Source organism: Vigna umbellata, chromosome 8 (assembly GCF_029865625.1).
Source record: "Vigna umbellata cultivar VRB3 chromosome 8, Vumbellata_1.0, whole genome shotgun sequence".
In the NCBI taxonomy this organism is placed as follows: domain Eukaryota; kingdom Viridiplantae; phylum Streptophyta; class Magnoliopsida; order Fabales; family Fabaceae; genus Vigna; species Vigna umbellata.
The window spans coordinates 34,720,993-34,793,081 of record NC_142172.1 but is presented as its reverse complement, the minus strand read 5'-3'; the positions used below and the strand labels follow the sequence as shown (position 1 = coordinate 34,793,081).

The 72,089-nt window shown below is 34.1% G+C and overlaps 7 protein-coding genes across 10 annotated transcripts in view; 2 read left to right on the top strand and 5 right to left on the bottom strand.

Annotated features, from left to right (window-relative positions):
- Positions 1-5,185, top strand: part of LOC124846878 (serine/threonine-protein phosphatase PP1-like) — a 10,003-nt gene extending 4,818 nt beyond the window's left edge. The window contains exons 2-4 of the mRNA XM_047324250.2: positions 3,114-3,673; positions 4,012-4,227; positions 4,839-5,185. Coding sequence (XP_047180206.1) covers positions 3,114-3,673; positions 4,012-4,227; positions 4,839-4,862 — 800 coding nt within the window. The 3' untranslated portion in view covers positions 4,863-5,185. The remainder of the gene's footprint in view (positions 1-3,113; positions 3,674-4,011; positions 4,228-4,838) is intronic.
- A 22,474-nt stretch (positions 5,186-27,659) lies between these two features.
- Positions 27,660-29,088, bottom strand: LOC124847516 (phosphoenolpyruvate carboxylase kinase 1-like). The gene is made up of 2 exons (XM_047325020.2): positions 28,248-29,088; positions 27,660-28,152 (listed from the first exon to the last, which is right to left on the bottom strand). The coding sequence occupies exons 1-2, from the start codon at positions 29,023-29,025 to the stop codon at positions 28,106-28,108; spliced, it is 825 nt and encodes a 274-aa protein (XP_047180976.1). The 5' UTR covers positions 29,026-29,088; the 3' UTR covers positions 27,660-28,105.
- A 2,758-nt stretch (positions 29,089-31,846) lies between these two features.
- LOC124847514 (putative serine/threonine protein phosphatase 2A regulatory subunit B''delta) lies at positions 31,847-45,611 on the bottom strand. 3 transcript variants are annotated; one of them, XM_088096418.1, is made up of 13 exons: positions 45,095-45,611; positions 44,266-44,502; positions 43,522-43,627; positions 43,159-43,255; positions 41,837-41,942; positions 41,511-41,601; positions 34,610-34,751; positions 34,349-34,496; positions 34,060-34,169; positions 33,359-33,515; positions 32,988-33,113; positions 32,729-32,880; positions 31,847-32,533 (listed from the first exon to the last, which is right to left on the bottom strand). In XM_088096418.1, the coding sequence occupies exons 1-12, from the start codon at positions 45,245-45,247 to the stop codon at positions 32,740-32,742; spliced, it is 1,614 nt and encodes a 537-aa protein (XP_087952544.1). In that variant the 5' UTR covers positions 45,248-45,611; the 3' UTR covers positions 31,847-32,533; positions 32,729-32,739. The 3 variants fall into 3 exon arrangements, with proteins under 3 accessions (XP_087952544.1, XP_087952545.1, XP_087952547.1); XM_088096419.1 differs by lacking the exon at positions 45,095-45,611 and adding an exon at positions 44,664-45,080; XM_088096421.1 differs by lacking the exons at positions 43,159-43,255; positions 45,095-45,611 and having other exon boundaries at positions 44,266-44,290.
- Positions 45,612-46,288: 677 nt separating this feature from the next.
- LOC124834465 (uncharacterized) lies at positions 46,289-48,318 on the top strand. The gene has a single exon (XM_047309164.2). It carries the CDS (start codon positions 46,432-46,434, stop codon positions 48,142-48,144), a length of 1,713 nt encoding a protein of 570 aa, XP_047165120.1. The 5' UTR covers positions 46,289-46,431; the 3' UTR covers positions 48,145-48,318.
- A 588-nt stretch (positions 48,319-48,906) lies between these two features.
- Positions 48,907-52,945, bottom strand: LOC124834459 (Pentatricopeptide repeat (PPR) superfamily protein). 2 transcript variants are annotated; one of them, XM_047309155.2, is made up of 3 exons: positions 52,787-52,945; positions 50,339-52,278; positions 48,907-49,233 (listed from the first exon to the last, which is right to left on the bottom strand). In XM_047309155.2, the coding sequence occupies exon 2, from the start codon at positions 52,179-52,181 to the stop codon at positions 50,409-50,411; it is 1,773 nt and encodes a 590-aa protein (XP_047165111.2). In that variant the 5' UTR covers positions 52,182-52,278; positions 52,787-52,945; the 3' UTR covers positions 48,907-49,233; positions 50,339-50,408. The 2 variants fall into 2 exon arrangements, with proteins under 2 accessions (XP_047165111.2, XP_047165112.2); XM_047309156.2 differs by having other exon boundaries at positions 50,339-52,259; positions 52,787-52,941.
- Positions 52,946-55,820: 2,875 nt separating this feature from the next.
- Positions 55,821-59,209, bottom strand: LOC124834452 (RNA-binding (RRM/RBD/RNP motifs) family protein). The gene is made up of 6 exons (XM_047309145.2): positions 58,876-59,209; positions 58,598-58,775; positions 58,232-58,329; positions 56,674-56,770; positions 56,305-56,390; positions 55,821-56,214 (listed from the first exon to the last, which is right to left on the bottom strand). Exons 1-6 carry the CDS (start codon positions 59,095-59,097, stop codon positions 56,161-56,163), a joined length of 735 nt encoding a protein of 244 aa, XP_047165101.2. The 5' UTR covers positions 59,098-59,209; the 3' UTR covers positions 55,821-56,160.
- A 7,766-nt stretch (positions 59,210-66,975) lies between these two features.
- Positions 66,976-68,735, bottom strand: LOC124834472 (protein LIGHT-DEPENDENT SHORT HYPOCOTYLS 2-like). Its single transcript, XM_047309171.2, has 2 exons — positions 67,611-68,735; positions 66,976-67,479 (listed from the first exon to the last, which is right to left on the bottom strand). Exon 1 carries the CDS (start codon positions 68,215-68,217, stop codon positions 67,657-67,659), a length of 561 nt encoding a protein of 186 aa, XP_047165127.1. The 5' UTR covers positions 68,218-68,735; the 3' UTR covers positions 66,976-67,479; positions 67,611-67,656.
- Positions 68,736-72,089: the final 3,354 nt, after the last annotated feature.

Genomic DNA, 72,089 nt, shown 5'->3' with positions numbered 1-72,089 from the left:
AAACAAACATAAAATATATAATTTTTATGATTTATTCCATGAAACTATTTTCCGGCTTTGATATTTGAGTACTACATAATTAAAAAACAAAACACTGATAACAAATGTAGATAGAAACAATTCTCACTATTTATATATACATTTAGATAATATTGAATAATAATTTTCAATTTTAATATGTTTTTTTAAGAGTTATAATAATATTTATTTTATTTTGTGAGCTATATATATGCATAGAGTTTTAAACGTATTGTGTCCTATATTTAAGGATGAGACGAATCGCCGAATCAAATATGTGTCATGTTGTATCTGATACTTGTATTGTGTATTTGTACATCATAGATTCTTGTACATGAGTAGCTCTAACTATAACCCATTCCCTTATTACTCTAAGGAACCCTTTGACCGAAAAGTAATTTTCTCTCAAATTTGTTGTCCATATCCCTCATCTATTTGGGTAAATCCTTCGATGGATGCAACTTCAATTCAGCCCATATCAAATCATTTAGCCCATTCAAGTTAATCTCCATAAGATACTTGGGGTCTACTCCCTGGAATGGCCCATCATACAGTTCAAATGGCTCCCTTTAATGCTCCACTGAATTGGTTTTCTTGAGGCTTACCAAGAACTCATGCGTTTTGGGTCATGGATGGTTGAAATTGCTCAGTGAGTGTTGTATGAAAATCCTTCCACGTGGGTTCTAGAGTACAAAACTCATGCCATTGGTACTGTTCCAACACCTTATGATCCACTGTGACCATAGCGGCTTGAAGTTTTTCTGTATCAGATACCAATAAATCAAAATATTTCTCAATGTTGCTGTTCAATCATAAGTCTTTGCCTAAAAATATGAGAATCTCAAGCTTGCACTATTTATCCCTTCTGTGAATCAAACCCTCAAATTGACCTTCATTGCTGGTGTTAGTCGTATTAGTGCTGTGTGATGACCTCTTCTCTTCAATTTTTGCTTGAGGCTTTTTAGCATTTCCTCTAAATTGCATATAACTTGTTGCTCTTTTCTTCCTGAAGAACACACCTCATTTCTTGTTTGTTTTCCTCACGAGCCTTCACAAAATTCTCATATCTACACTCCAAAAAATCCAGTCTTGCCTCCATCCTTTGAGTATGAACCATGAAATGCTCCTGGGATTGATAGCTCAGATACCCATTGATAGAATTGATTATATCTATTCAAATATTGTTTTAAAGATAGCGAATTTATTGATGATTTACAGGGAAATGTTCCCAAACAGAGATGAAAGAACAAAGAGATAAAAACACAAGAAGAAAGAGTGAGATCACTTGGAGTTGAAGAGCCTAGCCTCTCCCAACCACTTACCCACTGATTAAATGTCCCTCCTTTCATTTTATTTTCCTAATCACTAGTTGCATGGAGTCTATCACCCACAATTAGATTTTTAAGTTATTTATCTGATGTCTAACACAGAATTAGTTATATCATATGGGAATGAAGCTTTTTAAGCCACGGCATAGATAGAAGATGTGTTTCTAATTAGAATAACATAATTGACCTCTGCTGCTATATAATTCTTTCTCAGATCCCGAAGGTCCTGATTCAGTCATATAGGTCTAGTCAAGTTTATTGTTGTATCTAAGTTGAATTGTTGAGCTAAATTGAATTTGTAAACTGAGTTTCCGAATCGGGTTGTTCAGATTTTGATATGTAAGGAAAATTTTTCTATGATTTGTAGTGTTGTTTGCCCCAACTTTTGTTTTATTTTTTTCATCTCCTTTAAAGAAACCGAGTCAAACAGAAATTTTAAGACAAGGAGCTCTTAAAAAGTAGCCTTTTTAAGAGTTAAATAAGTTTTTGGTGCTTCCAAAAGTTTCCCATATTAAACTTGGTACTATTTTAGGGTTTTTGGCATTCATCATTTAATAAATATGTTAATTTGGTCCTGAAATTAGCTAGTAATTTTTTAGGGTTAAACAAGTTTTAGGTGTTTCTAAAATTTGCCCGTATTGAAATTGATAGTTCCAAAAATTCTTCAGTGTTTTTGATATCCTACATTTAATAAATATGCTAATTTGATTCTAACAGTTACTCTAGTACTTTTGAATTAATAGTGTTGCATGTAATCATCTTAGTAAGATATTTTATTCGCATGTGGCAGTGTCAAATTAGCATGTCAACATTATTAATTAAAAAATTTACATAGTTATTGAATGTTGGATGTTTTTTCTTTGTTAGTACCAATTTTACTGAGTCAATTTGGAGTCACCAAAAAACTCGTTTAACCCTTTTTTCAAATAGAACTTTGAAAAAATAAGCTTTTAAAGTAGTTAAAAAACTTTTACATCTCCATTAGTCGATCATTTTTTCACACATAATTTATTTCTCTTGTACAAGAGATATTAATTTGTTACATCAGAACATCTGTATGTATCATTTATGCTTAGCCAGTTAAGCCAGGGCCGTTAAATTCTAAGTATAAAACAATATTAGATATCCGATCTCAAATAGAGCTTCAGCAAAAGTTCTGTATGGTTGTACTTTGTAAAGGACCACATGAATCAAGAACATCTGTTCGATGAATACCATTCACTAACATATTCCTAGACATGAATAATAGGGTAAAATCAAACAGAAAAAGCTATTTTGTTTGCAGTCGTGAAACTCCCCTTCAAAGTGGTATAGATATCCAGTATCCATGTATAACCAATTAATGTGGCATTAGTGATTGAGGACTTTGTATTCAATTATTTGTGGACTCTAATAATAGTTCTGCTTGAAGCAGTTATTTGAAACAAAAGAACTTTGACAAAGATATCCAGTATTCATGTAAAATAAGTTACTTAGCATTGGTGAAAGAAGAATTGATATCTCTGAGTTCAAATAATAATTCTGCTTGAAGCAATTATTTGAAAAGACGAAATTTAACCAGTGTCAAATAGGGCTTGGCAATATCAATTGTTCCCTTTTTGGCTTGACATTGTCTGGTATACAAATCTGCAAAGATCTTGGTTTCGGTATACATGATCTATTTATAACTTTCCTTTAGTATTGTAATTGCCACATAGTACTTTATTATGGTTTACATAAAAAAAAAAGGTGTGATGATTTCTTATTACCCTTTTTTTGATCTCTCAGGTGATGTACACGGTCAATATTCTGATCTTTTAAGGCTTTTTGAGTATGGTGGATTACCTCCTGAGGCTAACTACTTATTTTTGGGGGATTATGTGGATCGAGGGAAGCAGAGTTTGGAAACAATATGCCTTCTCCTAGCTTATAAAATAAAATATCCTGAGAACTTTTTTCTTTTGAGGGGTAACCATGAATGTGCATCTATTAACCGTATATATGGATTTTATGACGAGTGTAAAAGAAGGTTCAATGTAAGGTTATGGAAGACATTTACCGAATGCTTCAATTGCCTGCCTGTGGCAGCACTCATTGATGAAAAGATATTGTGCATGCATGGGGGCCTTTCTCCTGATTTACATAATTTGGATCAAATTAGAAATCTACTACGGCCCACTGATGTGCCTGATACAGGTTTGCTTTGTGATCTCCTCTGGTCAGATCCAAGCAAAGAGGTTCAAGGTTGGGGAATGAATGATAGGGGAGTTTCATATACATTTGGTGCTGATAAGGTCTCGGAGTTTCTTCAGAAACATGATTTGGATCTTATTTGTCGTGCTCATCAGGTTAAACTTCTGCCTTAAGTGTTCAATGTATTATCGCAAGTCTTCAAAGGGTTGAGTTTGTATCTCCATTTTTGACTAAAAGTATTGTGAGACTTTTCCAGCAATGTTTATCTATCTATCAGAATTATTACACTTGCTTTACTTCATACAATCTTGGAACTACTATTTTCCATATAATTTCTTACACAGGTTATTCATTGAGGCTAAACTTCTTCTCCCTTTCACATGCCATTCATTAGCTTCATTTTTACATTTCTGCATTTAGATTGAAGGATAGTATCCATCAAGAAGACGTGCTACTAAATTTAAATTGGATTGATGTCTTGAGTTTTGACCAGGTGGTGGAGGATGGGTATGAGTTCTTTGCTAACCGACAGCTTGTAACAATATTTTCGGCACCTAATTATTGTGGGGAGTTTGACAATGCTGGTGCTATGATGAGTGTTGATGAGACACTGATGTGCTCTTTCCAAATATTGAAGCCAGCTGATAAAAAAGCAAAGCTCAACAGTACTACCACTACTAAGCCAGGAAACTCCCCAGCAGGTGTAAAGGTACGATGATATTTTAATATCTACTGATGCAATACGTACACGAAATCCAGTGGTATATATTTTATGGCATGTGTAGGGAATATATGTGGATATTTGTTATTTTTAACTTTTACAGTGAATTAGCAATTTCGTGTAAGCAGATTTTTTTTATTTGTCTCAGACTTGGTTTGTGAATCTTTTGCAGAGATTCACAAATAAGATCCTCGTATTAATTGCTAAAATCTGCTTTGCTTCTTGTTTTGTCTTCTATTCTTGAAATAGCTGTTTGTCATGATTACAAAGAGTTAGAGGGAATGTGTATTTTTTGTTGGAGCAGAACTTCGCTGTGTTCTTTTTTCTAATAAATGTTTGTCCTAGTGTACACTTTTGGTAGTGTGGGATTACATAGTTTTAAACCATTCAAGTGAAATTTAAGATTGTTGAACTTGGAATGTTCTGATTATGTGATAATCATCCTAGGAAATATTTGGGAGATTGAATTTACTTTAACAATGGACATAGAATGCAGCTTTTCAATTGAAACATCAGTAGTGTCAATTTTTGCACCGTGTTGTTCACGATCGATGCATGCTACCAATATTTTCTAAATTGCTCTTGTTGTTGCCTTTCAGTCTTTCATGGGTACAAGAGTATGAAGTTAATTTTGGTGAAATTGCTGCCGCAACTGGTCAGCTTGAACTTGAAGACGTATTAGTTGCAAGGAAAGAAAATAGTTCCATTTGGTATCATATGATATTTTGGAAATGTAAAAACAAAAGGAAACACATTATGAAACTATGTAAACCGTTGTTTTTCTCTGGTACAAATTTGCATTTTGAGGTGGACAGCCATAATTTCCCCCTTGTTTCTTTTGTACACTAATAGCCTCTATATGTCGTGGAGTTGTAAGGTTCTCAAGAATTGATGATACATCTAAATGTGTTCTGGAAACTAATTAAAAATGTTTACAGTTGGTGTATGAATGACGTTGAACCGCTAAAAATGGTCTCGTTAATTTTTGGGTGCCATTTTCACATTGGTGGAAATCCTGTTAATGCTGAATCTCTCGAGTTTTTTCTTGATGAATACATCTCTGAAACAGTGAAACCATGTTGAATTACTATACGCGACCCATTGGTTTGTTATAGTGTATTGCTATAGCAACTCTATTTCATAGGAAAATCAAGTAAATTTTAACGTAGTTTGTTTAGCCTGTGCAGGTATTTTATGATAATCCTGGCTAAAAGATTGCATGTTAAGTGAATAATCCCATGATAATGGCATCTAGTGTAATGGATAAGACTTTTTTTTAACGTTTTCTACGTGGTAAAAAGTAAAAAAATATTAATCCATCTTTATTTTCTTAACAATATATAAATGAGAAAAAACATGAAAGAAAACGTGACCAAGGAATCAGTCCTGACTATAAATTGAACTATTAACGATATATGTTTAACGAAGTAGGGGGGATTTTTTCTGCTTCCATATTCTGAACCTTGATTAGATAATGATAAGATCTTTAAGGAATACGAACCACTTTTAATTATCGATATAGAGAAATTCTGAAGCATTTAAAGGTCGTACAATCGAACATTTGAAAATAAAAAAAGGAATTTTCAGATGTATTAATTTTTAAAATTTTAAATTCAGCTTCAAAAAATAGTTTCTGAAAAAAAAATGCAAAGAAACTATATATCAATAAACGGGCCATTTCTTCCTGGATTGTCCCATCAAAAATGGACTCCGAGATCCGGTAATTTATACCGAACTGAACAATCCGGACGTGTGTTGCTTCCTCCACCACCACTCTATACTTTCTCCACCTCCCCACATTATTTTAAATATAATTATATCCTTTAAGTTAAAAAGATTTTTATTTTTACCCTATTTTAAATAATTTGAAACCCTAATTTTACTTTCCCAGTACCCACCAACGGAACTCTCTTCCCCTTCCCCATTTTCGTTTCACCTCCCTACCTCCCGCACTCCATTCCTTTTTCTTCCCAGTTTCTTTTTTTGGTTTGAAAGCTTCCATGGCCGCCGTGGTGTGAAGGAGCGTCGCCGCCGTGGTGTGGAGGAACATCGAGGAGCGTCCAAAGCATAAACCAGCGTGAGGAAGTATACATCAACGGAGGTGACATCCTTCAACAAATGTCCTCTAATAAAACAAACTCTAAAATAAAAAACGTAACCTCGGAGGTGACATCTTCAACGGATGTTGACATCCGTTTTTCCTTAAACGAATGTCGACATCCGTTTTTCCTTAAACGGATGTTGACATCCGATTTTCCTTAAACGGATGTTGACATCCTTAAACGGATGTCACCTCCGTTGAAGGATGTCACCCCTGTTGAAGGATGTCTGTTAACTTTTTGGCAAGTATACCAAATCGTTACAAGTAATACAGTGATAAGTAAAGTATCGTTCTTCTCAGGGAATTTGTGTTACGTTATTCAATTAAAATTTATTTATCAAAATCAATTTGAACAACAAAATATAAGTGAATTAATAGTCTCAAACTAGATGACAATTTAAAATTGAAATTAAAATTTAAAGAAAGCTTCATTGGAATTGACTTCATGACCACATTACAGTAACTATTCTGAGCAATATAACTTGCGTTCAAACATCAACATCACAGTATCTTGGTTTAATTCCTTAAAACAAGTTATAAAGAATTATGTTCAATTATTAATTCCTTAAGTAATTAAACATAAACTTTGCATTAAGAACGATGTTATTGATGACCAGGAGAATTGAAACTATTCCTAGCCTCTTTCCTTCTGGTTGCTTTTCTTGCGTTAATACTCAAATTTACTTCCCAGTACAATTTAAATATAAAAACAAGTTTATTTTACTTCCGTAAAATAAAATAAAAAGTAAAGAAAAGCATATGAACACAACTTATATTGAACAAGAAAGATTACATCAAATGTCAGCCATTACAGTCAATTCCAACGAATAAAAGTTTAGCCTATCCTAGACATCACAAACATACTCATTTCTGCAATTCCTTGCATGATGTGCAGTCTTGATGTCTTCAAAGAGGTCTCTTGATGGTCTCCTTCTCCAGAGCAGTTCTCCAAAAATTATTCTTTTTAGTCTGATCTCCCCCTCCCTCTTTCAAAGCACGTCTTTTAAGAGACAGTTTATTTCTCAAAACTGCTCCATTCGCTCAGCGCACAGAAGCAGATTCGCTGTGCGAATTAAAATTAATTCAGCACTCAACTGCACACATTCGCTAAGCGCACAGCCTCTGGTGCGCTGTGCGAATTTTGCAATTTTCATTCTTCTCTGATGTCATTCGCTCAGCGAACCAATGGTGGTGCGCTGTGCGAATGTATTCTCCTGGCTCTGCGAATTTTGCTTCTGCTATGCGAGAATTGGCTGACAGATTCACTTTTGTACAACTTTTCCTGAACAATAATTTACAACACAATCTACTTCCTCTTACGACTTTTCGCTGAGTAATAACATGAATAATTACAAAATTTAGATCATTTATAAGTGTCAAAACATCTGTTTTTCACACTTATCAACTCCCCCAAACTTGAACTATTTCATGCCCTCAGGAAATAACAGAAACATATGAACAACACATAACACACCTTTGACGTTTTGATAGAATGACTTTACACATCAGACAAATCACATGCATTCCTAAAGATTTAAACAGGTATGGCACAGTACAATACTCAAAAATTCACCTGTGTATAGAATATGTAAACCAGATCAGCATTTATCATTCTCACCACTCACAGTGTTTGTCCTCACAGCAGAATTGTCATAGAACTTCATCAGCTTTTGCATTTCATTTGATTCACACACTTCACACACTATTGGTTAAGTCAAAAGGTCTTTTCAGGTTAAGATTTGACTTGGCTAGAAAAAGAATCATGGTTTTTCTTGGATTCAAAGACACCTATTAAGAAGAGAACAACTTCAATTCCCAATCCAGTACTCAAATCCCAAAATATATCATTCATCACATACCATTGTCTTTCACGACTCAACCTTTTCTTTCATTTTGAGCTTCTTTTTCTTTTTTTTTATCATTTTTTTTATTGATCTTTTCTTCCCACATACTTGAATTCAACCTTAACCTCTTTTAAAGCATAATACATGTTCTCTTCTAGGGTGTAAGGTAAGATATCATTTAATAGGCTCAAGGTGGAAGGAAAAAATTTTCAAGGCTCAAAAAGGTTCACAAATGTATCACAGTGTCTAAAGGTTGGCTATCTGGCCAAGTAGCTATATAATCAATAATAAACAGGGCCTTTTTCATCCTTAACCAAAAAGTGTGTATCTACGTAGAATCAAAATCATGCAAAAACCAATTTCATATCTAGACAACTCAATATCTCTCAATCAATATATACTCTCAACACTCACAGATCTGGTCATATTCATACACACAGATAAAAATTTTGAAGCAATGTATCACATACATACAAGTCATCATCCCCAAAAATCACATAATATCATCAGAACATGCATAGTCATTAAATCAAAACCTCAAAGTCTTTACAACCACAACAAACATCAATAAATAACTGAGTTCCACAATAACATCTACTGAAACATCTAAAAACAACATAACAAAAACATAAATAACACATCAATAACATCTGTCCATCAGCACTCTACCAAGATGCATCTGTCCTGGATCTCCACTGGCTCTCCTGCGAATGATAACTCTGTTGTACCCATCTGGGATCTGGCTCCTCTTCCTCCTCGTCACCATCACCTGCCATCATGTCCTCCTGCTCATCTAACTCTGGCTCTGGTGCTCCTGGAAAGGCACTCCCCCACCTAGACTCTGGCCTGCCCTCAGGCCATGGAATCTGCGCTGCAAACTGGTCTCCAGTCATCAGTGAATCTGGAGGAAAATCAGGGATGCCCAAGGACAAATGATACATGCTCTCCTGTAAGGACACCTGCCCCTGCCGCATAGTAGTGCACCATTCGTGGATGTCGTCCTGTCTAGCCAGACTCTGCTGCATGTAGCGAGTGAAAAGATCAGGTGAAGGAACAGACGGTGCTACAGGTGGTCTAGCCGCTCTAATATTCCGGCGTGGAGGGGGAACTGGAGGAGGAGCATTCATAGCAGAGAACTCGTCCCTGTTGCTGCAATTCCTATCAAAGAATTTCTTGTTGAGAGGGGGTTGAAGTTTCAAAGTGATATCAGAAACTCCATGTACTCCACTGGCCTTGCACAATGCTGTCACCAGGGCAGGAAATCCAAGCTTACATGTATCATTATCAGCAATCAGTGCCATTTCTTGAGAGATATAAGCTCCCACATCCATGTCAATCCCTGTCATAATTCCATATACCATATAAGATCTTTCCAGATTGATGTCGGAAGTATGAGAATTGGGACAGATGTTGGTGAATGTGAAGAGACTCCATATAGTGGCCAGTGAATTCAAATGTTTCCTTAATATTCTCACTGGTGTCCCACTAGTGCCAAGCTGATAGCCATATCCGGGAAGGCATAAAGTGGAGGCAATAAGGTCATGATCAAGATAGCTAGACATAAAAGCACCTAGAGGGCACGGCTGAAACATCAGTGTATTCAGAATCCTGTTCATTGATCTGCGATCATAGCGTACTAGCTTGCCTCTCACTTTTGAAACTCTAGAGTGAGGCTGAGAGTGGTCAGGTTCCCAAGCATTTGCATAAAATTCTTTAACCAAGACTTCATCAATCTCATCTGGAAGGTTGGCTAAAACAAAATTCCATCTTCTCTTCTCCAATTCTTCCTGGATATGGTCATACTCTGCAGGTTTCAATTCAACCCTCCTCTCAGGTAATAGTGCCCTGCCCATGATGACCTGATGAAACCTATCAGAATGTGCCTCTGAAATGAATCGGTCCTGATCATAGTTCAGGACAAGGTTCTCCTCTTGGGTTTCTGAAGGTTGGGATCTAGAAGAAGACCCTCGGGTGGTCTTCCTCTTCTTTTCTTGTGTGCTCTTGGGAGGTGCCATCTGCAAGAAATATGCATAGTGCAAACAATTGTGGAAAATGGGTCAGAGCAAGTGAATACTCAGAACACAGTTGCTGGCAGATGAATTCGCTATGCGCCAGCGTGCGCTATGCGAATTTATATTGTCAGTGTCTGCTATCAAGACGAATTCGCTATGCGAATGTGTCGCTATGCGAAAAAGGCGAAATAGGTGTCTACTCTCAGGGAATATTCGCTATGCGACCAGAGTCGCTGTGCGAATTTCATATCAGAGATAAAGACCTATAATTCGCTGTGCGACTTTCTCGCCAGGCGAATTTTAGGTTCAGAAACCAGACCTCTAATTCTCTATGCGAGTGTGTTGCCTTGCGAGAGACAGTGCAGAGGATCCCATTAACAGATCAAATGGATGTTCATCCTATCAGCAAAATCAGAGTTTGATGAAAAACTATATGCACAATTTGCTTGAGATGAACAAAGCAGTAAACTAGAACCCTTTCATATTCCTATGAACACTAAGAACAAAGAAGTAAATGGAGTAGGAGTGAAACTTGTGGAAAGTAACCAATATCCGAGAATGAAGAGATACTTGAAGAAGCAAAACACAGCCAAGAATGGAAAATGGTGGCAATGGAGATATGGGCACAAGTGCGTTCGCTGTGCGGAGAGGAAAAGAATGGTGGCTAGGGTAAAATGAAGAGTGGTAAAATGAAATGAGGAAGAAGTAGGTTTTAAAAATTAACTGAACGAGTCAATTCGCATAGCGCACCACAGCTGTGCGCTGTGCGAATTTCTCTCGTTTTCTGCACCTTGGAATATTTTATTATTATTTTTTTTTGAATTTTTATGTTAAGTCGCATAGCGCACCTCAACTGTGCGCTGTGCGACTAAATTTTAAATTTTTTTTTTATAACAAAATTCGCAGAGCGCATTTCAGCTATGCGCTATGCGAATTAAAACACAACTCATCCCACTCTCATTTAATTCGCTCTGCGCAACATTTCGCTGTGCGAATTTTGACAGAGCTCACCCCCAACTATAAGTAGCATAGCGGAAAGTGTGCGCTATGCGAATTAAATGCTCAAATTGCTCTAGTGATTTTATTCGTCTTGCTTATCAAATGCGCTATGCGAATACTTCCGCAAAGAGAAAAATTAAACCTTTAAATCGCAAAGCGAATGTAATCGCTATGTGAAATTCAATCTCAAAACAATTTCTTTTTCTCTCTCGCAGAGCGCGTAAAATTCGCTGTGCGAATAAATCCCTGCATTATAAAATCATCTAGTCGCATAGCGCACCTCAGCTGTGCGCTGTGCGAATAGAGCGTCAGAACTCATTCAACAAGCATCGCAGCACTTTCTCTCCACACTCAAACTTAACCATTACAGAAACACAATCAACAAACACACATATATACAAACATGTGCTAGGGTGCCTCCTAGCAAGCGCTTCTTTAACGTCACTAGCTTGACCCAGAATCTCATGGTTAATTTGGATTGCTGATGTTGGTGTGCTTCTTCCTCTCATGACACCAACATTTTCTGAGTAACTTTCTTGTCACCAACTTAATTCTTCTTGAATATGGAGCCTCAATTTCGAGTACTCCATTTTCCTTTATGTCCTTGATGACCCATAACCTGTTCTTAAGATTCACAGGTATTCCAGGTTTGAGTTCATCACTTTTCACTTCAATTTGTTGGTGAACTCTTTGCTTCTCCTTATCCTCATCTCTTTCCTTCACTTTTGGATTGAAACAAGTAAAATTCTGCTTGGCCAACTTGACAACTTGCCTTGGAAGACTAGTAATTGCTAAAACTTCATCTTTTACTTTGGAACTAGTCTTTTCCTCTTGATTTTGCTTCACACCTTCAAAGACATTCAATATCACCTCTTCATCTCGGTCTTTTAATTTCACAGTTCCATCATCAACATGAATGACAACCTTAGCTGTCTTCATGAAAGGTCTTCCAAGAATGAGAGGTATATCTACACCTTCCTCCATTTCCATTACTACAAAATCAACAGGGAATTTTAATTTATCAACTTTAATCACCACATCTTCCACTACACCGTAAGGATGCTTAATGGACCTATCTGCCATTTGCAAGATCATTCTGGTTGACTTGACTTCAAGGTCACCAATCTTTTTGAGCATAGATAGGGGCATCAAATTGATGCTAGCCCCTAAGTCAACAAGAGCCTTCCCTATATCATGATTTCCAATGGTGCAGGGGATAGTGAAACTCCCTGGATCTTTGACTTTTGGAGGTAGAGATTTCTGCATTATTGCACTGCAATTTCCATGCACTTCAATTGTTTCCTCATTTAAATACTTCTTCTTTTTACTGAGGAATTGTTTCACATATTTTGCATAAGCAGGAATTTGTTGTAGTGCTTCAGTCAATGGCAAGGTAATCTCAAGTTGATTAAATATCTTCTTGAACCGATCCATTTGTCTTTCCTTATCCTTCTGTGAAGTATTTTTAGGATAAGGAAGTTGCTCCACCAACACTTGCTCTTTTTGTCTTCCATCTTCATTCCTGTTTCTACTTTCTTCTTCTTCAATCACCTCCTTTTGATAATCCTCTATGTGTGCTTCAACCTCTTTATTTGTCGGCTTCTCCTTAGAATCAAACCCCACTTCTTTTCCACTTCTGGTTATTATGACATTACATTCCTCCCTGGAGTGAACTTCATTCTTAGCCACAAATTTCTTTTCAGATGTCTCATCCAGCTTCTTTGCAAGTTGACTCACTTGTGTCTCCAAGTTTCTAATAGAAGCTTCAGTGCTTTTATGGTTGGAGATGGATACTTGCATGAATTGATGGAGTGTTTCTTCCAGTTTGGATGTCCTATCAGAAAGAGTAGGTTGTTGTTGAAACTGTTGTTGTGGTGGTCTACTAGAACTAGCTTGTCCCATGCTAGGATGAGGTTTCCAGCCTTGATTATAATTTCCATAATTTCCTGAACGGCCTTGATTTCCCATGTAATTGACCTCTTCCTTTGCATTAGACTGAATAGCACACTGTCCATTTTGGTGCTCTCCACCACACAGTTCACACCCTTGCACAGTATGTTGTGCCTGTGATACATTTTGAATTTGTAGTTGTGATACCTTTTTCATCAGAGACTCAAGCTGTTGAGTCATAATTTTATTTTGGGCTAATAAGGCATCTTGGGATTGCAACTCAAACATTCCCTTCTTTTGATTTTGTCCTCTCTCACATTGAACATCATTGTCACTAGATGCCATATTTTCAATAATTTCATGAGCTTCATCAGGTGTCTTCCACCTAATGTTACCTCCTGTTGAGGCATCTAGCATTAATTTTGTGTGAGATTTTAAACCTCCTAAAAACAGGTTCAATTGAGTGGGGACATCAAATCCATGTATGGGAGTCTTTCTTAACAATCCCTTAAACCTATCCCATGTCTGACTCAAAGTCTCTTCAGGTTCTTGTTGAAAAGAGGATATCTCTTGCTTGCCTTTGTTTATTTTTGATTGAGGGAAATACTTCTACAAAAACTTTGACACAACGTCATCCCAACCTGTCAGACTTCTCTCAGGAAAAAAATTTAACCATTTCTTGGCATTGCCTGCCAAGGAAAATGGAAAAAGACTAAGTCTGATTGCCTCCTCTGACACATTCAACATTTTCACAGTGTTGCAATATTCATTAAAAGTTGCCAGATGATCATAGGGATTTTCGTGTGACAATCCTGAAAACTGATTACTTTGAACAAGGTGTATCAATGCTGGCTTCATTTCCATGTTAGCCGCAATTATCACAGGTTTGGCTATACTGTTGAAAGATGTAGGTACAGTCACTGAAGCATAATCTTCCAACGTACGCCTTCTTTGTTCATTATCCTCGTTTTCCTCCATCTTTTTACCCTCTCGGTCAGATGAAGAATAAGCGTTTGAAGATAAGCTGGATTCTCTCGCTTCTTTTTTTCTATTTTCTTTTCTACGCCTACTATTATTTCTACGGGCTGTCCTTTCAATCTCAGAATCAAACAATAAATCCTCAGATTTTGTTCTGCGTGGCATGCAGAACAAAAATCTCCAATGACCAACCCAAGAAATAACAACAGGAACAAAACACAATATATACAGATACACAGAAAACTAAAACAATGAATTTACAGAGATAGGAACAAAATTGAAATTGATAAACAACTAATTGAAATAACAAAACAATCAAATTCCCCGGCAACGGCGCCAAAAACTTGTTAACTTTTTGGCAAGTATACCAAATCGTTACAAGTAATACAGTGATAAGTAAAGTATCGTTCTCCTCAGGGAATTTGTGTTACGTTATTCAATTAAAATTTATTTATCAAAATCAATTTGAACAACAAAATATAAGTGAATTAATAGTCTCAAACTAGATGACAATTTAAAATTGAAATTAAAATTTAAAGAAAGCTTCATTGGAATTGACTTCATGACCACATTACAGTAACTATTCTGAGCAATATAACTTGCGTTCAAACATCAACATCACAGTATCTTGGTTTAATTCCTTAAAACAAGTTCTAAAGAATTATGTTCAATTATTAATTCCTTAAGTAATTAAACATAAACTTTGCATTAAGAACGATGTTATTGATGACCAGGAGAATTGAAACTATTCCTAGCCTCTTTCCTTCTGGTTGCTTTTCTTGCGTTAATACTCAAATTTACTTCCCAGTACAATTTAAATATAAAAACAAGTTTATTTTACTTCCGTAAAATAAAATAAAAAGTAAACAAGAAAAGCATATGAACACAACTTATATTGAACAGGAAAGATTACATCAAATGTCAGCCATTACAGTCAATTCCAACGAATAAAAGTTTAGCCTATCCTAGACATCACAAACATACTCATTTCTGCAATTCCTTGCATGATGTGCAGTCTTGATGTCTTCAAAGAGGTCTCTTGATGGTCTCCTTCTCCAGAGCAGTTCTCCAAAAATTATTCTTTTTAGTCTGATCTGCCCCTCCCTCTTTCAAAGCACGTCTTTTAAGAGACAGTTTATTTCTCATAAAACTGCTCCATTCGCTCAGCGCACAGAAGCAGATTCGCTGTGCGAATTAAAATTAATTCAGCACTCAACTGCACACATTCGCTAAGCGCACAGCCTCGGGTGCGCTGTGCGAATTTTGCAATTTTCATTCTTCTCTGATGTCATTCGCTCAGCGAACCAATGGTGGTGCGCTGTGCGAATGTATTCTCCTGGCTCTGCGAATTTTGCTTCTGCTATGCGAGAATTGGCTGACATATTCACTTTTGTACAACTTTTCCTGAACAATAATTTACAACACAATCTACTTCCTCTTACGACTTTTCACTGAGTAATAACATGAATAATTACAAAATTTAGATCATTTATAAGTGTCAAAACATCTGTTTTTCACACTTATCAATGTCACCCCGTTGAAGGATGTCACCCCCGTTGAAGGATGTCACCCCCGTTGAAGGATGTCACCCCGTTGAAGGATGTCACCCCCGTTGAAGGATGTCACCCCCGTTGAAGGATGTCACCCCCGTTGAAGGATGTCACCCCCGTTGAAGGATGTCACCCCCGTTGAAGGATGTCACCCCCGTTGAAGGATGTCACCCCCGTTGAAGGATGTCACCCCCGTTGAAGGATGTCACCCCCGTTGAAGGATGTCACCCCGTTGAAGGATGTCACCCGTTTACGTTTTTTATTTTAGGGTTTTATTTCAAGATTTATTTGAATACGATGAAGCACTCCACGCACTGCACCACTCCACCACTCCACGCACTGCACCACTACACCACTACACCACTACACCACTACACCACTACACCACTACACCACTACACCACTACACCACTACACCACTACACCACTACACCACTACACCACTACACCACTACACCACTACACCACTACACCACTACACCACGAGAGCGACACTGCACCACGAGAGCGACACTGCACCACGAGAGCGACACTGCTTGATAATTCTTTGCACCACCATCAACCTTTGCAACTTGTAGTATCTCACAACGACGAAAGAAAGAGAGGAAGAAATATAATGTTAAAATGAATGAAAAATATTTTACTCATGTACGGGACTAAAATAGATTATTAGTGAAATAGGTTATGAATGGATAAAATTAAAAAATAATAACCCTAAAAATAAAGGAAAGGTGGAAGGAGAAAGGTGCAGTGATGGAGGGAGCAACACCCTCCGGACGTTCATGCGATTTTGTTTTTTGGCGTTTGTTATGCATGGTTTTGTTATTGACCAGCTTATCTCTATCACTTCTCATGCGTGCAATTTTACAATAAGCAGCTCCAACTTCTCCACTTTCTTCATGTTTTCCTTCTTCACTCCCATTTTTGTATCTACTTCAAAGTACTAGGGGCTTTTTCCCCATCCATATCGCCCTTCGTTGCAGGTAATGTCGCGCCTCTCTCAGAGTCGAGCCCCACTTGCTGTCATCATTCGTCGTGGTTGGAGACAACACCAACGTCACTAACGGAGGCATTTTTTTTTCCGGAGTATTGCAGATTTGGTTTGCTTAGTCGCTGCTGCTGCGTTGTGTTGCAGTGACACGCATGGTGGCTAGAAGCTGCGGGTGGATCACGATGCAGATCTGCATTTTTTTGGAGATGGAGTAGAAGATAACACCGATCTTTTGGCGCGATACTCCTGGAAGCGACGCCGGTGAAAAACGACGCCAACCAACCTAGGCTGCTGCCGCCGTCCCCGACCGGAGTTGTCCCCGGCGCCTCGTACATGGGAGAGATGAAGAAGCTGAAGAACACACACCCTTTTGTTCCGAATTGAGCCATCCGAAGTGTAATTCCCAGATCCTGTAAACATCACTACGTTGCGTGTTATTTACTAGAGGAAAACTGTGAATATGGTGCAGTGGTGCTTAGGGAAAATAATGGGGTTGGGTAGAATAAGTAATTAGGGTTTTTTTATTTGAGTGAGGGTAAAAGGGAAATTGTAGAAGTTACGGGGCAGGAAGAAAACAAGAGGTGCAGGAAGAAATTATCCAATAAAAAACGGTAACAAATGTTTTTGAGAGTTACTCTCTCCACCACCATTCCTGCACCTATTCTTTTTTTTCCTTCAATAATATTTAAAGGAAGGTAAATATGTTTTAGATTTTTAAAAAGATGTCAACCTCTATACATGGATATATCCGTTGAAAAGGGATATTCTTAAAATAAGATATAAGTTGTGTAATATCTTATTTTCTTAATCATTCTCTTTTTCTTCCATTTTCACCTATTTTTTTCTTTTTATTTTACAAACTTTGTGTAATATCTTATTTTCTAAGCACATATGAGATCAATACAAACTATTACTAAATATGTATACTTTTATTTATATTAAATATATTACACAATATGAGGACATTAAAAGAATGCTTATAACACATATAAAAGAGTAAGCAATAATCTAATTTTTATCGTTTTAAAAGTTAAAAATATTAGTTATAATATTTATAAGTATCTTTTTGCCAGTATATAAGTTTTAACCCTTCACAAACGTGAACTTAGGTTTGCATCTTATATAAAAACTCTGACATTCATACTTAATGTAAAATAAATTCCTATAAAAAGCATAAGACTTAATAAATGTCAGAAATAATAATAAAGAACGTGTTAAGGAACTGAAATCAGTTTAACACGAACATAAAATATAAATAAGATACATATTTGTTATTTTGACAGGTGAAGCAGAATAAAGAAAAGAGAAAGCAACCGAAAGCATTGCGAATGCGACAGTGGAGAGAACTCAATTTAAAAGTATAAAAAAAAGTGCATGGTTTTGTGAAGCCCATGGTTTCGGTGACATTATTTATATTCTTATGATGAATAATGAGTATTTGTTTAATATTCTGAGTGTTGTCGATGATGCCATATGCCTCGTACTGAAATTGAAATTGAAATTGACGACAATGAGCAATGTGTCTTGTTTCTGAAGACTAAAGGTGACTACACGTATACATGCAACAACTTGGGTAATGAGTGGAAAAGGATTGCTGCTTCTGTCGTTTGGACAATGTTAAAAGTTGAATCATCAATGCATGAATGTCACTCACGCGAAACGTGGAGACATCATAGCATTGTCATGAAAATAGTCATCAGCCAAAGCATACGAGAAAATGAGGTTTTCACAGTCTTACTTGTTCGTCACGGGAAGACAATTAGATACTGTCAGTAACCTTAGCAACACTCTCGAATTATTTGTTGGATTTATTTATTAATGTTCAATTTAATATATAAAATATATATATTTGGACAAAACAAAATGCATTAAAAATCCAGTTCTTAATTATAGCAGCCAAACCTAAGATGTTGAATGTGTGGTTGTTTGGTATGATTGAAATTTGGGGACCCATGAAGAACTGTGCCTAACTGTTGTATTGTTCTTGGTATTAATCCTATCCATTTTGGTTGGACTCAGATACTGCTTTCATTACGACCACATGGGTAGGACCGTGTTTGGTGGTTGGGACATGTGGTGGGTTTAACACCTCTGCTTTGCTGCAATTATTGCTACTTAATCTAATATTACTTTAAGCATTCTTTAACTAATACCAGTAACTGCAAGATGGAATCTTGCTCGGCAACCCAAACAGAGAGATATAAAAATTGGTGGAATCACTTTCTGTTTGGGTTTCCTAGATTCACATATTTTTGTCTTCTTATAACTGAATTTTATTCTGTTGAAAAACTGAAGCGAAAATAAGATAAAAGTAAAACAGAGTTGAATTGGTGAGTAAATTGTAGGGAGTGGGGAAACAGTGTGCAGTGTAGGGTTGTGGGTCCCATATCGGAGAGTGGTACTATATAATAGTATATTCTGGTGTTGGAACGAGGAATCACGTTAGGCGAAGCAAAGATAAGTTATCGAATGCAACAATAACTCTGTGGTGGGGTCCACTCGGTGGCTGCCTACAACAATACATTCAAACAACCCAACTGATTCTGTCCCTCTTCCTCAATAAATGCACTCTCCACTCAATTTTATCTTTTTATCATAAATTTCTGTACTTTCATTTTTATTTTAATAATATTCAATTTTATTTTATATGTTATCAAGCAAGCCAATAGACAAAAGTACTTAACTCGTATTTTTTTTAGGAGTTTTAATGCGAATTAACTCACATAAACCCCTCATGTTCATTATGATTTTTCATTGTAAACTATAATAAAATAAAAAAGTTCGCACTTGTAAACTATATAATATTACTTGACATTTAATTTTATGTTGAACATATTTATATTTTATATTGTTAGAAAAATAAAAAGAGTGAAAATGTGGTCAAAGGTAAAAAAGAGGAGAGACAAGAGATTAATGGACGCAGACAGAATCACGTGGTGTGGGGACAGATACCCATTCAACAGTTACTTACTTTAAATTTGAAAACCAAACACCACACACATGTCGATGCATTCCAATATCACCTTACCAAACCAATTCATATTTCATAACTCATGCTCTTCCACACCTTATCACATTAATTTCCTTCACTCCTTATAATCAGACAAGATAACATCAGTACAAAAAGGAGACAACAAAAGATCCCCTAAATGCTCTTAACTTTTTATTTTATTTTATTTTTTTTTGTTAAAAGAAAGTCACTCTCTCTGTACCGTCTCTGCAGTTTCCTTTGTGGAAATTTTGTTAACGTAGTTAGCGTGAGATTTGCGAACTCTGTTGCGACTGCGTGAATGATGGGATTACGTGTGGAAATAAGAGAAAGAGCACGGTCCTGTTGTACGGACGTTTGGAATTAGAACAACCTAGAAAACAGACACGTCACACATGCCACACGTGCCACGTGCTTCCATCAACACCGTACGTGGTCGGCAATGTTAATTAGATTCCTTCAATTTTTATTTTTAGGTAAAAAGATTCCTACTCGTATTTTTGGAGCCATATCAACTTATCATCGCTCGTTTACTTTATGCCCTTTTGGTGATTTACTTTATGCCCTTTATTGGTGATAAAGGGAATATTAGACTATCTTCATGCATTTTCCAATAGTGATTAAAAATGAAAACCTCACAATTTGGCAAATAGGCAAAAGAGCATATCCACATGCATGTTCCTATGTGCCTATATGCCATGCGTACCCATCCATCCCTTCTCTTCTAGAACCTCCGTTTCAACTTACAATATAACGTCGTTACGTACGCTACGCCCTTTTTCCTTTTCTTTTTTTCTTTTTTCATTTCACATCTAACATGGTCCCGCCCTTTATTTCGTAAATTCGCTTTTTTTTTCTAAATGAAAGGTTAGTTTTTATTTTAGCTTTTGTACACACTTCCTACAGAATATAATCCAATCGGTCCACTGATACCGACACCCCTTATCTATCAAGCATAACTAAAGTAGAATTAAGAAATATTTCGAAGGTTATTATGTTAAATAAGATTACAAGATTATTGAACTGTTATTTAAACACAATCCTATAAATATGATATGTAATGAAACATTTAATATTTTTTCATCTCTCACATATTTATTATACTTAACTAAAATCGAACGTTTATTTTAATGTCGAAAGATCTTTTACATAAAATTCATAAAATAGTTATAGATACAATAAGAATGGGTGAATTGGTTTTAGAAGAACGACCAGTGTAGAGCAAGTAATTATAATGACTTTAAGAATAAGTATAATTTCTATCTCAGCAAAACCAACTTTCTTTTGTAATCGTTTCTCTAATTTCTATTTTTATATTTGGATTGTCTTTTTGATTTGTCATATGTTTACCGTCAAGTTAACCTCATAGAATGGGATATTTTATTGGAATCTTATACGATCTCCATACCAATTTGATATTTCATGTAAAAGTCATAAATGATAGAGAAATAGCAATATTTTTAGATCAATGTCTTGCATTAATGGCTCAAAGGATGTTTGATCAGTTATTGCTGTCAAAATTTCTTATTTTAACTAAAGTAAAGGAAAATAAATAAATAAATAAAATCCCATTTGAATTCTTAATTTAACAAGTGAAATCACATACAAAATATAAAATGGTGGTCGCAATCTAATATATGGAGAAATATAACTTATTTGTATAACGAAATGAATTAATATCTATGACTTTTATCTTTTGTCCGACTTGTCAACCATTTGTCAATTTGATCGTTAAAATGGATTTTTGTGATATATAGATTTGACATTTCATGCCTTTCCCACATCATTCATTGTTAATATCTTAAAAAGTTGAAGCTTTTTAATTTGTTATTACTTTTATTTCCAAGAAACTTATCATTTGTATGTTTTTCTTTTGTTCAAAACTTATTAATCACCAAACAAACATTGACTTTTATTAACTATATTATTTTTCTTGTTCATTATTTTACTTTTTTTTTTCTTTAGTATTAATTGTTAAGTTAAAGACACATTAATTACTTTCTTATAGTTTGTACTCTTACCTAATTTTTAATTAGTTCACGCATGTGTTTATTGAGATCGTGAAGTTATTGTATTAATCAATTGTGGAAGGAGTGCACTGATGCATGGAATAAAAGAAAATGTTGCTTGTCTAGATTAGAGTTTTAAAAGCTACTGCCATGCGAGGGAAACTCGATGAACCTTGGAGAAATTTTTGCAATGTGAGTTACCTAAACCAAGAGAGTTTACTAAATAAGTTCGTTTATTTATTCGATTTTTTAATTGTATATGTGTCAAAAATTACTTTTGTATAAATGTTATTGTTTAAGTATCATCATAATCATTCAAGTGATAATGATTTTATTTAAATTATGACGTCAGTTTAATAAAAAGAATATAGTAAGTTTTTTTTTCTGAAATTCTTACCGCTAAGTAATCAATTAAGTAACAATATCATGCAGAGATTAAAATTAATATAGTTAATAAAATAAACTTAAATTAGAATATTTGTTTATCAGATATTCAATTAAAATATTTAAAATAGAGTTGGAATGTACTGAACCCTGATACATAACCTCAAATCCTACCTAATATTAAACCCTAAATCCTAAAATAGGGTTAGTGTTTAGTGTTAGGATTTGTGATTATAAGTTGATGTTATGGTTTGGGGTTAAGGTTTGGGGTTAGGGTTAATGGGTAGGGTTATGGGTTAGGGTTAATGGGTAGGGTTATGGGTTAGGGTTTGAGGTTGGGTTTTTGGTTTAGGGTTTAAAGATTATGATTAGGGTTAGATTTAGTGTTAGGGTTAAGTGTTATGGTTGAGGTTAGGGGTAGGGTTTATGATTTATGGTTAGGGTTTACACTTAGAATTTAGGGTTAGAGTTATAGTTTATTTTTAGGATTTAATGTTTGGGGTTTGGGGTTTAGAGTTATAGTTTAGGATTATGGTTTAGAGTATGGGGTTTAGGGTTTATTGTTTAAGGTTGATGATTAGGGTTTAGGGTTTATGGTTTAGGGTTATTGTTAGGGTTATGGTTAGGATATAAGGTATAAGGTATAGGGTTTAGGTTTAAGGATAGGGTTTAGGGTTATGGTTTAGGATTTTAGGGTTAAGGTTTAGGTTTATGGTTTGGGTTTATGGTTTTGGGGTTAGGGATATGGTTAAGGTTAGGGTTAAGATTAAGGTTTAATTTTAGGGTTAGGGTTTTGTAAGGGTTTAGGATTATGATTATGGTTTTAGGGTTATAAAATATGGATAATACAAATACCTAAATTTTGTTAGGTCTGACTGATATAAAATATACTATATCTAACTAAAAATTGCTATGAAGTTAAGTAAGTGGTAGATTTATTATTGATCGACTAGTATAAAACTTCATCTGAACAAATTTATCGCATATACTGAAGATAAATACAAACGTTATCGATGGTGGAAATTTGGTCCAACTTTAATGATGGATAAAGTTTTTACAATTTCTTTCAAATCTTTCATTTAGAATATATTATTGTTATCATCGTTTAATAAAATTTTAAAATTATCTTCTTTATCATTTAGTTTTCTTTTCAAATAAAATATTAACGTAGTATATCAATAGTTTTCATTCAATATTTTTGAAAATAAAAATATAAACAATGTTTCATAAAGTATTTTTTAAACAAATAAAAAATATTATTGATAAATAATAATATTTTTAAATAATTAAATAAATAACGGGTTCATAAATTTTGATGAATATTTTTTTATTCTAACAAAAAAATTATAATGTTAGTTTCATTATTTTGTTTAATTCTACGTATAAATAATAGAATTTAAAATTAATTTAATATTTAACAAATGTCACATGTATTTATTAAAATAAAATTAACTTCAACATATAATTAATCTTTTACAATTTTTTAAAATATATTTACGATAAAAAAATATGTTTATGAAGTCTTTATTATACACCGATATTTATTTTAGCAATTATTTACTGTAAATAATTTATGAAGTCTTTATAGAGTAGGAAGGAACGAAAGTTAGTAATTTATGGGTAAAACGTGTTTTGAAGTAAATTGAAAAGAAGAGAATGAAAATGAGGGATGACACGTGGGAGGCATGGTCCCAACCTAAAAAGTGGTCATACTCTATACTGACAGTGGGCCCCACTATGATAAGGGCATGCCTATATATACACACAATTGCTTATCTTCAAATTCATTTTCCATTTTCAACTGCTTATGACGTCATTGCTTACGCTTTTCAATTCATACGCATCAACTCTTATAAGCAAAAACGCTTTCACCTTTCAACACTTTTCGTTAAATCATCTCGTCACATAATACTTATAAAATTATTATATTAAATTTTCACAAAATTATATTATACAAAAAAAAATTCTCAATTTCTTTTACAGTTGTAATAATCGCATATTGATTAAAAGTTGAGATTGGTGAAGTTTAAATATTTTTTTATTAATATATTTTTTTATTTTAAATTTGATGTAATTAAGATTAATCACTATATTATTATTTATTTTAGAATTTTTATTTCAAAAATAAATAATTTAGATTTCATCTCAAATTTTAAATAATATAAAACTATTAGGTCTGATAAGAAGAACATCATACTACAAAATATTAGTTCGTGCTATTTTTATAAAATATCTAACTAATTATCTTTGATCGATTTCTCCTCCCATTAAATATGATTAAATAATTATTTGTTTTAAAGACTTGAACAGTAATGCGTCATGAGGTATGAAACACGACCAATTTCGTGCCTTCCAAATTCAAAAAATTTAACCTATTTTCGGTTTTCAACGTCAAATAGAAGGGATCTTGCCTCCACTTAAATTAAATATGTTAATAGAATAAAATAATAAATACTATAATATAAAAACAATCGAATGTTTCCAATTGGATCTTGTTCCCCAACTTTACCACACAAACTGTGTGATACAGACCTCGTTAAAATAAAATTACTATATGGTACCAGGTTTCTATTAACACTTCATATTTATTTAATTACCACAATATTTTCACAATTAAATAAAACATTATGAAGATAAAAAATAAAAAAAATCTTCACTTTAGTGAAACGGAATCCAACTAATATACCAATAGAATTAATTTATTTTTCCGTTTAAATAAAATAGTTTTCAGATATTAACTATTCTAGAATACACATATATATTTTCTTTAAAATCTCGCTATTACATAATTACATATTATTATATAAAGAAAAATTAAGACCGGAGCGATGATGGTATAAGAAGGTTAAGGAAGAAATTAAATAAAAGAAAGTTTAAGTCTGGTTTGTTGAATATTATTTTATTTTTTTGGAAAAAGTAAAATATTCACTCCACAATTTATTCAATGTATATATAATATAATACAGTATGAAAATAAAAGAATAAAACTGCATGCATCCTGAGATTTAAAACATTATAAAATTATTAATAACGAGACACCATGTTGAAAAAGCAGTGGGTTTAATTTAAAAGTGAAGAGTCAAATCACGTTCACACCTTAATTAATTATATTCACTAAATATAAAAGTAATGTTCATAAGCAGGACTCCTTTTCTATCAACTTATATTCCTTTTTTTAATCACCTGCATCTCTCTACCGTTACAACTGTAATGTTTTATGTTAACAATGTCATTTAAAAATAATTGTTTTTCTTACTACCACACTCTATAATTATACATTATTCAATTAAAATACTTGTTTTCTGCTTTGGAACTTTAATAGTTAAATCGGAAATCACATGCAATGTTTGATTGATAATATTTATTATAATATATTTTTAGACTTCTTCCATCGTGTTAAAATAAAGGAGTCCCACGCAAGTTTTAGAGAAAAGAAGAAAAAGATGAAGAGAATTAGAATTGTAGCTGATAGTCAAACCTAACATACATTACATAACACTTGGTTTATTAAATAGAGTTTATTAAAAACAGAGCACTGTATGTAGTCCACATGGTCATTGTTTCTGGTTATATGTCACACCAATTCTCTATAAAAAGGAAAAAGACAAAAAAATAAAATAAATAAACAGACTTATTTTCTTCATAATTCTTTTTCCTCCTAAGCCAAAAAATATAAATCTTTATATTTATTGTAAGACCTACTATACTATGTATAGTTAATATACCTCGTTTAGAAGTTGTGAAATGATTGGTTTATTATCTGAGTGTCTTAATTATAATTTGAAGTTGGAGAAATACATCATTCAAAAAGATTATATTTTCAAATAATTAATTGCATGCGAAATAAAATATTAAATCCTTGTTAAAAAAAGTTCTTCTTATACATGATCGTATTAAAATTATTATTAAACACTAGTAAAATAAAGTTGTAATTATAATATCGTTTAAATAAAAGTCTTTAAAATTAATTTATATATTATATACATAAAAACATGTCATGCATCTTAATGTTAATTACATTATAGAGTATGTATAATTAAATTTCGAGTGACATCCATTTATTAGAAAAATTCAAATGAGTTCAAAAATATTCTCTATACTTATACATTAAAACCGATTAACACACTTAATGTACATCATTTAAACCTTGAAAAATGACAAGATATCGCTTAAACAATACTTAATGTAAGAACAATGTAAATAACAACTTAAACATAGCAATTTTCTTGGTTTCCTAACACCACCAAGAAGTAATCTTGTGTTTATCATAACACATACAACAATAGAACCAACAATCATACATACAAAATCACATGATTCACTTATATACACTTGCATATATTTTATTTAACCAAACAACTATCACACTTGCAAAGAGATATTATTTAGTTCCTTTTCTTAGCCAAATTAATGCCTATTCAATTTAACAAATCTTTGAGAATCAATCAAGAAATCCGTATTAGGTTTTAAAATTTAATTATATACTAACAATATCCCTTCTTAACCAATCCATCCAAATTTATTCCAATCGAAACTGAATACACTTCACTAGTTTCTTATGTTAAAATATATCACAATAAAAAAAAACAATACAACATGTATTTTTTTTTATGAAAATTAGAAATTTTTAAATAAACTAAATATCTAACTTTTATTTATAAAGATTATAACTAATTTATTTATAAATTTATTATCAGTTGTGTTATTATAATAAAGAGTTATAAGAAGTTAAATGTGATTGTATAAATATATATCAGCATAATATTCTTAAAAGTAAGGTAATAGAAAATGTGTATAAAAAATATCACTAAAGTAGTTGAAATACTAATACAATAAAGTAAATTATATTATTAAACTTTTATAAATGTATCCGTCAGAAAACTATTTTGTAAAGGTCTCAAAGATAAATCCAAGGGTCATTGTAGACACTAATTTTAATGTAAGTTCTTACTCAATTGACATGGAGGTAAGGACAGAGGCTTGAGATTAAATGGAGTTTAATTTAATATATAATCGAATTTAATAAGTTGGATTTATATATTTTATATTTAACAACTTAATTTGATTGTAACTGGGTTCAGTTGAATTAAACATTTTGTATTTTTAAAAGATTCATTTTGCAAAAATTAAAGTATATCAAAATAAATATTTAAACATTTTTTAATAATTATAAGACGAGGAGGACGACATATAAATACTAATGCTATGATAATATGCATAGGTTGAAATTGGAAATTGAAATTTTAAAATTTATGAAAATGGGTTGAATTAATTCTAATTAAGGATATTTTATTCCAAAGAAAAGAAGTCTTTAGTCGTGCTGAAGACTCTGTAAACCTTGATGACAGGTTGGTTCCTTTTGTGGCTTGAAATTTCAGCAAGACTAAATTGTTGCTGAAAGTACACACAAAATTTGACATGTGAGTATCTGAAACACACATCATAGATCTTCTTGGTGTGTCAAATTTAATGTTCGAACTATATAAAATTTAAAATTATCAATAAAATAACAACTAAAATGTTCGTTTGAAGGTTCATCTTCTTCCTCTGTCTTTCCTTCCTCTCTGAATTGATTCTTTTATAGCAGAATCTGTATTTAATTTGATAATGAGGCCAAAAGAAAAGAGAAATGAATACGTTGAGATGAAAAGAGATGGAGAAGCCAGTAACATGTTCACTCAAAATTATCATTATTATTATGGTTATTGCATTTACAAGAACAACAGAGGCAGTTTGAAAATCCACTGTGTAGTGGGGGAGTCAGGGAGATAACCCACTTTCTCACTTTCTATACAGAGAAAATCATCGAGAGTGGAAGAAAACAAGATTCTCTGGACTCACATACATACATACATAGAGAGTCTCTCTCAGATTCCATGATAAAAAAACAAAAAGGGAAAAAATCTACTTGCAACCACCAGAATTTACAGAAGCTTCCTCTGCTCCGTTCCTTCCTCTGCCACCACGAGTAGACCAACTTATTGTAATAGTAGAAGAGAACAAAGACAAGGGGCAAAATCAGCTACTCCAACCAAGTAAAGATAGCTTAGGTCGTGTCTCTCTTTCTCTTTCTCTCTCTCTATATATGTATATCTACCTCCATTGCATTCATCTCACGTTCAAGTCAACTGAGCTGTGTCACCAGCACTCAAGATCCAAGGATGTCCTACAAACAAGAAAACAACCCATCAGCACAAAATCCCCAAAATTAACGAGAAACACGAACACGAAGACTCGTTCCCCAGAAAGTGATGAACTTACTCAAGGCTTGTTCTGCTGAGAACCTTCTAGAAGGGTCTCGACAGATCATTTTTCTGAGGAGATCCTTGGCGGCGGGGGAGACATTCCGGAAGATTCTAGAAGGGAAGCGAAGGTTAGCCCTAACCACAGCCTCAAAGATCTCGGCAGCAGAGTCTCCATAGAAAGGGGGAATCCCTGCCAACATTATATACAAAATAACACCACAGCTCCACACATCAACTTTCTCATCATACTCCCTTCCCATCACAACCTCCGGTGCCACGTAGTACGGCGTCCCCACCACGCCACTCATGGTGCTCCCGTCGCCGAACCACTCCGCCGACCCGAAGTCCGCGAGCTTGAGATTATCCGCGGAGTCGAAGAGAACATTGTCGGGCTTGATGTCGCGGTGGGCCACGCCCATGCGATGGCAGTGGGCCAGGCCTTCGAGAAGGCTCTTGATGAGGACGGCCGCCTGGGTCTCGGAGATTGGGCCGTTAACGATGCGGTCGAAGAGCGTGTGGGGCTGACAGAGGTCCATGACGATGGAGAGATAATCGTCGTCCTCGAAGACATCGAAGATTTGAAGGATGTTAGGGTGAGGAGAGAGAAGGGTCATGAATTTTGGTTCGTTCTGGAGACACTCGCGGTCGGTGGAATCGGCGAGGAGAGACTTGTCGATGACCTTGCAGGCGTAGGGATCGTTGGAGAGAGGGTGGAAGCAGCGGAAGATGGTTCCGAACCGTCCACGACCGATCTCCTCGTTTACCTGGTACTGCGTCTTCAGCGCTTCGCACATTCTTCTTTCTTCCGTTTTTTCTTTTTCTCTTTTGTGTTGTGTTGTGGGGTTTGTTTGGTTACTCTGTTTTTATAGAAAAAAGGGGAAGCGCGAAAGATGGGGAAAGAAAGGGACCCAATATGTGGCGGAGTATTGAAATGGAATATTCGTTTTTGGATACCACTTCTTCACTCTCTCAACTTAACTCTCTCTTTCTTTCTCTCACATTACGTTTCTTTCACGCTCTGCCTACACCTCTTATCACCCTTCCCTTTAACCAATACTATAACTATTAGGCCTGAATTAGAGAAACGAATTTGGTTTCTTGTTATACAAGTTGAATCTTGTTGTTGTTTTGCAAGTGCTTATTTTAATGGTTTTATAAAGGAGGATTCTCTTTGATGCCTTTTTCTTTTTTCTTTGCATATGAACACGGGGAGTAAACGAATTGGCATAAGGAAAGGCTATCCTTAGAATATACCTCCTGGAAACCGAAAGTCTTAATTACTTTAATAGTCAGAATTTCGCATGACATTTGTATTGAGCCTCAAGTTTGGTAAAGTAGCTGACTTCACCTCTATGGGCTGCTCACACCTAGACTTTGATTTCAAGCTCACAACCTAACTTATACTGTCACACCACCTTTTCTTTTCCCATTCCTTGTATGACACCAACTCATTCAGACTCTTTTTTTTATCATACTTTATGTTATCAAGTATTTTTTCCTAATTAGATTTGACACGAAACTGTCCAATTATTATTATTATTATTATTCCATTTCCTATATTTCTTCCTTTTTTTTCTTTTAATTTCATATGCGATAAGCTCTATATTATTTTTAATATGTGTTCTAGATTGGATTTAAATTATTAAAAAAAATAAAATAAAAATATAATTTTCGTAAATTCTTCAAAAGAAGGTTATTGTAATATATTCTTTACAATCAAATCTAACAGTGTGTTTATTTCAGGGTGTCACGTTATTCATGCGTTAATGTGAGGATGGGTTACTGTTTGTTTCGGTGATTTTGAAGAAATTTGTAAGTGAGGAAATACTACTCAAGTTATACACAAAGTCAAAATTAGTCTCACTTGAGTGCTGGATTCCGAGATAGAGAATGAATTCACGGTGTAAGGAAAATAATACGTCCACAGTCATTTTATTACCTATTTTAAAATAGTACAGTAAAATAAAATAAATATAATTAAAATATTATTATTTAAGTTATTAAATGATTTTTAATTTGGTAGATAATTTAAGTTGTCAATTATAAGTGTTTAAATGGGTATATTTTGTCTGGTGGATGTCAAACATAGCGCCACCATAGTATTTAAAAAATGAAATTAATTTTTTTCTCTACAGTTCTCTTTTAATTTTATCTTCCTAATTTAATTTTTTATAATTATAAATACCAATTTTAATATCATTTCCATTTAAAATTAAAATTATCACATTTATTTTCAAAGGTAAAATAATAATTATATAATTTTATCTATTAAAATATTTTTTAAACCTATCATATTCATCACATTATATACAAAATTTCACAAATATTCGTCTCAAATCTATTCAAATCACACCTATTTCTTAATCCAAATAACACAATCTTTTTTCCATCCCATCAAACTCATCTACTCACTCTTCTTCAAATTTATTCTAAACCAAACAGATCCAAACACATGAGGACATCCTATATACAACCTATACAATACAAAAGTATATCATTCTAAAAATAAAAGTATACCAAAAGGAATATATTAATAACAAAATATCTCCAGAATATACTCGTGAAACTAATTTTTCTAACTAAAGGGGGTGGGATTTAGCATTCTATCTAATCTATAAACTGGAACGATCTAACGGCCACAAAAATTAAATTCCAATTTAAAAAAAGCGAAAGATATTTTGATCGAATTAAACAAGTGGAAGATTTGTGGGGTACCAAGTGAGTGTTCCCTCCACCATGGCAATATTTTTTTTGCCTAAATCGAAGAACGGATGGCTTGGTTTGGGGTCAATTTTCTCTTTTGTTAATAGTGAAATGTATTTTGTATTAGAAAGGTAAAGAAAAGTTATTGGGCTGGGGTCCATTGAAAATGATGATAAGCATATGGACCACAGCTTTTCCGGATATGTAGCCATTAAGAAAAGAGCACCTTAAAAAAGGTTAAGATTATTTTTTTTTTGTTAAATCGCTGACTCCGTATGACTTACCGGACAGTGCAACGTACAAGACAGGACAATCGATCCAGATATTGGAGAGAAGAGTACTATCAGCGACCACGTTGCATAGCTTTATGCCACTCCAATTTCCTCTTTCTACCCACTGGTCTTCACTCTTCACCCAAAAAACACCACTCTGGATTAGAGAGAAGGGATGCACTACAATTTTATGTTAACTCTCATTTATTTAACAAATTAATACTTCGATAATTTTCAATTTATAAGTATAGCCAGATGCACTTATACAAGTTCAAATATGATTAAAAAATGAGTCAATAAAGCCTGCACCTCTCCAGTCAAACAATTGATTAGTAATTAAGACTTAGCCCAAAAATACTGACTCTATACTGTGTCAATAAATTACCAGTAGAATTGATCAATCCCAAACCCATCACTAGTTGACCTTTAAATAGTCTCGGTAACATTTTCCAGATACTGATTTCTTACTTAGGCTCCATTTTTTCATAAGTCAATCTCAAATCCTAAAGCAACTTTTCTTTTCGCTCCTAAACCTAATACAAATGGGCTCTTGGTCACCTTCAAACTTCAACTGGATTTAGCAATAACGGTGTAGATCACTATATCTGCGTCTTTCTTCAAGAAAAATACCAGACAAAAGTAGGATGGTTCAAAAGAAATATATGCAATGTACAAAGCGATTGGATGAAACGTACACCGTCTTCAGCCCACCGTCCTCCCAATAGAAAAAAATAGTCAACTATTATGTATACGGAAGAATCACTATAATCCTTGCATACATCTTGAAAGATAAATCTCATCATCCAGAAAAAAAAATGTGACATTTTTATTTGTCTAGCATTACTCGTTAAATTCTACGATGCCTAACAAAAATATTCAGTGAAAGACGGCAACCAGAGATGATGAAACAAATGCACTCTTCAACAGATCTGGGGCAAAAGGGGGTCGATCACTGAAGCAAACAACTAAAAGTTCCAAAGGTGAGAAAATATTGCTACTTATGTTCCTTAACAACTTGGGTCTCCCGAATAACATACTCACTGTTGTTAATAATATTCAATCTTCTCAGAAAACGTCCTCATTTTGCATGGATAGCCACAGAAGGCAACAAAACTTCCATGATAATGACCCAAAGTTTTATCACTACCAGCATATCAGAATATTTTTGGAACTTGCCCACCAAAATCACATTTTCTTAGCTTCGGAATTTCCCACTAGTTGAAGCAAAATTGGCACAGTCCCCACTTAAAGCTGATCCTGAGCCCAGTGTCTCTGAATAATGGCCAGTCTATCAGTTATTGGGCATTAATTTCTTTTCATCCCTGTGCTAATACACACACACACATACAACGCCCAAAGTAAGAGAAATTCAGAATGTTAAAAAAAGAGAGGAGGGAATAGATATTGCACTGAACGAAGACCTCAAGTTCCTGATTTCACCTTTCAAGTAACAGAAATCAAACTTCTAAGCACGTAGCATGGTCAGAAGTCAAAAGAAAAGTCTTATTTCAAAAACACTTACCTAAGATATGTTTAGAAAGGAGCCTCCAGTGATTCATCCCAGACTTCTGCACTTCCGTTGGAGACATCTTCTACGTCTTCTTCCATTGAAAGCCTGATGTATTCTCTATGAGCAAATCGATCCCACTCTGTCAATGTTGGATTCTCACGTTCCTAATCACACAAAAACATGCATACCAATTACTAACGATGTCACTAACAGTAGCCAAGCCCACACACAACTCAACAATGCAACAAAATTTATCAAATATTTCATGCACCTGACGGATCAAAAATGGGTCACGAGTTTCGAAGGCCATGAACTTGTTGAGATTGAACAGGATGTTGAAAACACTTCCTGAAAGTTTACCACCTTTCAGATCACGCAGAGTTATAAAGCTCTCATCCTGCAGAGCGAAAATTTTCAACAGATTAAAAAAACATCAAAATAATAAATCAACACTGACATGACACCAACCAAAGATATAGAGGAAAAGAGAAGGGGGGACAAAATGTTTGGGATAAGCTTTATTCCAGGAAAAAAATATTAAACTTCTCACTAGATCTGCACTCACTTTTCCAGGTAATGAAATGTTACCTAACAATGTTACAATAACAGATCAAACAATCAGCAAAAGACGGAAAGGCAAACCTTAGGTTTAATCATGTCAATTATCTGACATAATATGTCCTCAAAAAGCACAGGCTCTTGGGCCATGCACTCCATCCGATGCAATTGCTCTTCATAAAAAAATTGCAGTTCATTTCTTGTCAGAACTCCATTTCCATCCAAATCTATGCACTTGAACCTAACAGTAATATTTTCAAGTCAGCCCATACGATTATGGTTAAAAAGTTGGAAAACATGTTAACCACAAAGTAAAATATCCACTGTCTACCAATTTGCATGCTTTCTGGTGAAGATATAAAAGAGCTGTTACAATGTAAAGTATATCATTTTGCTCCGACACTTTGCAAAGGATGAAAAGTATACTGATAAGTACCAAGACAGTTGGGGAACCGACCTTTAAAAGCTAGATATTAAATGGGGAGAAAAAGAACACTTAAATACTCCACCAAGCATTCCACACAACTCAATGTGGAGCTTGGGCACCCCATGGTACCTATGTTCCTAGCACCAACCTAAAGTTCTAGACGTCCAGCTACAGATAAAGCTTCATAAAGAATGGATCCCAGCACAGGGATGTGCACCATTCAAAATCCAATCAAATAAAGCACATTTTATCCATATGCCTAATCTAGCAAAGCACCATCATGAGAAACTAATCTGAAAACTCCTTTAAAAAAAAGAACCAACAAATGAAATATAGATAATGAATGAGAAGCAAATACCAATACTCAAGACTTGGTTCAGACGGTTTATCCTCCTCTGCCAGTATGAAATAAACAAAATCTTCATATCCCATCTTTCCCCCAGCCTTACTGGTAAACTTTCTTGGGATCTGAAAGATAATATTGAAGCAAGTCAAAATCTGCATCTTCAATAAATGATTTGAAAAATAAAAGTGGATGGACACTGAACTAAATATATGCATTCAAAAGAGAATGGGTGTTGGGTTTGTTACTGAAGTTAGAAACAATTAAATCTCAAAGACAGAGGAAACATGTAATTTACACAAACCTGACAAAATATTCTATCAACAATTCGGTAGGTAAGCGCATGGTTACCATATCTGATAAGATTCTCTTTGTCTATCAGGAAATCATGATCTGTATCCAGCTCCCAAAACTTGCAGTATATAACATAAAAATGCTCATAAGAGAAGTACCTACAATCAATTATCAGGTAAAGTAAAAACAATCAGTATATTTTGGTATGACAATGTTTTGGCACCTAAACAGAGACATTGTGTAAGGTTAAAGATAATCATAGCTTATCTACCTCAAAACCTTGTTGATATCTTCTTCTTCATCAGCATGCATCATTGCATCAATTATGTTTCCACGCTTCAGTTCCCTCAAAGTGAGACAACCATTTCCAGATCTATTAATGTAATAATAGATTCTGTATACTACAGTTTCAGCTGGGACATTGAAAAAATAAATTAAGATTAGCGTACTCAATACTAAATAATATTGCACCAGAAATCAAGACCAGTTAAAACCAAACTGGCATAGATTTCAAGTTTCAACAATCACCTTTAGGTGGCCACTGGAAAAGCTTCTGCTTAATTTATTTGGAGTATCGAAAATGGCTTATAATTCTCATAAGCTTCTTTTAGCACATTCCAATAAGTTCGTAGCTAAATTTACGATATAAGCTATCATGTGATAAGAACACGATTTAATTAAATAACTGCTTAACTGACCTATTTACCCAGTTGGATTTAAGGGGGAGAATTTAAAGACGAACATAGAGAGGGAGTCTATTAATTTCCGATCACTGGAAGGAGGACTTGGCAGCAGGAACTAAAAATTAGGGTTGAAATAGAAGTTACCAGAAAGTTTGTTAAAGATTTAACCTGGAAATTATGGAAAAATGTTTAAAAACATATTGGTTCCATACTTAAATAAGGAGTCTGGCAGTGGAACTGTGCCAGGACAGTTCCCACTGAATGGCAATGCTCTAAATTCTAATACCATATTAAAATGGACTGAGCTTGTTCACCCTCAAAATAAAAAGTAGGCTCAAGGGAGGAAGATTCCTAAAGTTACAGGGCGACTACATTCTAACCATATTTTTCACTTTAAGCAAAGTCGGACACCTTTGCACACCATTAATGCTAGACATTTGATATCTAGAGCAGGAAGTGTGTTGAGATATTTGTAGGTAACCCAACATGAATATTAGACAGACTCTAACACAACGTGAATTCAAAGACAAACAAGATCCAACTTATTTGGTAAAATTTGTATCACATAGGTTAGACACATCACCCATATATATAGTAATAGACTTAGTGATGACTAACACCTAGGCCATTACTTTCTATGTTCCTTTACGTGTCAGGTTTTTTGAAATTTTTTGTTGCTGTTTGTCTATTCTATTCAAATAGATAACATTAATATTTTTTTTAATTATACAGTTAATTCTCTAATAATTTTTAATTTATTTATTTGCACATGCAATGAAAGTGAAAAAGGAAAAACTAATACAATTTTATTATGAACTAGAAATGAAAAAGGGTAAATAAAATAGGAAACTTCTTAACTATTTTATTACGATCAACAAAATTTATTGCATTTATTCATGTCTAAATAAAAACCTTGCAAGATAGTTAAAAGGGAACAGGGTAGTATTTGTTGAAAATCAGAGTAATATATTTTGTACTTGTTGTAATAATAGTGGCCTATAAGAATGGAATATTTTATTTATAGGAAACAGAATATACACCATGAATGTATAATTAATGCACCAATAACACTATAAACTTGCATCCGTTATTTATTCAGACACCCTTTCAGTCAAATGTCAATGTCTGCTCTTTCTTAACAGTGTTAATTAAGTGGAACTACCTAACCAATAATTTACCAATGAAACGGTAAATGCATATAAACATGAGATACATGAATGGAGTCTAAACTATAGGAATACTCTGCCCACTAGAAAATCAGAAACATTGAAATTTACAAAGTAAACAGTAAATGCATATAAACATGAGATACATGAATGGAGTCTGAAACATAAGAATGCTCTTCCTACTAGAAAATCAGAAACAGTGAAACACATGCAGGAAAATCCCTGATTAATCTCACAACTGAAGTTCAAAAGTCTATTTATACAAAATTACACATTGCTTTCAGCCTTGCCCCTCCCCCTCACCTTATGAAGCTCACTTTTGTCTTGTCCAATCATCTGTATAAGTATAACAAAGAGCTGCACTCCAACCAAATATTATGGTCGTATTTATTTTGGATAACTGATACAGAATGGCAAAAAAAAAAAGAATATGCCCATTTTTAGTACCATTTATATGCCTTCATCTTAAAAATTGTTAGTTTCTATACAGTGCCTGCAATTATCCTTGTTTCTAATCATATAATTAAATTTGTTTTATTATCAGGAACTAGGAACGTATCACAAAGATACGGATAGGAACCAGAAAATTATGATAGAACAACCAATTCCAGTTGTATTAATAACAGAGGTTCCAGCCAGAATCAATGAGATTCAGAGCATAGAAATAGCAGATGAAAAAAATCATAACAGGGAAAAATTCAACATAGCCCAATTCTATCCCAAGTTTCAGACAATTCCAGTCAACTTTCCCTACAACCACCTATTTATACTTTCTCTCTCTCTAACAACTTATGCGCAACCCAGGCCACTAATGCCAAGTTAGCAGTTAGTTAAGCACCCAATTCTATCCTTATTCTGATCAAGTGCAGTACCCCACTTCTGTATCCTAATGTACACTGTTGAAATGTATTAAGTTTATGTTGTTTTGTGAGTGTGTACCCAACTTAAGAGGTGGGTTGTATTCTGGTATTTTATATATATAGAATACCATAACCTTGTTAGGAATATATGAATGAATAAAATGTCTCAGTTAGTTCTCTAACATGGTATCAAGAGCCAGACCCAGTGTGCCACTGTTGTTGCCGCCACTTTTCGCCGCCGTCGCCGTTTGTCAGGCAAAGTTAAGGGTTAGGTTCGCCCCGAGAAGCGCGACCCAACCCTGGTGGTCGCTTCCTCAGAAACCTCCGCACGCTCCTCACGCGCCGCCTTCTCGTTGTCAGATCGACACCGCACCACTGCAGACAGTTTCGCCGTAGCTTCCTGAGCGTGTTTTGGCCCTTGCTTTGCTGTTTTGGTGGCTGTTGTTTGCACCTAGGGTTTTCTCCCTCAAGCTGAGTTTCTCCCTCAGCGTTGCTACGCTTCATTACTCGTGGAACCAGATTCAGTTTTCCATATTGAGCCTTCTTCCTCATTAATACCAGATTTCACAGTCTACTGTTGATGAGCTTCATTTCTTAGTATGGTTGGACAGGGATTCTAATTTCCCATAGTCATAAGACCTTGTCTCTGTTTTGGATCCTACTCACAGATTTAGAATGGCATCCTTCACTAAAATTAATTTCTCCTTATCTGCCACTTCAAGGAGAGGAGCTAATCGAGGAGGCCATGGTAGTCGAAGTGGGTATGTGCAATGCTCATACGAAGCAAGAATCTCAAATGAAGAGTATCAAGAATCTCAAATGAAGAGTATCAAGAATTTTTGAGATACAAGTCTGACAAATCCACTGGCCTTTGTCAGTTTCCTTCAGTGCCAAGTGTGTCAACTGCATGTATCTCACAATCTGTGGAATGTCAAGGTTCATGGGTTCTTGATTCAGGTGCCTCAAACCATTTGTCTGGTAACACTTGTTTATTTTCCTCCATTACCTCTCAAAAAGTTCCTCAGTTAGTTACTGTTGCCAATGGATCCAAATTGACATCTCAAGGAATTGGCAAAGTGTCCTTATCTCCTTCACTAAACTTAAATTTTGTTTTGTATATTCCTCATTGTCCTTATAATTTAATCTCCTTGAGTCAATTGACACGTTCATTAAATTGTTCTATAACCTTTACTGCTACTTCCTTTGTCATACAGGAACATGGTACGGGTCGTCGAATTGGAGAAGGATATGAGTCAGGACGACTGTATTTCCTAAAACCTACCTCTTTTGTTTCTTGCATTTCAACTTCATCTCCTAAAATTTTACATGATCGTTTGGGTCACCCAAATTTGTCTAAGCTGAAGTTGATGGTTCCAAGTCTTATACACATTCCTGTCTTAGATTGTGAGTCTTGTTAGTTAGGAAAACATGTTAGATCTTCTTATCCAAAGAAATCTAAGACACGATGTAAGTCTATTTTTTCTACCATTCACTCTGATATTTGGGGACCGAGTCGAGTTACTTCCTTTGGTTTTAACTATTTTGTAACCTTCATTGATGAATTTTCTCGGTGTACGTGGGTTTATCTTATGAAAGAGAGATCTGAACTTTTAGTCATTTTTATGTCCTTTGTTAATGAAATTAAGAATCAATTTGGAAAGACAATTAAAATTCTCAGAAGTGATAATGCTAAGGAATATTTTTCTGCTGCATTTTCTTCATTTTTATCTTCCAAAGGAATTTTACATCAGTCAACATGTCCTCACACTCCACAACAAAATGGCATAGCTGAGAGAAAGAATAAATATCTCATTGAAACAGCACGTTCCCTGATGTTAAATACTAATGTTCCTGTTCATCATTGGGGGGATGCAATCCTCACTTCTTGTTTTTTTGATCAATAGGATGCCTTCTTCATCTCTTGACAATAAAGTTCCTAACTCCGTAATTTTTCCAAATGATCCTCTTTACCATGTCTCTCTACGTGTTTTTGGGAGCACTTGTTTTGTTCATAATGTCTCCCCAGGTTTTGATAAACTTTCTCCCAAGTCTATTAAATGTGTCTTTTTGGGATATTCTCGCATTCAAAAAGGATATAGATGTTATTCTCCCTCCACAAGAAGGTATTATATGTCTTCTGATGTCACCTTTTTTGAGGATACACCCTTCTTCTTGTCTTCCAAGGAGGATCGTTCATCTGTTGAAGAGATGCTTCCTATACCATCATGTGATCCCTTGGTCATTCCCGCTTCTCCATCTTCAGCTCAAACTCAGAATGCACAAGATATTGTTCAACCACCTTCCTCCTTGCCTGAAGATCCTCGAGACTCAGCTCCTTCTCCATCAGATTCCCAGACCATGGATCCTTCATCCTCCTCGTCCTCTCTTGACTCAAATCAGGCTTGGCCTATTGCTCTTCGAGAAGGTATTCGATCTACTCGTAATCCTTATCCTGTTTATAATTTTTTAAGTTACCATCGTCTGTCTCCTACATATTTCTCCTTTGTTTCCTCCCTTTCTAACATCAAAGTTCCTAATAATGTTCGTGAGGCACTTGATCACCCTGGATGGCGACAAGCCATGATTGATGAAATGCAGGCACTCGACAATAGTGGCACTTGGGAACTTGTACCTCTTCCTCCTGATAAGAAACCCGTGGGATGCAGATGGGTATATGCTATTAAAGTTGGTCCTACTGGTGCCATTGATCGTCTTAAAGCTTGTCTAGTCGCAAAGAGATATACTCAGGTTTATGGTCTCGACTATTGTGATACTTTTTCTCCTGTGGCCAAAATCAGTAGTGTTCGTCTATTTCTTGCCATGGCTGTCATTAGACAGTGGCCACTTCACCAATTGGACATTAAAAATGTCTTTCTTCATGGTGATCTGGAAGAGGAGATATACATGGAGCAACCTCCTGGATTTAGTCGTGTTGCTCAGGGGGAGTCTAAGTTAGTTTGTAAATTACGTCGTTCACTCTACGGCTTGAAACAATCACCTCGAGCTTGGTTTGGTAAATTTAGCCATGTTGTGCAACAATTTGGATTAAAACGATGTGAAGCAGATCATTCAGTGTTTTATGGGCATTCTACTCCTGATAAATGTGTTTATCTTATGGTTTATGTTGATGATATTGTGATTACAGGAAATGATGTTGCAAGAATTGCTCAATTAAAGGATCATTTGTTCAACCACTTCCAAACCAAAGACTTAGGTCGTTTGAAATACTTCCTTGGTATTGAAGTGGCACAATCAAAAGAAGGAGTCATCATTTCACAAAGAAAATATGTCCTTGATATTTTGGAGGAAACAGGTCTGACAAATTGCAAGCCCATTGATAGTCCTACGGACTCAAATAAAAAATTAATGAGACCATGGTGAACCTTTCTCAGATCCAGAAAGATACAAAAGGTTGGTTGGAAAACTAATCTATCTCACCATAACAAGACCTGATCTTTCTTATCCAGTGGGAGTTTTGAGCCAATTTATGCAAAATCCTCATATTGATCATTGGAATGTCGTGGTACGCATCCTTAGATATGTAAAAGGGAATCCAGGTCATGGACTGTTGTATGAGAACAAGGGAAGTACTGAGTTAGAAGGATATTGTGATGCAGATTGGGCTGGTTGTCCAAATGATCGAAGATCTACCACAGGATATTGTGTACTCCTTGGAAGGAACCCTGTATCATGGAAAAGCAAGAAACAAAGTGTTGTTGCTCGATCTAGTGCAGACGCTGAATACCGATCTATGGCCATAGCTACATGTGAACTTATATGGATCAAACAACTCCTTCAAGAATTAAAATTATGTGAAAATAAGCCTATGAAGTTGTATTGTGATAACCAAGCAGCTCTTCACATTGCCTCCAATCCAGTGTTCCATGAGAGAACAAAACATATAGAAATTGATTGTCATTTCATCAGAGAGAAGTTGCTGTCCAAGGATCTCATTACAGAATTTGTCAATTCTAATGAACAATTTGCAGATATTTTGACTAAGTCTTTAAGAGGGCCTAGGATTCAGTTTATATGTTCCAAGCTTGGTGCATATGATTTATATGCTCCAACTTGAGCTTGAGGGGGTATGTTGAAATGTATTAAGTTTATGTTGTTTTGTGAGTGTGTACCCAACTTAAGAGGTGGGTTGTATTCTGTCATGGTATTCTATATATATAGAATACCATAACCTTGTTAGGAATATATGAATGAATAAAATGTCTCAGTTAGTTCTCTAACATACACCTTAGGCATAGGGGTCTTATTAGATACCATGGCAAGTCACAGAAAGACCAAGCCTGAGTATATCTCATGGAAACTGATTAGTAAATGAAACAAAATTTCCACTCGATAGGAAAAATAAAGTTTCAATGAACTACATGTGATAGAAGAATTTTAAATCATTGCATCAATCTACAATTACAAACCATATGCTTACAGAAAAAAAACAAACAATTACAAACCATATCGCTCTTGAAACTCAGGCGTGCTCTGCAGGAACTCCAGGCCTGGATGAGTTGCTAAAAGCTCACGAAGCACAGGCTTAAAATCATCCTGAAATGTAGTAGAGTATTGCTCTAAGAAAGATGGATATGAACAAAATATGAAAGCCAAAGAAATCAACAAGCAAGATCCCTTTAAAAAGATAAATCCTCCTAGAATGAAACTGAATTAAAATACGAAGTGACATATTTTGATAGTCTAAGACTTAATGTACCTTTAGGATGAACAGAAGGAATTTAAAAGAAATAAAAAGCAAAAGGAAAGAAAAATAAATTAGAGAAAAAACCTGAGTAATGTAACTCAGCTGTGGTTGCTTTAATATTTTGAATATTACCGTAGCTATATCCATTGTCAACATGTTGCCATTAATCCAATATTCAACAAATGCGTTCCTATATGAACATTTCACAAATTTAAGAATAAGTATAAGGAAATAATAACTTCTAGGCACAAGACCATTAATCAATGATTGCCTGCATTAGGCTAAAGGAGAGAACCAAATTAACCAATATAAATTATCAAATACAAAAAATTTCACCCAATAATTCAACCAGCATAACATATGGTGAAAAAAGACGGAAATTCAGAAAAAGTAAAAGGATTTGCACTGAAAACATTTCATCAGTATGCCTACAAACATCTTTCCCGACTAAAATGACAACATATAGTGCCATCCACAACCTCAATGTCTTTGTTGTTTTAGTCATCCAAGTTGCATCTGTGTGTGACATTCTCTTTGATTTCCCATCATTGATTCCAAATATCTGAACTTTTAAACTTGTGCAGTATCTTCTCCCAGTTTCACTTCCAATTGATTTTCCCTAATTGCTTGCTGTAATAGCAATACTAATACATATAGTTTGCCTTATTTGTATGCAAACAAAAACCCTTTGATTCCAAAGGTTCTTTCCAAAGCTCAAGTTTAGACTAAACTTTCCTCGATTTCTTATTAAAACTATACCATTAAAAAACATGCAGTCAGGAGTACATTAGATGTAATCCTGTCCTCCAGTTTATACTTTGGCCTCTCCTAAATACTGTCTGGCTTCCCTTCCTTTGAGCCTTGGATGGTTCAATGCCAGAATATGTGTTATAAAAATTGGTGCAAAGAATAAAACACCCTTAAAATTAAACAGAAGATTTAGAAAATAAAATATATATAAGGTGGACCCGTTAAAATTAAACTTATTACCAAAACTGAAATCAAGAAGCAATAAAATAGCAAGGCGTTAAGGTACTCATAGGCTTAAGAGAATCCACAAGTGATGGTGGAGATTTCATCAAGCAAATATAAATGTGCTGGAAAATATTTTCAACACACACAAAAAAAAAAGGAAAAGGGAAAGAAGAAGAACAAGATAGAGGAAATGGATAATGTAGATCACAAGTCAGGAAAAGGGTCAAATTTCAAAAGAAGATGCTTTTACAAAAATAAATAATTCAATAATTGGGAGTTCAGCTATGAAAAAACTTTTTGAATGACTTATGATATTTGTTATGCTAGCCCATTACCTAGACCTAAAAGTTTGAAATTCGCAACAGCTCAAACAAGAATCCAATCCATGACACCAAAAAAGTTAACAAGTTTAAGAAAAAAAAATTACACACCTTGTCACAACACCAGTTCCATTGTCAATCTTTCGGAAAAGAGTAGTGGAAAAAAAAGATGGCAGCTTGCAAACTTCCTTAGTAATTGATTTGAATTCTGACATTTAAAGAAAACAAGTAAAATGATTCTCAGAACTGGCTGCCACAACTCTTTATTATATTAGAAAGTGAATTTATATAGAACATCCCCTTTTGATCTCTGGCAATACTTAAAATAAGTTATTTTTACACAACTTAAAGAGGGTGGTGTGAGAATCTGATTACTTAGAAAATTAAAACATGAACCTAATATAAAATCACTTTCCCCAGGTGCAACAAAATGGCCCTTTAGGCTATATCAGCTACTTATGTGTGATATCTCACCATGAACCTGCAGGCCATCCATATGTCGATGAAATGCTCGATCAATTTTAAACAAGCACTGTTCTTTGAGTTCATTTGTAGGTGGACGTCCATTTTGATAGTAGAACTGCAAATGAGCAAAAATTGTGATTACATCAAAATGGAAGGAAACGAGAAAAAAGGAAGGATAAACACACACATAACAATCCCAGTACAATAGAAAGTTATCATCAAACAAAACCTAAGCTACGAGAACTGGACAGCAGTTCTTAATAGGATTGGTATAAATTATTTGCTACACATTCATGGGGGGTTTGCCAGCAGGGTTGGAAGTGTCCTTCTACTTTGGAACAACTATTTATTATTAAGTAACAAGCTTAAGAAAAACCTCAATGTAAGAGTTTTTGTGATAATCTGCAGTTCATTCATTTCTTTGGGACATATGGTTGTCGTGCAAAGTCACATATTTAAGGATGTCTCTGTCAGTCGACCTTCTATAAATATATGGGATAGTATGGTTTATAGCCTTTCTTTGGTGTTTCTGCACGATACTGTCTAGGTAAAATTTGTCATTTCATATATAATATATGTTATGGGATTGAGCATCTTGGCTGAATGTTTTCTTCTTCTCAGGGAGGTATTTTCTTTTTCTGTTTTGGAGGATGTCTTATCCTCCTTTCACAAATTCTTGAGTTTTTTAATTTCTTCCCTATTCTATGATACATTTTAGAAATTAAACGGAAAGGCATACCAGACTGCCCTAACCTGTGGTATCACTTCTTTAACTGGCTCACTGACAACTTTCAAAGGGGAACCCAAATTGGAAAACCCAACTCGTTGTTTCAGAATGCGAGGGGAACCAGATGTTCTTGGTGAAAGAGGCGGAGCAGTGCCAGCAGGAAACATGGAAGGCGCAGAATTACTGGTAGCATTTGGACTAGAGCAATTCCCCGGGACATTCAAGGGAACACCCGACTTTGCTTCATTGAGTAACGATGTTACCTGCATAATTAAAAAGGGAGATGTTAAAACAATATCACCAACTTTGCAGGCTATTTTTTGTGGAATGTTCAGGAGAACGGCATAACAGTTTCAGGAAATCCAAAAACAAAATACAAAAGGTATAGCGTTTTCAACCAGCATTTCATACATTTCAGTTATACCTATCTATATATATTGTTCTGGAGTAGATAGGATATACAAAAACTTGGCCATGGTCATTTGTCGTAAGAGATAGAGCTATGGCAGTTGAAGTTGATTACAACACAATAATAAGTAGAACAACTCATTCATCCCTGAAAATTGATAATTCTCACATCTGTGTGGAACGGGACCCACAACTCAACGAGTTAACATAATATAAAACTGATGCATCTTTTCCCCAAACCTTAATTATCTAAATAATCATTGTCTTGTAACCACGGATACTATCTCGCCCCTTTCGACACCTCCATTGATTTATTTCAAATCGCTACATTCTTCATGCACACGTATACATACAAATATATCAACGAAGGGAACAAAAGCTAATCAAGGAGACTCCTCAAATCAGCAATGCAGCAAAGTTCAGATTCCAAAACGGAAGGAAGCCTACCAATCGATTACTTTCCGGAAGCGACAACCATTGGTCGAAGAGCTTCTCGATGAAATTGTGGTTAGACTTGAGTGCCAAAGCGGAAAAGTCTGGGAGCAGCAACAATTCGACGTCCAACGACGCCGCATCAGTGACGACGACCTCCATTTTCATCTAAAACAATCTCGTTACCGTATCTCTCATTCACAAACCAAATCACTGCGCACAGAGATCAACGCTGATCCTAAGTTTGATTTTTCTTTCCTCCTTTAAAAAAAATGCATTAAGTTGATACTGCTATATCGAAATGGAACAAATGCGGTTCAGATATTCAGATTGGGAGCTTCAGGGGCACAACCCTAGATCTCTTCACAATTAAAATTTAGAATCAATCAACAAAAACATAAAATATGTACGGCAATGGTGATGTGATGAAATATTTGGAATGGACAGAAAGCGAAGGAAAACGAGAAAAGGTTATTGAGAGAGAAGGAACAAATAATAGTGCAGAAAGAAAAAGGAAGAGAGCAAGAATTTGTTTTTTTTTCAAAGAAAAATGAAATTAGAAAGCAAAAGAAACAAAAAATTAGACTTGATAATCTTTTCTATGATCATGCAGTTAACAAAAAGTATAAAAATAAGATATTTTTTAAATTTCTAAAAATATAACTATGTAATCCTTTGGTAGATAATATTAACGTTAATCATTGACGTATGATATTCATTTATTAATAATTTACTATTAGTTAATGTAAATTTACATTATTGAATTTCTAAAAGTTGAAAAAAATTACTAATTATGTATTTTATACATGAAGACATGGTAATTGATATTACTCAATTTTTAGGTTTGTTGATTTGAATGGATTTGCGACATTTGAGAAAGAGTGAGTGAAAGAATTTGAAGGTAAATTTTGTCGTTATTTATTTGAATAGATTCTGAAAATGAATTTAAAAATAAAATTTATAAGAATTAATATAAGATTGGATTGATATAACATATTAAAAAATTTATTTTCAAGTTCATTCTCATGTATCTTCAAATCTACTTAAATAAACAACGTCAAAATTTACATATATTACTCTCCCAAATTCATTGTAATCGAAAAGTCACTTTGAGCATTTTTGTGTCATCCATGAACACGAAAAAAGATAGGATAAAAAAGTTTAAATAAACATAAAATAATAATTGCGGTCTGGAATCGATTTCTTTGTGTTTGTTGGATTCACGCCCCAACTGCACTCTTTCAACCCCTTATCCACAAACCAACTCCTAATTTTTGCTCTGCCACTTCCGTTGTGGGTACCCATTTGTCGATGAGTAGAGAAACTCGGAAGTTGAACTCACAGCATCGTCAATGACAACAGTTTCAACCGAATTCCTGTCGCGTACCCTCTCACTTCGAACAAACTCGAAGAGTTCGTGGCATCCAAAACCCAACGCTGTCATCACATGCAGAATCCCGGTTCTAAATGAAGACAACCCCAGGAAGCGAAAGAACAACTACAATAAGGGAAACGGGAGGGTGAATTCTTCAGACACTGGGCCCCGACACTACGATTTTCGAGACACCCATCACATGAGAGCCCTCAACAGGTTGTGCAAAACGGGCAAGTACACCGAAGCCCTCTATTTTCTGGAGCAAATGGTGAAGAGGAATTACAAACCCGACGTCATTCTCTGCACCAAGCTCATCAAGGGCTTGTTCACTTCCAAGAAAACGGAGAAAGCGGTGCGAGTCATGGAGATTCTGGAACAGCATGGTGACCCTGATGCTTTTGCTTACAATGCAGTGATTAGTGGGTTCTGCAGGAGCGATAGATTTGATGCTGCAAATGGGGTGCTTGTAAGAATGAAGGACAGAGGATTCTCCCCTGATGTTGTCACCTACAACATTCTCATTGGGAGCCTCTGTGCAAGGGGAAAGCTTGATTTGGCTATGAAGGTTATGGATCAGTTGATGAAAGATAACTGCAACCCCACTGTGATCACTTACACTATCTTGATAGAAGCGACTATCATACACGGTGGCATTGATGAGGCAATGAAGCTTCTTGATGAGATGATGTCAAGAGGGCTTCAACCTGATATGTATACTTACAATGTGATTGTGAGGGGCATGTGCAAACAAGGATTGGTGTATCGAGCGTTTGACTTTGTTTGCAATTTGAGCACCACCCCGAGTTTGAACCTCTACAACTTGGTTTTGAAGGGTCTTTTGAATGAGGGAAGATGGGAAACTGGGGAGAGGTTGATGTCTGATATGATGTTGAAGGGTTGTGAGCCGAATGTTGTGACTTACAGCGTTTTGATTAATTCGCTTTGCCGTGATGGCAAAACTGGGGAGGCTGTGGATTTGTTAAAGGTTATGAAGGAGAAAGGGTTGAGCCCTGATGCTTATTGCTATGATCCGTTGATTTCTGCGTTCTGCAAAGAGGGAAAAGTGGATTTGGCTATAGGGTTTGTGGATGATATGATATCTGCTGGGTGGTTACCTGATATTGTCAACTACAACACTATCATGGGGTCTCTGTGTAAGAAGGGAAGAGGTGATGAGGCTTTGACCATCTTTAAGAAGCTTGATGAAGTGGGCTGTCCTCCAAATGTGAGTTCATATAACACAATGTTGGGAGCACTGTGGAGTAGTGGGGACAAAATTAGAGCATTGGGGATGGTTTTGGAGATGCTGAACAACGGTGTTGATCCTGATAGGATCACTTATAATTCACTCATATCTTGTTTGTGCAGAGATGGGATGGTAGATGAAGCCATTGGGTTGTTGGTAGACATGGAAAGGAGTGAGTGGCAACCTACTGTTATTAGTTACAACATTGTTCTTCTTGGGTTGTGCAAAGCACACAGAATGGTGGATGCCATTGAGGTGCTTGCTGTTATGGTTGACAATGGATGTCAGCCAAATGAAACAACCTACACGTTGTTGGTCGAAGGGGTTAGCTATGCTGGATGGCCAAGTGATGCTATGGAGCTGGCAAAATCCCTTGCTAGTATTAATGCTATTTCTCAAGATTTATTCAGACGTTTAAACAAACAAAGCCTTTTCCGTGCCTGATTCTCGTACACAAAGCTGATTTACTTGAGTCTTCCAATTGAGAGTTTGTTCAGATCATTTTAATGCGTCATTTGTTAATTTACTGTTTTAGAGGTGCAGTTTGAAGGACAGAAAATATCAAATGGACTGTCATTACCAAGTCTCTATTGTTTCAAGTGCCAAATTTTTGCCTCATTGTTTTCCGATGACTTGTACAGAAAATTGAAATCTGTCAAAATCTATAGCTTATACAGATCTTGCTAAACAATGATTAAAAAATATCACACGAGAACCTATTTCTTTATCATTAAAAAAATCCTTTTAATTTCTTAGCAGTAACAATTAGCAATTCCAACATACTATGATTTATGCAGTAAATAAAATAATATAGTGGAGATTTAAAAAAATAACTTCTCACTTGACAACGAACTGATGTGAAAGGTTAGGTAATTTGAGAGATTTCAAAAGGTTAATTCTACTCTTTTCCTTAATGATTCGATGACATATTTTTAGTTCAGATTTTTATAGATGATACTACTTTTGGATCACCTAATAGATACATTCGCCAAGAATTCACAAGTTTCAACGCAGGAGTTCGAGAGGTTCGCGTTGGTGAACATGTCGGATTTCATCTTAAAATCAATTGGAGTTCAGTAAAATTCTCCAACAGAAATACAAATCGCACTCCAAGACCTGAGACAGACAATCCCCAGAGACCTGAGACAGATTACCCTTCTTTCTTGGACTTCAAGGTATCTTAATTTGTCAATCTAAATAATGCAATGAACTACAAAAGATGTTTGACATAGATAACTCCAAAAAATCAACAACACCCATGATTACTACATGCTATCTTAATGTTATTGAAATGGGAAATTACTCTTTAGATTGTATTATACAAGTCAACGGAACGAAATTAAAACTACCAAAATTAACACATGGACAAAACTTTAAGATTGGATTGACTTCAAAAATAACTTAACACCAGCACATGTTCTTGTCAACCACAACTACCGAAATTCTAGTTCATGCTGAGAGACAGTATTAGCCAATACCGTCGGATCTTGCAGCCCCACGCAACTATCCGTCAAAACTTCCCAACATGTTTTCCTACATTGGCAAATACCCACAGCAAAAATTAGAGAGTCTTAGCCACACAAATTAAGTAAAGATTAATTCACCGATGTTTACAATCTCAAGCACAAGAGTAGAGGTTTACTAAATAAAAATCTAGTAAAATGCCTTCCAACTTCATCTAATATTCTGATATCAAAAGCTAAGCTGACAGTAGAAATGAAATTAAATTCAAGGATATGCTAGAATTAACAAAAGAATTGATGGAATGGAATTATAATAGATTCCATTATTTGAATTGTTTAAAGTTAGTGTACAGTGAAATAAGATGGAACGCAATCCCTTCCATAACATCAAACACCCCCTCTTTCATCCATCTAACTTGAGGGTATAATATGGAATTTGTCTTCTTTCTTTTTTACATTTCATCATAAAAGTAATAGTAAGTTTGCCCCCATCTTACTCTATTCTATTTTGCTCCATCACCTCGCATTCCATTTCATTTACCACTAGATATCCAAACATAAACTTAAACATTATTACAAGAAACTCAATTCTCTAGTAGCCTTATGGCCTATATAACATGGACATTTCATTTTATTAATGTCAACAACTTAAAATGTAATTATTGCTTAAGATCAACGATAGGCAATTGTACTTAATTTAGTAAAATGTAATAGCACCCAGGGTGGTTGCAAATTGTCACTATCGACCTGAAAGAACGAGGCAAGTTGTAAATTAACAAAAAAAGAAGGGAAAATGCACTAAAGCAATGTCATTGTAACACGTATCTGTTTTAAGAAAAAAAAGAAAAAAAAAACATTCTGAACTAGAATAGAAACAAAAGACTTATGGAGTTAGCTATCATTACATTCCACCAATAATCAACCTCAGAAAGAAGGATTTGGATCCCCTTGTGTTCAGGGGAAGATTTGTTCCCCAAATTCTTTATCTCTATAATCTCTACCACGAATAGGGAGAAATAGAATTAGAGAAAACTTAGGGTGTGTAACACCGACATCTCACTCCAATCTTTACCATGATTAGAAAGAAAGAGAATTAGAGAGAACTTAGGAAGTGTGAAACTAATTCAAATAGGCACGATCAAATTCCCACGAGCAAAAGGGATCAAAAGAATTACCTGAGAGAACGTATAATCTGTACGTGACCTGAAGTGTGAAATTGTGCCTATCTTTATACACAAACTTCAACTAATCCAAAATGATTTCTTCTTTCAGAATATTCCATTTGATCAACGTCTGATGCAAATCATTAGCCTCCCTTTGCATTCCCCCATCAGCGACAGCTTTGATTAAAGCAGAATATATCCTCTTATCTGGATTGCATTGACTTTTCACCATCAAATCTAGCACTTGAATTGCAATCTCAACCTTCTTTTGCCTGCATAATCCAAGGATTACACATTTATATGCAGTACTTTTAATCCGTTGTTCTTTCTCACGCATTTCCTTTAGCAGCTCCGTAGCTGCTTCGAATTGATCTGCCCCACAAAACCCCCAAGTCAAACTACTGTGAGTAATTTCATCAGGAATGATTCCGTTTTCCACCATTTCATCATAGAATTTTTTTGCTGACTCCATGAAACCCAATCTAGCCAACCCATCAATTAAAATATTATAGGTGACTAATCCAGGAGAACAGCTAGTACCTGCCAATAGGTTAAGTAACTGGCTGCCCTCGTCTATAAACCCTTCCTTGCATATACCACTTAGAAGAGTATTGTATGTTATAATGTCTGGCGAACAGTTCTTACTAACCATTGTGCTGTAGAGGCTTAAGGCACGATCCAAAAGTCCAGATTTACAAAAGCCATTTAGAAGGATATTGTATGTAACCTGTGTAGGAGGACAGGAAGTCTCGTGCATAATCCTCACAACATCGTCAACTTCATCCCAATATCGATGGTTAATAAGAGAGTGGATAAGGGTATTGTATGTCACAACATTGGGCTGCATTCCATGGGATAGAAGATTTGATATAACCAAAGACGTATCCTTGTATTTCCCTTGTTTAGAAGTCAAATTTACAAGAGAGTTATATGTAATGATATCAGGATAACAGCCTTCCATTGCCAGGTCTTCCAGTACTTCTAGGGCGTGAGCAGCCCCACAATATCTGCAAACCAGCTCAATAAGCACTGAATAAGTAATCAGATAAGGAGGGCAGCCTTTTCTCAATTGGTCTCTCCAGAAACTAACTGCCTGATGATAATCCCCCTTATCAAATAGGCAGCGAATTACTGTATTATAAGTAACTGCATCTGGGGAGCAACCACTCAGGCTCATATCTTCTACTAGATCAAGGGCAGATCTTAAATGACCTTTTTTACACAGGCCACTAATAACCATGTTGTATGTAATTGTGTCAGGAATGCCACCAGACATGACCATTTTGTTCATTATTTTGCAAGCTTCACCTACAACACCTTTTCTAATAAAACCTCGGATCAAATTGGTACAAGAAGGGAAATGCGGTATTTGACTTTTCCGAGCCATGATATCAATCAACCTAGCCGCCACTGTTAACTTTCCCAGACTGCAGAGCCTCTGAAGAATTTTATTGTTGGTCGTTTCATCATTTTCAACGAATGGTGCCTCCTCAGGTGACAGACTCGTAGAGTTTCTAGCATTGTTCGAATCCTTTAAATCCCCGGAATTTCTCGTTACACCAACATAATCGCTTCCAAAGCCACGACCTCCATTGTCAACTTCAACAACTCTATCAATTAAAACACTTCCGTGAAAACTTTTACACCGCAATCCTTTCCAAGGAAAATGATATTTAGTTGAACAAAAGTAATCACCAAAGTAGAGTCGGTGTAGGGTAGGCGGTTCTTTCCTTGAACTGTGATCCGGAGCAGAATTAGCCCCAAAAATACAGCTCTCTTCTTTGTTACAACCAAGCAGACCATTCAAAGAATGGAAGCTGAGAAAATTGTTTTGCAGAGTACCTATATGTCCCATCTTAGTTGTTCGGTCAATTGGGCACTCTCAAGCTATATAAACGGCTGGCGCACTTCTCATTCACCTATCCTCTTTTCCCTACAAAGGTGGGACTCAGCTATAAAAGTTCAAAACTTGTTACAATAAACATATACGAAAAACAAAAAGAAGAAGCATACAACACCACTAATGGGAGACGGAAATAACATAACCGGAAATTCTAATAATCATCACAATAGTATTCTTGTAGCAATATAGTTACATCATTTGCTAGCATGACCCAAAAGTGCAGATTAAAACAAATAATGCAAAGATGAAATATCGAAAGAAAGCTAAACTGCTTATCTGTACATTACAAAGCAAAAAAAATAAAATCATATACATATTTAGGGGTTATTGATGGAAAATGGAAGTTAATATAGGCATATGTTGAGCACGGAAAGGATAAGGTAACGTAACATTATCTAGCGGAGAGAGAGGAGGATAATTTTGATTAGAGTAATAGCAACAATCAGTGGTTAGAGATTCTAAAGGGGCCATAATTGGGGCAAAACAATTGTAGAGAGTAGAAATTGAAATTATGGTTGAATGTTATCTAAGAGTAAGAAAATTGCGCCCAGTCTCACCAGTAGAAGTGACAGTGAGCAGTGGAAGCAAAGGCTTGAGAAAGAACCGTCGAGAAATGCAGCAGCTTCGGAGGGTCAATGGCTGTGGCGGCAAGGCAGTGGAGATGACGAAGTAGTTGGGGTTTACGAGTTTTTATATCTAAAACCCACAACGAGCCTACCCCTGCAACATCAGAGAGAATTTGTTAAGAATGTTTTTTAAAATGATAATTTATTAGTAAATGATTTATTATAAATATTTCAATTTTCAATGAAATTATGATTAAAAATTTAATTATTAAATATGCATATTTAGATTTTAAAAAATTTAAATGTTTTTTTTACACTAGAGCAAAACGTGAAATTTCTTATATTTTTTTTTGCGCTAAATCACATAATCCATGTTCTCAAACTATTTTAAATGGTTTTCATTTTCTTTTTATCTAAAATATAGGTCCAAAACTCCCAACATTAAATTAAGGAAATTACACAATTAAGCATAATTGTATAACTTTTTTTTTCTTGTAGTTGCTTCTTTCTTCCCTTCCTGAAATAACATTAAGACTCTGTTTGTTTACTATAATTTACTTTTAAGACAAATTAGTGGAAACGGACTTACGTAGTTTTTTATATTTGTTTTTATAGATTTCAAGCAATTAAAAGTGAGAATTTGTGGGATAAATACTTTTTTTCCATCTTTATATATCTACACAAATTTGAAGTGATTTTTGGAAAAATGTCATATTTAACCCCGGTTTAGTGTAATCGATTATACATAATTGAAATCATTCCATATGTTTTATTCTTTATTAATATAATTAATTAATAAATATTATATATGAGGTACAGAGATTTCATCGCGAGTAACTTTCGTTACTTTCTTCGCATGCCTGAGAGACTCTTGAGTTGATAAAACACCTGATAAACAAAACACAACAATCAACACAAGATTCCTGACCATACTATTTCATTTTGAAATTTTTAAACCCTTCATGGGAGAGCATTATGCAGCCATTAAATATGGCTAGTTGATTGGTACGTGGTTGGTGATATAATAACTTCCCTCCATAAGTATAAGCTTAGTTCTCATGTATAAAGGGTGTGGTCTTCCAGTTCCTCTTGGAGTTTTCAAAATATTCAATGAATTGAAGGAGGAACTAAGATTTTTGTTATGGTGGAGAGAATTTTGTTGAGCGTTTTTTCAGGTGAGTCGTCATGCTTCATTGATCATCATGATGTTATACTTGTTCTAAGTAAGGTTTAAACACGAGGTTGAAAATGACGCGGTCATTATAAAGGAAATCACTTCCTCCACACAACATAATTGTCATCATTTTATGTTATTTTTATAACTAAGAATATTTTGATAATCTTTAATTTTATTAATTAAACATTTTTTATTTATTACAACCATCAAATCTTATACAAACTTTATTTTTAAATTCATTATCAATCCCCTCCAAATTTCCTTAAAAAAAACACATAATTTACTCTTACTCTTATATCTCTTCAAATTCACTCCCTCTCCCTCAAATATACTTCATCAAGTGAACACATCCTAGGTTACCGTAACACTTAAAATTAATGTACTAAAGTACTTCTTTAATTTTTGTGTGAAAAACCAACCTTACCATCTTCACTTACCCGATTTTGGTTTGATTGTAAGTGATTTATCCTCATCAAGCTATTTGTCAAAAATATAATTTATTTAGAATAATATAAATTAAAGATTAATTATTATAGCTGTCAAAACGGGTAACCCGACCCGATCCACACGGGTTGGTCACTTAGTGAGCCAACCCAACCCGACTCATTTATTAGCGAGCCAAAAAAATTCGAACCTGACCCGACCCACCACGGGTTGGTAGGTTGACTCATTGACTCGCTTAATTAACTTTTGTTTTACCCTCCTCTTCTGAGATTCTTATAACATGTCTATCAAATTAAAATAGTAATAATTAGACCAATTGATATAAAAGAAAATGAAACAAAGAAATATATTGTTATATATATTTTAATTGATAGCATAAAATTTTGTCAATTTAGTTTAATGAGACATACACAATCGTTTGACCAAGAAACTACATATAGTCGTTAACAAAAATATATAGCAAGATAAAACAAATGATATATTCCTGAATTATCCAATCTATAATATTATTCATCTATTAAATTGGAGTCATGAATGGATAAATTCATAGTATTATGCTCTCTTAAAAGCATTTTCTTCTTTATCTCCATATAAGAGAGCATTTTCTTCTTTATCTCCATCTATAATATTATCCAATCTCTAATCTTAGGGTTTTATTTGCAGGGGAGAACTTTTGAAAAGACAGCAACGCATAAGGTTCTACTGCTAAATAAAGATTGTACATTTTGAATAATTAATTCAATTAATTTGATTTCAATAAAAAAAAACAGGATTTGAATAATTAATTTGATTTAATAAAAAAAATATGTAGATTGGTGAACCAACCCAATTCACATGTTCAACCCGTGTGAGCCGAATTCTTAATGAACCGGATCAAAATTGACTCGCATAAAAGATTTTGCATTTTTTTTCCAACCCAAAATTTCTATTTATAACTATTTTCAGTTTTGAACATATAAACGACCGATTTTTTTATTTATTTATGCGTCTATTCACGATTGAGTAGAAAGTCAACATACATTGCCTACAAAAAGTATAACATCATTACCAAGTTTCATTTGACTCATGGTAGAAACACTGGACGAGAAAAAATATTGATGAAAATAAATTAGGTCAAACAAATTTTACTTGAAAATTTGTCGACTTTAAAAAATGGAAAATATTAACTAATTTGTAACAAGATATTGCCAGTTAAAAGTAAACTTTTCATGGGATACTAAAAATAAAACACCCTCTAAATTTTAATGTTTCACATAATTTTCGATGAAAAGTTTGTTTTTAATTCTTAACCAAACGTTTCTATGTTATGAAAATTTTGAAGTTCTTGAAAACGCAGCTGGAGAAGATACCGTACAGGTGAACTACAGGTAACTTACGTAAAATGTTAGTCGATAGTCATCAATCAAACACAAAGAACCACGCTATCTATAGATCTTCCCATTAAAATAACACTGTTTTCAGCAGCCAGTTTATGCCGGATGGGATCTTCAAATTGTTTTACCCTTTTCCCCAAAGGGCCAACATGTGTACACAATCTAAGATTTTTCATTAAAATATGCAGAAGTCAAATTTTATACATTGAGTTTAATTCCTCATCCCACTGCATGGAGTTCCTTGGAAATAAATATCTGAATGGGAGGCCCTTAAGTAGACCACATTTCATATGAAAAGACAAATAGCATTTTGTAAACACCGTTTTACTTAGGTAAGTTGGTAACCTGATTTACACAGATTCTGGCCCTTTTTACTTGTGCAGCACACCTTTCCTGGACAATTTTGGTTTCTTTTGAATGTGATTCTGTCATGTAAACAATAAAAGAATTAAATTGGACATATAGGAGGATACATTAACGGAACAATTTCAAATCATTGACAAAGAAAATTGTACCTTCTGTTTCTCCAGTGCTTCATAATCAGTCCTCTCCTTCCAATTACTCTTGCGTAGTTTTATTGGCCGATTGCCAACATATTTTCCTGAAATGGAGACATCAAAGTCAAAATACACATTTCGTTGCATTTGGTAAAATATTGTCTCCTTATGTTGGCAGTATTTATTACTCAAAGAAATTCATTACTCAAAGAAACAATAATCCATCATGAAATTTTGATTGCCAAGCTATCATTTTATATCCCACTAAAATACTTATACTAAATCAAAGCAAAAGTCAGTAGAGTAACAGATATTACAGAGTAAGAGCAAACATATATTTAGAAATTACAGAGTATTACTTGAAGAGGCCCGTCTGAACTTACTAACCATTCATTTCTTTAAGAGCACCAGCAAGGTCAGAAGGATTGGCAAAGCTCACAAATCCATAACCCTTAGTTTTACCAGTACGCTTATCTCTGACAACCTAAAAAGATAAAAACCTTAATCAGCCCCCATTACTATGCACCACAACCGTGTAAATAATTATTGTTTAGTTTGCTTACAGACAAGTAAAACAAGGCAAATTACAAATTACAAACAGAAGACTATATAAACCTTAAGTTCTTTAGATGGAATTAGATGCCATCACCATTAAATAGCATGCCCTCATACTTCCATTAACATGACACCGAGCAAAATGCTCGGTCTCAAATGAGAACTACTGCATGCAAAAACACCTATTTAACTTCCGATTTGCACCAACTTAATATATTATTCACAATATTTACTATGCACTAAGAACCTGGTTTGTAGAGAATAAATAATTAGTTGATACTTAATAGACACAACTATTACTAATTTTTCAGTTCATATTTTCCTTAACATTATTTTACCAATTTTCTCATTCCAATTGAACTAAAAAGACACCGATGTCTCCAGCCAACACGCACAAGAGCTAGTCTCAGCTGCCCTCTGATAAGCCATTGGTCCAAGATGGCCATTTACAACTACTAGCAGACCCAAATTCCACTTATGCCAGCATTTGGCTCAAGTATTTCAACCATTAGTCAATGATTCCACGTGCAGTAAATATTTTACCCTGTTTTATCTTTCAGTAATTAGAAGCTTCTAACAGACTGTGGGATCATGCCCCCTGTAGGGATACGGTCAGCACTAGGGTTCTCTTCTCTGTATTTATTGATCAAATCTTAATAAAATAACAGAATTTCCACTCATATTATTGTTAGTAATAGTAGAATAATTTTATACAGCCTCCGTCCAGGAACGGTCCCATGCAAATTTAAAAGTCCTTTTAATGGTCCATTATTCTCATCCACACCTAAACTTAACTTCGTATAATGTTGAAATAATTGCATACTAGAAACATTACCCAAAAATACAATGGTCGAAATAATTCTGAATAGTTAGAATACTATGTGTATGTAGGTTAAACAGAGCAGAAGCAGGCAGGAAAAGCAAACAAAATCTAGTAGAAAGATTCCATGTAAGAATCAACCTGATGCCAAATCTACCAAATTCAAACTGGTTAGCCAATACTCAAAGGACACCTGATTTCATCTATTTCTGATACTGAGATCTCACAACACTACAAAATAATAATCACAACGCTGATTTTAAAATGAATTGATTGTTAAAATTAAGGTGCATTAGGTCACCAGTATATAATTTCAATGGCCCTTGAATTGTGAATAACGAGCAACAAGAAGGGATAACCTGAGATGACAAAATAACACATCAATTTTATCATTAAAAAATGTCTAATCAAAAGTGAAGTATAAAACAAGACCTACCTTAAGATACACAAATCATTAACAACTGCATCCCTTCAAACAAAAATCTGAACAGGAAATAAAAAATGCTCACACTAGCACGACAATCATAGCCAACATAAAGAGAATTCAAGTTAGATGGGAAATCTACTTACTCGTGCCATGTTAAAGGAAGGAAATCGGGAAAAAGCTTTTGAAAGAACATCATCATTCACTTCATTACCAAGATCACCACAGAAAAGCCGATAGTCATCTAATCATAAAAGAAAAAAGATAAATTAGTTTATCATTTCTTATCTCACTACAAAATCACGATCGCAAATTCTAAATAGGCTCAATAAAAATAAAACAAAAACATTCGCCCTCACGGACACAACCCAAACATTTATAAAACTGGATTCAGGAATACTAGATGATATTTTAAAACACAAGAAAACCTTCAATATACATAAAATTATATCAACCATTAATAAATACTAAATAGTAATGACGACATAATACTCATAATATCGTCATCATACCTTCTGGCCACTCAGCGAGGATGGGATCCTCCCACGATTGGCCAGCAGCTTTGCGAGGAACCGCTTTCCTTTTGGCATCGGTTTTGTGTTCCACGTCGCTGCTCGCAATCGCTGCCTTAACATTCTCAAGAGCCTCCGGCGTAATTATCTGTGCATCCCTTTCAAATAGCTGCTGCGCCTGTTCAATCACATAATATTCATTTTATTCATAAAATAAATTGAATCAATTTACCCCACCTCTCCCTCTTGGTATTCTAAGAAGGAAGAAAACGACTGGCCTGGTATTGCGGCACGGCGGAGTATACAGCGGGAACCGGCGCCGGCGCAACCGGACCGACGACGGGAGGAGCGGGGATTTGCACGGAGGGGGCGGCGACGTAGGGTGCAGCGTAATGAGTAGTTGCAGGTTGCTGCAGGTGAAAGGGAACGGGAAAATAGGAAGGGTTTGAATAGGCAAACTGCGATTGCGAAGCTGATGAGGAAGACGGCGGTGTCGTCATTGATCGCAACTCCGATCGAATTCCACAATGCAGAGGGAACGAGAAATTGGACTCGAAAACAGCGTTTGGACTTCTTAGGGTTCTTCTATTTCGGTTATGCCAATTTAATTAATTTGAAATATTTCAAGCATATTTCTTCCTGGTGGGCGCACTTTAACACGGAAATAGTAAAAGTTACCTGACAATGGGCCTTAAGTTGAAGAAAAGATAATTCAAATCAATTAAAACGTTGGTTGTTTTCTTGCACCCCCATTATTATTAATCACACCTCAAACACTAGAAAAATATTCAAACTCCCTCCACTATTGCACCACATCACACCACCACCATCACGGCTTCAACGCCCGCCACCACAGCTCCATTGTCGTAGAAGAAGAGAGGGAAAACGCTGCACAGGAAGAAAAAGAAAGAAAATACAAAAAAAAAAATCCAATTTTATTTTCTGAAAGGTATTATTTTTGTATGCTTCGTAAATCTCTTCTCATAACATATTTCATGTATGGATATTCCAAGGAACTCGTTCTGAAAGGTATTTCATGAGTTTTGGAAAAACAAATTTTGAAAATTCCATTTTGAAAAATTTATTCCTAAATATATTTCACACGGTATGACAATTCTATTCCAGAAACCCCATTCTGTAAATTTATTTCGAAAATTTATTCTGAAAATTTAGTTCTAAAAACATTGTTATGATAATTTCGGGAAGCTTCTGTAATCCATAAGTTACTTTTCTGAAGGGAAAATGGCTATTTCGAAAGTTTGACAAACATGTTTCGTTTATGGTTGTTCCAAAGAACTCATTCTGAAAGGTATTTTATGAGTTTTGAATATATTTTCCAAAAATTACATTTCAAAAAAATTATTCAGACAAATCATAAAATTTTATTTCCAAAGTTTTTTTATGGAAGTTTAGTTCTGAAAATATTATTATGAAAATTCTGGAAAGCTCATTCCAAAATGCTTCCAAATATATAGTCGGAAAATTACTTTTCCAAAAGGGTAAAAACGATTGTCTCGAAAGTTTGAGGGTGCTAAAGCAATTGTGGGGGTGCATGAAGTAAAAGTACAAATGTTTCTGTAGCTATTAATCAAATGATGGGTGACTGACTATTCTCACCACCTTCTATAGAAAAGTAAATACCAATATTCCCAGAACCACAATGTTATTAGTATACCCGCAATAATTTTCTCCTTTGGGCTAATTTTTTTTTTTCTAATATTTATCTGATTTTATTCACCCCATGCAAGGGAAAAACATAAACTAAAAGTAGTAAAATTCACCAATCAACATTACTTTATTTTATTGCTAACGAAAATACATAAAAGTATATATATATATATATATATATATATATATATATATATATATATATATATATATATATATATATATATATATATATATATATAATTGGATATCTTATGATATATAAACTTAATTGAAAATAGTTATCAATAGAAAATAAGCATTTAAAGACTTCTTAAGTGACTTAATAATGATTCAAGAACAAAATAATAATCTATCTCAACATAACTCAAAATATCAATCTATTAAAGAATAAAATATGTTTAACAGATGTATTTCTGAACTTAGTAATTAAAAACATAGAAATAAGTTAAAAATTGACAAAGTTTGAAACTGACATTATTATATCTTATGACTAAAAATATAAATATTTTAAAACATCATAATCACAAAGTATTTTCCACCTTGATATTAGTCAAGCCTATTGAAGACTCCATATCAACGTTATAGAAAGAGTAAACATAGACAATTAATACCTTACATTAAATAAACACATTTCGAAATAAACTATATAAAACTATTTGTTATTAAATTAACGAAAACTGTTTACAAATATCTAAATGGATAAATAGGTCAAACACTAAAAATAATGTTGAACAAAAAATGAAATTTAGGTTATCCTAGAATTCAAAATTGAGTTTAGACTATATAAACAAGTTTTGTATTAGTTTTAGAAAAATATTTTATATAATAAATTAAAATTCTATAGTATAGATTTATCGATCAAATATTAAAAAATAACTTATTAACGTGTGTATTAATAATTACATTTGAAATCAATCTATTTGGAAAGTACACCTCACTATCTAGCATAAATCAACTACATAACAATATTAAGGTATCATTGGGTTGCTACTAGCCTAATAATAAGTGAAAGTCCATTATAAATAATATAAATATAAAATTCATGCAATATAATTAGATTTTACTGATTAAAACATTTAATACATCGAGATATCTACTACTAACTTAAATATTGGAATGTATTCTATACGTACATTCGAACGATTTAGATGATTGAAATTGTTTAACAAAAATTAAATGACTTAAATTAAGACATAAAAAAATTAAGAATCTGAATGGTTTACACGATTGAAATTACTTAACATTGAATCAATAAAAAATTAAAATAACTTAAAAATTGAGACATCAAGAAATTAGAAATGTTTGACCAGAAACAAAAACATATAGATTTTTCAATTTATTTTTTCTAAATTAGCCCATTTTAAGCCATTTAAAAAAAGAAGGGTTAGCTCAATTATTTATTTTAAATATAGAAAACGTAACTAATCACATTATAAAGTCTGTTTATACTATTTGCAGCCCTTCCCAATTAAGGAAAAAAATGATCAAACATCAATACAATAATCTCAATATATCCTAAAAGTCAATAAGAAAAAGATATTTATGCAAAATATGATAGATATGTTTTTGTATAGATGTTATGAAAATTAAAGATTTTGATTTTAGGGTTAGGTAGTAAAATATTGGTATAAGAAAAAGAAGGAAGTGGGCAGCATTTGCATGGAGACGTGATCCATTATTCCATTGTCATCGAGCCGATAAAAATAGGGTCGTCGTTGAAGTGAAAGTCCCCTAAACCAAAACAGTAAAACCAGAGCGAAACCAAAATGGAAAAAAGAACAACCAATGCTCTTGCCTAATGCCGACATCCATAGTACACTTGCCACGTGGAGCACGCGCCTCGTGGACTCCACAGGAATTGCACGTGTCATGTGACCGGCGATTGCGGGGATGTTTGTACGGTGTTCATCACTCATAGGATAACGTGTCCACCCAGATATTTCTTTACTTTATTATAATTTACCTTTTTTTTTCTCTTCCAAGTTTTACTTTATGTAATTTTATTTCAATATTTTAAAATTTGAGAAATATAATTACGTCTGTTTTTTAATTTTAGTGGGAGAAAATGTGTATTTCGCACACTCAAAATATATATTTGGCAGTCAACGCTAGTCGCTATATTGGTTGTCTGTCCATCTTTACTGGCTCTGCTTCATTTCATGTCTAGTCACTGCATTTAATGTGATTTTAACACTTTTTATCTATGTAGTTTGCAAGGAAAAGCACTTTCAGATTTTTCAGCTACAAACTTTTTGTTTAAAGATAAATTTATTTATTTGATAATAAATAATGCAACTTAAACTTAATTGTTTTACAACATTTATTTAAAAGTTAACTTACTCCACGAATGATTGACACTTTATTATACATAATTGTTAAACTCACTTATTACAGAATATATTGATATGCAATACATTTTATTAAAAAGTGAATATTAATTTTAATTTAATCTTACAAAATACAAAATACATTTTGATTTTGATTTTAATTCACAAAATTGTAAGATAAGATTTATATTTATTTATATAGTATAGATTTATCTTATTTATAGACTATGTATAATTTTGAAAATATTCTTCTCAACTTGAATATATACGTCTATTATGTGGGAGTAGTTAATAACGATTTATTTGATAGTGACACAATATTAGGTGGAATAATAAATTCAATAAACAAATTTTTTTTGATATATTTTAATTAATGATTATGATATTGTATTAAAAGGTAAATTTTAAGTTTATTCAACATACAAAAATAATTTATATAATAAATTCACTTATTAATTTTGAATTGGTGTTAAGGAAAAAAACACTAGCATGTAAAAAGCATAAAGAAAACATACATGTAAAAAACACAGAAAAAGTCTTAGCATCTAAAAACAAAGAAACATGGAGAAGAGATGGTCTATTTTTGTGTGTTGAGATATATTTCTCTCGAAACAGATGTTTAAAAAAATTGTAAATTTTTTTTACAAGTATTTAAAAAAAATTGAATAAAAAAGATAAAGATAAAACAAATTTATATTATATAAGTAAGTAATTTATATTATATAAGTAAGTATAAAATTCACCTCATGATTTTATAAAACTAAATAGAGATAAAAATTCACTTCATAATAGTTTTGCATGAAAAATTCAAGGGTAAACTATTTAAAATTATGAGTTACTGATTTTATAAGAAGAATCTTAAAAATTACTGATTGACAAGGCAAATTTTTTTATTAATTTTATTTCTTACTTTACCACTACGAATTCAAACGAGGATGATTTTCATACTACCTCTTCGTTTTCAAATATGTTGGATGTTATCTTAACTTCCAACATCTATTAATTGTTGTTTTCTTATTGAAAACACAGCTTAAAATGGTGCAAGATAAGATAACATGGCGTTATTTTGTATGAGTAGATTTTGACGAACAATTCACACATTAAATTTAATTATTAACCTTTTTTTAACAAATTATAAAAGCATTTGAATTAAATTTTAGTTTTAAAAGGAAAAAAGTTGAGAAAAGTTTTATAGACATATATTGATAATGTTGATAGTAAAATAAAAGAAAATTGCAAAACCAAGACGAGTTCATTGAAATGATGAAGTCACGTGAGAAATATCTCCGTAAGCAGTATTAATTGTCGTGAAATTAAGCAGAACTATGCTCGTAAATTGAAGAGAAAGAGTAAAAAATATTTTGGTGTTGTTGCTTTCTTGAAGTTTGGCACCCCTAAAGGCTTACCGGAAAACGCAGCACGTGGCTGAGAACTCAATAAGGTGCCCAAAACTACCCAAGTGTAGCCTTAAGCATATATAGAAACTTCTTCTTCATGTAGTTTTCCAATAATTCAAAAATCATCTTTTAAGATACACTGCTTTCTGCAATTATATTATTTTATCCTAAAAGGTGAAAGATTTCCCTGTAGAATGTCGAATAATAATGGAAGACATTCAAAATTAGTTCAGGAATTTCAAATGAACCCATCACCAGCGGCCAGAACCACGCCGCGTGTGTTGCCGCGTGTTTCTAAATATTATTCTCATCTTTACTTTACATTCATCAAAAATCACTTTAGTTTAATTCAGAATCTAAAATAATTAATAAAATAAAAGGAAAAAACAGTTCTCATCTGTGACTTACCATTTATTTTCTTTACTGCACGAACGAGCCATATCTATACATCCAATTATCATATTTCATCTAGGGCAACAAAAAATCAAACCAACCCTATTAAACCAACACATATGAACTATAAATATCCAACATAGGAATAAATATGCTTTTTGATGAATAAAATCAAATTTGTACTTCATTTATTTATATCTGCTATATATATATATATATATGATAGTTTTATACGTTACTTTTATTTTTTCATTCAATAATTTATTTGTAACACTGTATTTTTTTAAATAATTGTGTTTTACTTAGGGTTTATAACTTATTTTCTACGTATTCATTTTTATATCATAATATTGAATCACTATAAAAACAAAATTTTAAATATATTATAGGGAAATATTTACTCTAAAGATAAAATTGATAAGATATATTTAAATTTTCAGAAATAATTATTATAGCATATTAAAATCATATATAATACACAAATGGCGGCTATTTTTATATCTTTATTGTTATATAATTTAGGACTAATAGAAAATAAATGACTTAATATGTTTGAAGTCAATGCAAATATTATTCTTCCTTATTTGTCTGGAGAAAGAATACTGTAATACGTAGGAATGCGCTACATATTATATAACTTTTGATGAAAAAAATTCTAAAATTAGAAAAATCATTACGAAAAATAGAAAGTTGTATGATTGATTTTGGAAATTTAGTAACAAAAATATTTGTACCTTAACCATATAATAATCACACTGAAGTTAAAGTCTTACAATGCTATTATTTTTTTAAAAGTAGATTCGAAATCGTTGTTGATTATGTTGAGAGCTGACTAAAGCATATTAAACTGTAACACGTTAATTCTTAAAAGATCTCTTTTACTTTTTACATGCATTTTTCTTCCGAAATAGCTTTAGTTGAAGAAAAAACAGTCATTAATATGACCGTGTTTGAATAGGAATTCAGATTTGATTTCACTACTACCCAATCTGTTGGTAGGACTGCAATTTTCAAGCTAAAAAGATTGGAAAATGTAATTTCTTTTCTCTCTTTTGTTTTAAAGAAAAACATTTTGTTACTCAAGAAAATTCGCTTTATAGTTTCAGTCCATCAATGTTTATTATGGCCACACCAGCTGGTACCAATCGTAGTTGGCAATAATAAGCCAATTCCCATGTTTAAGCTGAGGGAAGAAACAGATTTTCTTTGAAAAAGTATTAGTTTTAAGCTTGCACACTCTTATATCTATTTAGGAAAAATAATTCCTATACCAGTTCAATACAAATTATTCTTTTTTTCTTTTTTCTTGAAAATATTATGAAGAAACTATAAAAGTTGCGACTTAGAGTGTTCAAGCTAGTCCCATGTCTTTTATGGTCATGACTTCATTAATATCTTTGTCGGATAATTGTTATGCATAATAAGCACAAACATGCATCAGAGCTGGAATTAAATTTTATCCTACATTGCCCGGTTTATATCCATCATATAATTAAAACTGACTATCATAAAGATGTCAAAAGTTATCTTCACATAATTCATGTAGTGCTAAATATAGGAAAAAAAACACCTTGTTTACATACTTTTTTTTTAATGTGATAACTCGAGTATAAATTCCAACTTTTGAAGTATTATTAATGACAGCGTACAGATAAAAATAAAACAATTGTGTCAATTATGAATACACAAGAAATCATGGTTTAATTATGTTGGTAGCTAGGGATAAAGTAGCTAAATCACAATACGTTAATTTTCCTGAATAATTATGAACTCCTGTCAAAAAAGCCTTTTTAGATGATACAACAACTTGAAGTGAAGGGCTAAGCAAATAAATCTGATTTTGAGTGGTTAAAAATTTGAAATTTTGTGAATTATTTTATTGTGTTGCGCAGAATCAAGGAAAATCAATCATGTCACCAAAGGTCTAACTTTCTCTCTTTTAAAGCGCAATTAATGTATATCTTTTCCCATTCAATCAAGAAGCTAACAAACAATATATTAGGTTTGGATCTTTAGTGTGATAATTTGAATAAAAGACCATTTCATCCAAATGACCTAACCAACCAAGAAGCGAGGGGAGACAGTCCATCATCAACACACCAAAAAGAACAACCTTTTTTACATAAAAAAATAGGTTGTTCTCCAAGCCAAGGGGATTAGGCAAATAGCCTGTCCCAATTGTCAAGACTACAAAACTTAATCTCTCCATAGCCATATCCAATTACTTTTCACATACTCATTTTAGCTGGCATCTATAATAGAGAAAGGCAATCTACATATTTGTCTTATACCCTATTTCATAGCTTTTGCTAAATCATCTCCAATTAACTATTCAACTGGATTAGACCATTTACATGTTAGGCTCGTGAGTCCTCTCAAGCTATAATACTCATTAACGCTTTATTTTCGTAACTTTAGCTGCTTAATAATTTTGCTGTTGTTCAAGCACATTTTCTAGGTTAGATCCTCACCAGTTCGATTCGATCTCAAGTTAAAAGTTATATGTTTGTTTCTCTGAACTTCTCTCCCTTCAGATGTGCATGGATGCGCTAAGAGAGAAAGAAAAACAAAGTGCAGGTAATGCCAAATCTGTGAATACAGAAATGTTTATCTTTTTGCTCATCGTGCTCATACAATCCCCATGTACATAAGTTATGTAGATTCCCTGCAGCTGCATACATGTAACTAATGGAAGACAAACATGTGTGTATATATACATATACACCAGCTCATTTAATATACCCAAACCCAATTAATTAATCCCCTGAAAAGTCAAGAAATATTTTTCAAAAAAGCTCTCACTTACAGGAGGAGGGGTGGAGAGATTGAAGTGCATGCTTCATAAATATACACTGGATGAAGATGATGACCGAGATATTTATATATATATATATATATAGATAGATATATATAGATATATAGATATATAATATTAACTTGAGTACAAATATGATAACATATCTTCTAGTAGTAGTTGACGCACAGAGGTCGTGGCTCTTAACATCCCCCGACTCAAGAAGCGAGAAGAACAATTTCAAGGGCATCATCTCAACAATCTAGAGGACGAAGCACGTCTTCGAAGAGACAAAAGCACCTTAAAATTGCAAAAAAGCAGCACAAAACATCCACCACTCGGTTTACTAAACCAATAATAAAGATCAACATACAAAGGACAAAACGAAAACAAAAACACCATAGAATATACGAACGATTCATGTTTGATACCTGTGGTGAAACATTGCTAGCAAAGCTTCTCTTTCAAGCTGGCTGGCTAAGTAGGAGCGGGAGTGAGCTTCGGCTTCGGTCTCTTCCTTTTCTTCTCGTAGCTCACACCTCTCGCCTTCGCCTGAAAATCACGAACGTCGCGCAGGTAAATCCTGACGGCGCGTGCACCGAAGGGGTTGGTCTCCGGGCGGCCGCCGTTTTCCTCGTAGGCGGCGCGGAGGCGGCCGATGAGGGCATCGAGGCTGCCCCACGCTTGGCGGAGAGGGCAGGGACACGGCGCAGGAGGGTTGGGAAGGCCGAAGAACGGGCAAGGGTGGTTGTGAACCTTGGTCTTCCCGAACTGGTCGAGGTAGTGGAGGAATTCGAGCACGTGCGCGCCGCTGCACAGGGCCAGCGAGAGTGGTGGACGGTGGTTCCTTAGGTACTGGCAGAAAGTGTTCCAGTCACGGCGCTTTTGGTTCTCGTAACGGCTGGGAGTGGAGCTGCCACTGTTGCTTCCGGAAGAAGGAGAGGAGACTGCGGAGGTTCCAGCGGTTGGATTGGTGGTGGGGGTCTCCATCTTGTACCTGGGGCTGGCAACGTTGGCCGATTCCGAAACCAAATCCATGGATCTGATCCGATGTATCCCCCAAGACTTTTTTCGTTTAAACCTTCGGATCTGCTTTAGATCTTGGGGGTACGATGGCAGTTGGGTGGCGAGGTGATTGTTGTAGCAAAGACTAGGGTTTTGGTTTTATAATAATATTGATAGTGACGATGTGTAGTAGTGATACTAACTGGAAAAGCGAAAAGGGTTTGCATATAATATACATATATCTATATCATGCAGAGAAAGAAAGAATGGGTGTTGATGGTGGAGGAGAGAAAAGTGGGGAGTGGGAGATGAAAGGTAGGTTCCATTGTTGGGGTTTGAAGGTTTTGGGGAAGGAAGTGAATGAGATTAGGAAGAGTGGAGTGAGTGTAGTTTGGTTGGGGTGGGAAGTTGGCAGTAATTGGTGGAAGTGGAATGATTCCTGGGTAAAGCTTGGAGATGGATCAGGTAATCAGGTATTTGTTTCCAGAAAAGCGCGAGGAACTGAGAGTTATGTGAGAGAAAGTGGTGGAGTGGGCGTGGGTTGGAGAGTGGTGAAGAACCGAGGGTTAAATGAAGGAGAGGAGGGTGTTGTGCCGAAACAGGACAAAGTTTGGCAGTAGGCAGTGATGATGGTGACCAAAGATGAGCAGACATTTCAAATTATGCACATTCCTCACTCTTCTTTTAAGCGCGTGCCTTACAACTTTTACCACCCTTCTTTCTTTTCTTCCTCAACTATCTCTTTTTCTTTCATCTATCTATATGCAAATTACTATACAATGCTAAATTAGTACATCTCTCTCTCTCTCTCTCTGTCGTGCTTTCAGCATCGAATTCAAATAGAATGAAGCCAATGTTTTTGTGTACCAGAAGAATGAACAACAACAAAAAATTATATATGAAGAACAATGAATACTCTCTTCTAAATAAAATACCATACATATTCAAAGAGTACTGACAAATTCGACCAGTACAATTATTAACAAATTCAAAGCCACATTGATTTAGAACTTGCTTATTTTTTTTCTTAATTTTTAATTTGTTTTTCAGTAGTTTATAAAACAATGACAATAATTATACTTTTATAGTCAATATTTCCGCACAATTTTTTATTTTTTAAGTGCAAGATCAACAGCTGAAATAATTTTCTCTCATCCGTGCGAGTATAAAGGTGTTAAATTTTTCATTTAACATGTCATAAAAGTTAGCAGTACAGAAAAAAATTAAGACAAGACTAAAAAGTATATATAGACATTTACTTTCCGCGTTTTTTTTATTTGCATCGAAAAGATTAGTTCTCTTTTAAATATTTCTAACATACGTGCATATAAAGCAAATAAAAGTGAAAAAAATAAGACATAATAGCAACATGAATAACGTTGAGATAACAAATCTCGTTCACAAGAAAAAAAAGTAGATTTACACGATGTTATGTTAGCTGTATTTTAACTCAAGCACAGTATAAAACAAATAGTTACTTCTATATAACTAAAATTTATAACAAGTATTTTTAATATATAAACCACATCTAATAATTAAGAAAGAGGGAATCTCATTATTCAGATTGTGATTTTTAATTAATCCACTGCTAAAACAATTTTACATCAGACAATATGCATGTAACTAATAAATAAAAAAATGAGAACTTATTTACATATATGATTTATACGAGCAATATTTATAGTTTTAAGAAAATATCTTCCTTAATTATTTACATATTTTGAGACCTTTCAACCTTCTATCAATCAATCAAGACAGTAGGGGCCGGGTGCCGTGGCAATACGGAGAGATTTCATAATCTTTTGTATAAATATTAAATAAATACGGATAGATATATACGGTTTTTGTTTGACACCCATTGTACTAATTTCAAAAAAAATTTAAATAGTTAATAATAAATTACGAACAGAGCGGTTTAGTCACAGAAAATGATAGAAGCGCAGAAAAGTTATAGACGAGAAAGTGTGAGTTTCAGGTGAAAAGTGGAAAGAGTTATAAATGGTATTTTGAAAGGGAAAATGGAGGAATGTGTTGTTTGGGAAGCAAAGAGGAGGAGAGTTGATGTTAAAAATGGTATGAGTGTTGGCAAGTGTTTTGTTCCAGTTAGGGTAAGAAAGAGGTGTGGTGGTGGATTTGGTGCATTTGTAATCTCAAAAGCTAGAAATAGGGGCAGAGGAGCATGGGTGATTTTGGGATGTCCAACGATTGGGCCTATAAGCTAATGTGGTTGTGGTAGGAACCAATAAATAGATAGATCTACGTATTGTAGTTTGAGTAAACTAGGTTTGCGCCTGAAATGGAAAGAATAAAAGATTTAAATAGGCCTAATATAAGATGGTCCCCGCCTTCATTTCTGGGGAACAAAACGGCTCTCAAGTGTGGCATCCTCTGTTTCTTAATGTTCCTACATTTGCTTTGAGGGTGGCAAATTTTGCTAGTGCCTCATCGCCTCCAACCAAAAACACTCATCTCTCAGAATCATCAATGGCTTCTCAGCGCGTGCCTACCAGAACCACCACGTGCCCCCCTACAATCTCATCAGATTTAATTACTTTTCGAATCAATTTTAAAAGCTAAAATTCATTGCACAAGGTTTTCTTTTTAGATACACTAATCAGTAATTACACCGATGTGGGACCCACTCCTTTCTCAACCTTTTTCAACCTTCGTGTATACAAAAAGAAACCTAATTTTGGGTCTCTGACATCTTCATCATGTGCAGTGCAGGTGTATGAACATGTGACACTGATTTCCCTTTTGTATTTGGCCAATTAAGGTGAGTTAGAAGACCCCCACACACATCTCTCTGCATTTGTTAACCTCAAGAAAGTGACCATGGAAGATGGATATCAATGCCGCCCACAAACACCAACACCTGAGACAGGTTTAGGTCAGAGACTCCGTCGGAGGACAGAGGTAAATCGCAGCAAGTGGAAGTGAAAACCAAAATATGATAGAAACTTGACTAACAAAAGCAACAAAAACCAGTTCAGATTATTTGCTCGTCACGGATTAACATGACACGGGAAACCAATTTCACATTTTTTTAATTCTTTAAACTGTAATCACCAGCGTCAACACCGTGTAATAGCAATCAAAATGCATGAATAATGTCATTGATTCTTTGTCTCGGTGCATGCAAGACAGAAGATCATGATACATCTACAGAAGAGCCACCATCACATATAAGGTAAATTAATATATCGGTGATGAATCATCGCCATCAATATGATCCACCTTTTCAGATATCCATGCATGTTGCCAATCATCTCATCTTCATGGTTCATCTTATATATATATATATAATAACATGCAAATGATTCACTGCTGTTCATTTAAACTTTTTCTTTTTCTTTTCACTTTTGAACCTAGATACATATTTTTTATTAATTATACTTGAAATATTAATACTTTTTCTTTAAAATTATCTTTCTTTTATTAAAAAAAATATACTTTGCGACTAAGATTCTTACATTTGATGAAATAATATTTTTCCGAAGAGAATCTATCCTTGATGCATATAAGTGTTTTAAAACATTAATTTTTAATTGGTAGAGAGATTTTCTTAGATTAATAAAAATACTTATCTTCTTTTATGGTGATAAACATATTTCATGCTCAACTTTTGAAATTAAATTACAATCAAATTTCACACAGACCCATTCCATCTTAATTATTATAATTTGTTTGATTTATCCAACTGTAAATGAGAAGAAAGAAGGAGAAAAGGACAAACTAAGAAAATAAGAGCACTAATAAATTGTTTGGAAGAAAAAAAAATAATTTTTTGTTGTATATTTAGTAGAAAATGAGAAGAAAAAAATTGTAAATATAATGGTATAAACATTCTTAGCATCTTCTTTATTTATTTACAAATTATTTAAGCAAGTTTAAACAAAATGTTT

Excerpts from the sequence above, each read along its gene's own strand:
- LOC124834472 (XM_047309171.2), bottom strand. The coding sequence starts at position 68,217 with ATGGATTTGGTTTCGGAATCGGCCAACGTTGCCAGCCCCAGGTACAAG.
- LOC124834459 (XM_047309155.2), bottom strand. The coding sequence starts at position 52,181 with ATGGGACATATAGGTACTCTGCAAAACAATTTTCTCAGCTTCCATTCT.
- LOC124834465 (XM_047309164.2), top strand. The coding sequence starts at position 46,432 with ATGACAACAGTTTCAACCGAATTCCTGTCGCGTACCCTCTCACTTCGA.
- LOC124834452 (XM_047309145.2), bottom strand. The coding sequence starts at position 59,097 with ATGACGACACCGCCGTCTTCCTCATCAGCTTCGCAATCGCAGTTTGCC. Across the intron at positions 56,771-58,231 it reads CTTCCTTTAACATGGCACGA|GTTGTCAGAGATAAGCGTAC; the intron begins GTAAGTAGATTT and ends TTATCTTTTTAG. Across the intron at positions 56,215-56,304 it reads AAGCACTGGAGAAACAGAAG|AATCACATTCAAAAGAAACC; the intron begins GTACAATTTTCT and ends TTTACATGACAG.
- LOC124847516 (XM_047325020.2), bottom strand. The coding sequence starts at position 29,025 with ATGTGCGAAGCGCTGAAGACGCAGTACCAGGTAAACGAGGAGATCGGT. Across the intron at positions 28,153-28,247 it reads CTCAGCAGAACAAGCCTTGA|GACATCCTTGGATCTTGAGT; the intron begins GTAAGTTCATCA and ends TCTTGTTTGTAG.
- LOC124847514 (XM_088096418.1), bottom strand. The coding sequence starts at position 45,247 with ATGAAAATGGAGGTCGTCGTCACTGATGCGGCGTCGTTGGACGTCGAA. Across the intron at positions 44,503-45,094 it reads TTCCGGAAAGTAATCGATTG|GTAACATCGTTACTCAATGA; the intron begins GTAGGCTTCCTT and ends TTAATTATGCAG. Across the intron at positions 43,256-43,521 it reads GGATGGCCTGCAGGTTCATG|AATTCAAATCAATTACTAAG; the intron begins GTGAGATATCAC and ends TTTAAATGTCAG.